We start from the raw sequence: 72,089 nt of genomic DNA, 5'->3' as shown, positions 1-72,089 counted from the left end.
ATTTTTAGTAGAGATGGAGTTTCGTCATGTTGGCCAGGCTGGTCTCGAACTCGTGACCTCAAGTGATCCGCCCAGCTCAGCCTCCCAAAGTGCTGGGATTACAGGCATGAGCCACTGTGCTACTATGTTAATGTCAGTAGCATTACAATGACAGAATGAAGGCAAGTGGGAATGGACAGCCAAAATTTGTTTAAGGCCTACTAGATGCTACACATGTGGTAGGTTGTAATTTGTAGACTTTCACTCTTCAGATCATCAGAGCAATGCTCTGAGGTTGGCATCCTTTTTACCTATGGGGAGATAAGCTTACGTCCTTTTTACCTACGAGGAGATAGGCTCAGAGAGCAAAATGCATGCTCCAGGAATTCTAGGAAGGCGTCAAATGGACTGAGGTCAACTTGAGGGGCTTCCACTGGCCAATTCTGGAATAATTTGAGCATCAAATAAATATTGATAATAACAAATGCTATATCTTTGAGCAAACCAGGAATCTATGAATCACAGTAATATAAATAAATAGCTGGGTACGGTGGTTCACACCTGTAATCCCAGCACTTTGGGAAGCAGAGACAGGTGGATCACCTGCGGTCAGGAGTTCGAGACCAGCCTGGCCAACATGGGGAAACTCCATCTCTACTAAACATACAAAAATTCACTGGGCATGGTGGCGGGTGCCTGTAATCCCAGCTACTCAGGAGGCTGAGGCAGGAGAATAATTTGAACCCAGGAGGCGGAGGTTGCAGTGAGCCAATTTCGCGCCATTGCACTCCAGCCTGGGCGACAAGAGCGAAACTATGTCTCAAAAAAAAAAAAAAAAAATATATATATATATATATATACACACACACATACACACACACACACACACATATATACACATAGCTCTATCCAACAGTCAAATGTCAATTAATAAATCTAAACAAAGTGACAGAATTATAAAAGCAACCCTGACAACTATCACAGTAGTAAATGATTCAAGCAAGAATCATAAATAGATTTTCATTCTGCACCAAAACCCATAGCAATCACTGAGTCACCATGGTAACCATGCTAGCCAAGGAAAGCTGGGAGGAAAAAACAAAACAAAACAAAAAACCAACCACCTCCTCGATCTTATTCCTAACATGTGCTAAGAACTGAATAGGACTGACGTGATGCACAGTAATTAACCTCAATTTTTTCTCACAATAAACATTCCTGACAGCTTCAGCAATATACACCTTCATACATACCTAGATACCCACATACATACATGCTCTCTCCCTCTTTTTCTCATCGCCCAAGAATCCAAGAATTCATCAAGGTAGATTTGTTTGGAAGTATAAAAAGAAAACTCCACAATCAAAATCTACCCACACACAGAAAGTCAAGAGCTACAAAACTATTTTATTTTAGTAATTCATTTCTCTGGAGATGACCTTTAGAAAAATGTCTTAGTGACATTTTTCTCCCTGGTTTCAGTACATTACCAATGACTTATAAAAGCTGATAGTGGAAATACTGGCAAATGTATGTTGTGATGACTAATTTTATGTGTCAACTTGGCTGGGTCACAGTGCCCGGATATTTGGTCAAACGTTATTTTGGATGTTTCCGTGAGGGTGTTTTTGGATGAAATTTACATTTAAATTGGCAGACTAAGTAAAGCAGATTGCCCTCCCCAGTGTGGGTGGGTCTCATCCAGTCAGCCGGAGTCCTAAATAGAATAAAAAGCTGATATCCTCCAAAGAAGAGGGGAATTCTGCCAGCTCACTCTTCAGATTTCATCTGTAATATTGGCTCTTCCTAGTTTATCAGTACACTGCCTTTGGACTTTAACTTCAACTCTTTCCTAAGTCTGAAGCCTGCTGGCCTCCCCCATCAAATTTTGGACTCACCTAGTGTCCAGAATCACAGACGCCGGTTCCTTAAAATAAATATCTTTATCTATCTATCTATCTATCTATCTATCTATCTATCTATCTATCTATCTATCTATCTATATATTATTTATATATTTATATAAAGATATATGGATATATAGATATCTTATTGGTTCTGTTTCTCTGTAGAACCTTGACTAATACAGACATTAAGTATTAAGCATCTTTTCTACCCTAGAGTAGCCTGTGCTTTCAATCAAAAAGGTTCCCCAGCAGCTACTGTTAAACACTCAGCTTCTGACGATTCAGTAAAAATATAATACATTGAAACTGCAATTGAAAATACTGCCATTAGGCCAGGCATGGTGGCTCATGCCTGTAATCTCAGCACTTTGGGAGGCCAAGGTGGGAGGATAGTTTGGGACCAGGAGTTTGGGACCAGCCTGGGCAACAAAGCAAGACCCTACCTCTATTAAAAAATTTTTTTTAATTTTTTAATTAGCCAGGCATGGTGGCACGCACTTGTGGTCCCACCTGCTCGGTAGGCTGAGACAGGTGGATCACTTGAGCCCAGAAGCCCGAAGCTATAGTGAGCTGTGATCATATCACTGCACTCTAGCCTAAAAAAAGAAATACTGCCATTTATAATAGCATCAAAAAGTATGAAATACATGAGGATAATCTGTCCACATGTGTGCAAGGCCTGTACATTGAACACCACAAAACATTGCTGAGAGAAGTTAAAGAAGACCTAAATAAATGAAGAGAAATGTCATCATCATGAGTCAGAACCCTCAGTATTGTCAAGATATCTACTCTCCTCAAACTGATGTATAGATTCTATGCAACTCCAATAGAAATGTTAGCATATATTTTTAAGAAGAAATCAATAAACTTATTCCAGAAATCATGTGGAAATGCAAATGACCCTAAACTATGAAAAACAACTTTGTAAAATAACAAAGTTGGAGGACAAACACTACCTAATTTATGTTTCATTAAAAACTTACATTAACCAAAACAGTACATTATTGCCTTCAAGGAAGAAATGTATATCAAAGGAACAAAGTATAGAGTCCAGAAATAGACCCACAAATATAAGGACAACTGATTTTTGACAACAATGCAGACAATTCAGTGCAGAAAAGATCAACCTTTCAACAACTTGTGCTGGAACAGGTAGATAACAAAAATAAACTTTTATCTATATATCACATCATAAAAAAACTCAAAGTGGATCTTAAAAGAAGATTTAAACTTAAAAGCCAGAACTATAAATTTTCAAGAAGAAAACATAACAGAAAATTGTTGCGATCTTAGCTTAAGTGAAGATTTCTTAGATATGACACAAATAGCAACATCCAAAGCATAAATGAACAAATTTGGAACTATTCATACATACAACAATATGGATAAATCTAAAAATAATTAGGTCAAATATGTAAAATAACATGAAACTTCAGGATCCCCAAATTCATCACGCCAAGGGAAAAGTTAAGCCTGGGAAATGAATTGTGCAACATTACCAACCTTTGTCCCCAGATAGCTGCAATTTCACAACCCTGTGTCATAGCATAATACATAAACCAGATTCCCACAACAGTAAAAAGCATTATACCTTCCCAGATGACCTTCCTCAAATGTTGCTCACAAGGAGATTCCTTGCTAGCCCCTAAATCTTTCAGGATACATATCCCCCTATAAAACCAACACATGCCAATCGTAACCTTAGGTCTGCAACCAAAGTTTAACTCCTAAAACTGAGTTCTGTTAAATCTTACACTGACAGTGTCAATTACAAGCTTACCTTCCCAGAACAAAGACAAGATCAATCACTCTTCCACCTACTCTGAAATGAATATATAATTGACTCTTTCCTCTCTCTTTTCAAATCTTATATTATGTAAAACTCAGATTTACTGAGTGCTAATTAGCACCTCAGAAAAATGTAACCATTTGCCTCACTGCCTACCTTCCCTCCCTTTTTCCCTCTTGCTCTCTGCCCTTAAATACTGAGTTCCCAAAACCCTCTTTGTAAAGTACAAGTCAGGGATGCTCCTGTGACTTGCAATTTTCCCAGGCATGTCCTCAAACTTTGGCTCAATAAACCTCTAGTGATTGGGACACTTGCCTCAGTCACTTTTTTTGGGGGTTAACAAATGAATTAGGTCAGAAAAAAGAGAATAAGCATCCTATGATTCCATTTACTTAAAAGGGCAAGAAACAAAAACTAATCTATGGTAAGAGGAGACCAGTGATTGTCTGGGAATGGGACAGGTTGGCATGGAGAGGGAAGCTAGAGACAGATAGATGGAGAGGATTACAAAGGGGCATAAGGAAGCTTTTTGAGGTGATGAATATGTTCATTATCTTGACTATAATATTGGATTCACCAGAGCATACATATGTTAAAACTTATTAAACTATATATTTTAAACATGTACAGTATATTGTATGATAATGTGGCTCAAAGAAAGTATTTGAAATACATTTGTATAATAATGTTTTTGATGCAATTAAATTAATGAGCTGAAAGATTCCCACTACTACACTCTTATTATATTAATGGATCCTTACTAAGTCTGATCCAATCGTTCTGCACTACATATAACCATAATAATCACTTGCAATGTTTAAATATTTTTGGAAAAGTGGATGTTCATTTCTTTTTGAAGTACAAAAATAAAAATATTACATTCTAAGAAAATAATGATGATGATACTTAAGAGTAACTGTTTATTTTAGGGAACATGTCTTAGTATCATTATAACAGAGCGAATTCTGGGGTAATTCTTATTTCTGAAACTATTAAGGTATAGCAACTGACATTTTAACTAACACTTGCAAAATCTCTGGCTTAAAAAATTATTATAGGATGGAAAAATACCATGGTCACCAGGAAATAATTTATATAATTTATATTACAATCTCAAAATGCTAGAAAGACCTAACAACTGCATATTTCCATATCCATTTGAGAGATACATAGGAATCACTGATGATTATTTATATAGACAGAAAAATATATGTAAATTTATTGCAAATACATGTTAAACATCAAGTTGCTTCCCCAAATGAACTATTCATTGCTTTGTGACAATGAAAGGCATCTTTAACATGGGCCTCAAAAGCTACCACAAAGCACATAACTGCTGATGGAAGGAAATTCCACCTGCTAAACCTCTTCTCCAATGATGAGATGAAAGGAGTTTCTCTGCTTGTAGGCTATTTTATACACCTCACAGGGCTATTCCACAACATGCTTCTGCCCAGATCTATGAGCTCACTTGAGCCAGGTGTCATATCCCACCAGGGAAGGAAGTGTTGGGGGTCTCCTTAGTACTGCTGCCCTTCAAATTTGGAATAGAAGCTTCAGCAATCATCATGACCCAGATCCTCAAAACCTACCTTCTTCAGACACTTGATATGAGCTCAGTTACCTGATGAAGAGCTGCACAGGGACAGAGAGAATCCAGCAATCACTGTGCTTTCTTAGAGTAACTATGTGCCAGGCATTAAGCTAGGCACTGAGTCAGTGACCAATGACAATGATACAATTGGGTAGTGATCATAACAACCAGAGATACAATGGGTTTCTCACCAGGGCCTTTTTCTTCTCCTTTTCCCATCTATCTCCCAACAACAAATTTGAAAAGGAATAAGAGGCCTGAATTCATACAGACATTCACCCTCCTGCAGTAACCACAGGGCTACCTACCGGCTTGCACCTGTATCACTGAAGGTTCCAGCAATCCTGTGGGTGAGCATTTTTATCCCCATTTCACAGAGGAAGACCCTAGGCTCAGAAAGAGTATTTACCTGTCTCATTTTTTGGCACCTTGCCTTTACTTGGAAAGTAGCTCCGGGACACCCCTGGAGTAGGACACCACATTCATTGGGGCCAAGAGAGTCCTACTTCTCCCTGCCTCATCAGACAGCGAGGGCAACTTGTCCTAAAGCGGGAACAAGGAAACTTGGATATGGGATCTCTTCCTCTCTCCACATCGCAGAGTACCCACAGCCACAGTTGAGTCTAAACACCTGAAGACGAAACCCTGCTCTCCTCACCAGGCCAAGTCAGTCTCCATTAAAAAGTCGTCATGGTTGTCACAGTCGCCAAAATGACATCAGGTTACTATGGTAACCGCGATGCACAGGCTTGTCCTCCACACCGAAAATGCTTCTGCACGACCCTCCCCTTCAAGCCTTCACCTTTCCCTGGAAGTGAAACACCTTCACTCTTCAGGCCACCACCTGAGAAAACTTAATAGTAATAATTAGAGGAACTAGGCTGGGACCCAGGCAATTGGAAGAATTTTGCAGGTTGTGGAAACAAAGCATGACTCTGTTGTCAGGAATTTTATTTGCTTAAAAGTGACAGTAGAGGAGTATGATCAGTACACAGAGACCCAGGGAGCTATCCTAAAGCTCTTGGTGATGAGACAGCCCTCTGAGGGGGAACATGTACAACTCACATATCATGCTAAGCAGTCATCTGTGGCAGAAAACTAAGAGACTGCCTATAATCATGCAACTGAATGACCTAGAGACACCAAAATATGTCATTTAAGGAATCTCAGAGTTATTTCAAGGAATCAGGACAAGAATCTTATACTTACTTAGTAAGCAGAAACTTATTCAATGGAATCATATACAGATGCTCTTCAACGTAGGATGGGGCTATGTCCTGACAATCCTATCTTTAGGTTGAAAATATCATAATTCAAAAATGCATTTAATACATCACTAAACCTATTATAAGGGAAAAATCGTAAGTTGAACCATCATAAGTTAGGGACCATCGATATTGAGTTATCCTGGGGGATTCTTACCCTCCATTTCTGATATTTTCATCCATGTGGTGGGGCATCCATGACAAAAGCAATTCCATCCTCTCTGCACACTCACTCCTTCTCTGTCACAGGAATCAGTTACCTGATTAGCAAGTTGAGAAGGAGAACCATGGGTTGCACAGCCAAGGCCCTTTCCCTTTAAAACTCTTGGTACGAAAGTAATAAGTTCTAATGTTCTATAGCAGAGAAGCGTGACTATAGTTAACAATAATGTATTATATATTTCAACATAGCTAGAAGAAAGGACTTGAAATGTTCCCAACATATAGAAATGATAAATACTCGAGGTGATGGATACCCTAAATATCCTGACTTGATAATTACACATTCTATGCATGTAACAAAATATCACATGTACCCCATAAACATGTACAATATTATGTACTAACTTTTTGAAAATGTGTTCTGCTCTGTCCTCAGGAGTGGGTATTCCAATAGGCTCAAAGCTCTTCTTCCATTTTCTGGGTCTCACTGGCTTCCCAACTGTTTCTATGATCTTGCTCCAAAATGCTTGGGTCTTTAAGTGGCCTCCAAAATAACTCCCACTCCAAGTTTGAGCTCTAAACCAACTAAGAGTTATGGCAAAAGCATAAGGAGAATAGTACATCAACTTTATTCCCTATAAAGGTGAGATTGGAGAATATGTCTTAGATGTGCTGGCATGTGGGCTTCCTATTAATGAACTACAGAATTGGACAGACTTATCCACCCAGCAGGGCTACACTGAGACAGCCACAAACGTCAAGAACTAAAATGCACATTCCATCTGCTATCTGCTGAAGGAGTCCTGTCTTTGTGTGCTCAAGGAAAGTGACTTCCTTGCTAAAGGTTATCTCTATAGCAGGAGAAAATATTCCAGGACACCTTCTTTGAGGAACACTTCTCAAGGTGAATAAATACCTCTCTGTTCTGATTGTATACTCACCAAGCAAACTTCTGAGGATGTGGTCTTCCATGTGGCCTGTAGAGCCATTCATAACAACACTTTCTTACTCCCTTAACAAGCATGATTATAGTGGAGGCTCACTTTATGGAAAAGGATTGGAATTAATCTCTAAATTCCAAGAGTAGAATGAAAATCATACATCAGAAAAATTTATCTTGGAAATCCCTTCAAGAAGGAATTGGTGGAATGTTCAGAAGTTTATACTCACATATTAACCCACAGACAGACTATATCTAAAAATTATAACAAAGTCCTACTAAGGCTTCTAGAATAAGGGAATACCTATATTATCCAATGATAGAAAGAGTACAGTCAAACGACATGTTTTGAATATCCATTTCTGCTTAACAAAACACCCCAAAACAATAGCTGCTTTTTATCTCTCAGGATTCTGTGTGTTGACTGAGCTCTGCTGGTTGTTTTTTGCTCCATGTGGTGTCTGTCACCTGGGCTGTGGTCATGGAGGCTACACTTGGCTGGGATATCTGAGAGTGCTAACTCATATGAATGACAACTGGCGCAGGTGTGTGCTGGGAGCTCAGTGGGGGCTGTTGACTGGAGCCCTTTGGTTCTACTTCACAGAGTCCTCCATGTGTATGGTTGCCAGATTGAATTTATTATAAGCCAGTTAAATTTGAATTTTGGATAAACAACAAATAATTTTTAGTCTGATGCAATATTGTTTTGTCTGTCTGAAATTCAAATATAATTGGGTGTCCTGGATATATGCTTATTTGTTAAATCTGGCAGCTCTAGGGGAGGAGATTGTTAATCTATAAGCTTAACGACCCTTTGGGATGACTCATGCAATGGGGCAGATCTGGAAAAAATGAGCAGATTACATTGGCAATAAAGAAAATACCTGGTGCTGATGGTATGAAGGGGAAACAATCACATATGGTGTTGGTATAAAATGGGCATATCAATTTTCTGAGGCCCATATTATTATGGATTAATAACTTGAATGTCTTTTGATACAGAAGTCCTGTTGCCACCAACAAGTGACATTCAACTGAGGGTTTAGAAAAGGATACCACTGGGATTCTGACCTGCAATCTAGTTAAGGAGTCCTGGCTGAGGGGGCAGTTCAGGAGCCACATGAGTTCCCTGTTCCAGGGAGGAAAGACAGATATTTATGGAGCAGAGTGTTTAGAGGATCCAGCTTCAGGTTCTTCACGTTAGTGTCTGGATTTAATCTCATGACAGCCTTGTTAGTGAGGTGTCAGTATCCTCTCTTCATGGATGTCTGTGACTCCAAAGCATATGCTCCTAACCACAGAGCTAGATGGCAAAGAGGTTTCTCATCAGGCCTCTGCCAGAGCCAGAGATAGAACCTGGCAGCCTGAGTCCCTTTACTGTCTAATTGCATAGCTTTAGCAAATATATCAGGACACGTACTGTTGAGGTGGTTAATCTCTATTCTTCCTGCGTTTATCCTCCTTGCATCAGGGAGTGCCCCTTCCCCTTGCCTCAAGGGAAGTTTATGGCAGAGATGGAAGCAGAAGCTATTCGAAATTCGTGTTTCTTCCATCCTTTATGAAAACTTAAATTTATAGAAATGATTGGGCTGTTTTTCACCTGGTAGGGAAGAGAGGACCTCTGAAGATACAGTGAGAGTAAGGAAGGGAAACTTCTTCCAGACAGGGATGAGGTTAGAGGTCTACAGTCTCCTCCAGGAGTAGGGACCTGAGCACTGCTCCATATTAACACTTGAGGCAGCTCTGTGGATGGTCTATTGTGGCTGAGCATCTGGTCATGATATATTTTCTAGTATGGACCAAGAGGTGGATGGAGGAGGAATAGGGTCCCAAATTTTGTCCTAATCACAATATACCATGCATTCTCAATATATGTGGCATTATGCCCAAGGGGCCAAAAATTAGATTTTGGGGGTAGGGTTTTCATAGATATTACAATAATCTTTGACCCTCCAAAGGACTACAGTACATAAACAGATATACACTACATCTGTGGTATTAAAAATCTCACCTTCTGAAGTTGAGAGGGGGTGATTAGGAAAAAAATGTTTGAAAAGTCTCCTGGAGTTAGGGGGAAGTAATAATGAAAGAACATTGACAAACACTTCACATACGTAACACCCTTTTATGTAGATCATTGGCTACAGGAACTTAGGGACTGATTATTTTATACTTCCTCATGGATACACATTCAGCAACCTCTTTTGGGGGTTGATGGTGGTGGTGGTGGTGATGATGATGATAATATAAATGAAATCCTGCCCTTGGAGCTAAGAGACCAGGATATGGTGATTTTTTGAATTGACTGGTTTTTAAGGCGGTAGAGAGAAAGTGCTCAGTCAGAAAAACTGATATTTTCTCTAAGAAAAATGATCTTGATAGTAGAAAATTAATGTTTACAAAAGTAATGTAAATAAGTGGTACTCTAAATTTTATAAATTATAAAATGTATATATATTATTTAATCTTAACACTTATTCAAGTTACCTATTTAATTATATAATTCAGATCAGGGTATAGAAAGGGCAGGTTAAGTACTTCAGGGAAACTGCTTTAAATGCCTGCTCAGTAGTGGAACCTTGAATTATTCTAAAGCTTTTCCCATTGTGTCCTGAAATTGCCAGGACTCTGAATACTCCATCTAATCTTTGTGGGCACTGGCATTTGATGCTGCCCAGGATACTGCTTAAATTTCTATTAATGACTTATATTGCTTTTAAATTATAATATTATTGACAATTTTTAAACACTGAATGGCAAATTTCTCATTCTTGCTAATTCCTGCCCCAATTTGGGACTCTAAGGAATTCTAAGGAGGAAGTAAATATGAATATATAGCTGAATAGGTTTCAAAAAGCATGAAAAATGTTGGAAAACCACAGCAAAATATAATATTGACTGGTGGGGTTCTAAATAATTTATATATAATAGATATTTATGTATGTTTCAACATAGATATAATATATAAGGAAACTATAGCATAAAGCAGGGATGGTAAGGGGACCTTTTAAGGTGAGGTTTCCATATATTAATTGAAGTGGTAAAACAATAATTCTAAATAGGCTGTAAAAAGTTAAGTAGGTAGATTTTAATTTATAGAGTGACCACAAAAATGTTATGCAAAGAGCTACATTCAAAATCACCATAGAAAAATTGAAATGGTGTACTAAAAAGTGTTCAAATAAACCAAAGGAATCCAAGAAAGAGGAAACAAGGTAATGAAAATCAGAGGGGATATAAAGTAGTAGACCTAAATGGAAACATATCAATAATTACATTAAATGTTAATGGTATAAACACATATTAGATGAGGTTATCAGAATGGATTTTTTAAAAACAACAAAAATAAAAACAGCCCAACTATACACTGTCTACGAGAAACTCACTTCAAATATAAATGATATCGATAGTTTAAAAGTAATAGAATGATTGAAGAAATACCATGCAAACATTGATCAAAAAGAAGCTGGTGCATCTATATTATCAAACAAAGTAGACTTGAAAATAAACAAAATTACTAGGGATAAAAAAGGCCAATTAAGCAAGAATATATAACAATTCTAAGTGCATATATATAGATATGCATATACACACACACACACACACACACACACAGAGCCTCAAAATACATGAAGCAAAAACTGATGGAACTGAAAGAGAAATAGATAAATTATAATGGGGGGTCTTCAACACTCTTCTCTCAGTAATAGATAGAATTGGTAAACCAAAACTCAGTAAAGTTATAGATGAACTGAACAACACCATCAACCAACTGCATCTAATTAACATTTACTGAACACTCCACCCCAAAACAGCAGAACACACACTCTTTCCAAGTGCACATGAAACACTAAGCTACATCTTAGATCATAAAACCAACTTTAACAAATTGAAACCGAATAGAATGTGTTATCTCACGATAGTGAATAAAACTAGAAATTAATAACAAAAGACAACAGAAAAGTTGCCAAGAACTTGGAAATTAAATGCATATCTAGTTAATTCATGAGTCAAAGAGGAAGCCTCAAGGGAAATAAAAAATACATAGAACAGAATTAAAATGAAAATGCAAAATGAAAACCTACAGCTATCAAAATTGTAGGGTCAGAAAACAAATAGTTCATTGCCAGGGTTGGGGTGTGGAGAACAGGCTGACTGCAAAGGGGCACAAGATGCCCCTTTTTGGAGTGATGCAACTGTTGTATAGCTTGATTGTGGTAATACTTGCACAACTGTATGCACTTTTCAAGACTTGAAGAACTGTACATTAAAGACAGTGAATTTTACTTTAAATAATAGCTTAATGAAAATGATTTTTTAAAGTGTGCTCCTTGTTATGTGAAGAACACAACTAGCACATCAGTGTTATTTTGTGATTGCAATTTGGTATCTTAAAATAAATAAATCAGTGTAGCAGTGGTTACCTTTAGAGAGTAAGATGGGGAATGTTGGTCAGGAAACAGAATTTCACTTTGTCTAGCTGTGGGGACATTTTAAACGACATGTAAAATATTTATAATCTATTACAAATCGGTATCTATGGAAGATATTCTGATAAGCAGTAAGGGTACAGAGGAGAATAAAAGTGATTTTCAATATACACTTAAAACACACTTGTCTCGTTGTTCCATTAAAATTAATTTAGGAATGATAAGTAGTTCCATATGATTTATGACATAAAACCACAAAAATAAATTATGTTCAGTAGGATACAGCTAAAAGTTTAAATAAATGTGATCTATGCTCCTTCTGAATTATAATTCATTAAGGGAAATGGTTATGCTCTGGTGAATAATAATATCTTTTAAACAATATCAGAAGGATCAAGAATTGTGGCTGGATATGATTATAATAGGGAAAATGTAATGGAAGAATATGGGCCTTTTGTCACAAAAAGAAGAATTTCTAGGTGTTTCTGCTTTTAAAAATTCTATACAAGGGGCCAGGTGTGGTGGTTTCAAGCCTGTAATCCCAGCACCTGGGGAGGCTGGGGCGGAAGAATCACTTTAGCCCAGAAGTTCAAGACAAGCCAGGGCAACATAGTGAGACCTTGTCTCTACAAAAAAATAAAAAAGAAATTAGCTGGGCATGGTGGCATGCACTTGTGGTCCCAGCTACACTGGAGGCTGAGGTGGGAGGATTGCTCAAGTCTAGGAGCTGGAGCTATGATCGTCACTGCACTCCAGCCTGGGGGACAGAGTGAGACTCTGTTTCAAAATATATACATATATACATTTTAAAAGACCTATATGAAGGAAGTGGAATCATGTGTCTCAGTGACCTTTGTCGTCTCTTAACATGGTCTAGAGCCAGACCTAAATTCTGTGAGGGACCATCTGTCCTTCAACCCTCTTCACCTCGGGCAACGTGTTCACTGGAGTAGAGGAATTAGGAGAGTCCCACCGGCCAGCTCCATGTCCTGTCACATGTCCTCATTACCACTGTCACCAGCCCAATGTTAGGTTTCCACAGTAAATAGGACAGACTTCTGTCACTTCAGCAGCAGAGGCTCCATCCACAGGGTTACTCCTCATGGCTGCTCTGCTTCGTTCGACTCTGAGAGCAGTATTTTTACCCTCAGTGTCCAACACCTTTCAGGCTGCCAAAAGCAAATGGGATCATGTGTGTTTACAACTCTCCAGTGCCTTGCCAAAACTCAGCAGGTAAAATGCGGACTCTGTATTATATAGCCTGCAGAGACCTGTTCACTCTGCCCAGTGTTCCTTACTACCCTCATCTAAGGCCACTCCCCTCTCACACTCACTCTGCTACACTGGCCTCCCCCCAGCCCAAATGGGCCAAGCTACTTCCCACCTCAGGGCCTTTGTACATGCTGCTCCCACTGCCTGGGAGTCTCTCCCACCCTAGCTTTCTCCTATTCACACTTCAGGCTGCCATTTAAAGGTAATTTCTCACAAGGGATTTCTGTGCCCCCCCTCTCATCTAAATTAGATTCCCAATGTTGTTCTCTGGGATAATGGACTTTGCTTCATGAAGGTCACTTGAGTAAAAGTACTTGACTAAAAGAGAGAAATGCAAATAATGCAAATGGTACAGTGCTTGGAACATAGTAAATCCTCAACGTAGGTACCAGACTCCCACTGACTTGGCTTCCTGATGTTATCCTCTTTGGTAGCTGAGGAGAGGAGAGAGGAAATGACTCACCTGACGTCCCGTCAACAGTGAAGGCTCGGGCACTGAAATTCAGGCAGAGCTCCTGATTCTTGTTCCAGTGTCCCTCCCTGCAGACCCACAGTCACCAAATGCCTAGTGTTTCTGGAGCTCCAAGAAGATCTCAGACTCTTAAATCATGGGAAACCTAAATTGAAACTATTGGACCCACAAAGCCACAAAGACCACAGGAAAGGTACAACCATTCAATAGGAAAGTGTGCACTTTTTTCCCACCCGTTTTTATCAGACAACTCATTCTATAACATTCTTTCTCACAGAAATGGCCTTGAATCTGTTACATAAGTACACGAGCATGTTTACTTTTTCTTCTCCTTTTAACATTCCCCGAATGCTAAGACATAGCAATGATCTTGAGGTTAAAAATAAAATCTCTCTTTAAAAAAGATAGAATGGGAAGGAAACAGACAAATGCTGTCTTTCTATATGTTCTAGATATTCTATTTGGTATCAGGATTTCCTTTTACAGATTATAAGACTGAGTTTCAGAGAGGTTAAGTATGGGTTCCAGGGTCACACAGCTTCTAAGAGAAAGAGCTGCTATCTCAATCCCCATGTGCTTGACTAAATGGCCCGTGTTTGTAACCATGCACTCAACCTCCTCTTTAGATGAACAAGGTAGACCAATGAGACCTTCCATACACAATTGGTTGGATTGTGACCTGGCATACATATAGACTTTGCAGAACATTTTGGTCATATCTAGCAGACTGTGCCTATTTGATAACACCTCAAACGGACCCATAGATAGATAGATAGATAGATAGATAGATAGATAGATAGATAGATAGATAGCAGATGTATACAAGGAGATTTGTACAAAATGACCTCTGCACCACTCTTCTTTAAAAACCTTGTTACTATGGAAAATTTCAAATATATACAAAAGTAGAGAAAATAGTCTATTAAATACCCATTTCTCATCACCTAATTCCAAGAATTATCAATTCATAGTCGTATACTCCACATTTTTCCACCTCCACCATTTTGAAGCAAATAACATATTTGCAGCCATAAGTATTTCAGTATGAATTTCTAAAAGATGAGAGCTCTTTTTAACATAAGCACAATACCATTGTCACACCTTGAAAAAATTTTGATAGTAACTCATTAATATCAAATATCAATATCAATTGTTGCAAAAACGCTTTTTGTACAGTTGGTTTGTTCCAATTATGGTCCAAACAAGGTCCCCATATTGCACTTGGTTGATATGTTTCTTAAGTGTTACAGACATTATGTTGAGCAAAAGAAAGTTGAACTCATGGAAATAGAGAGTACAAGGATGGTTATCAGAGGCTGGAGAAGGTAGTGGAAGGATGAAGGGGAAGGAGGGATGGTTAATGGGCACAAAAAGTAGTCAGAATGAATGAGACCTAGTATTTGGTAGCACAACAGGGAGATTACAGTCAATAGTAATTTTATTATACATTTTAAAATAACTAAAAGAGTATAATTGGATTGTTTGTAACACAAGGGATAAATGCTTGAGGGAATGGATACTTCATGTTCTGTGATGTGATTATTTCACATTGCATAACTGTATCAAAACATCTCATGTACCCCATAAATATATACACCTACTAGTAATCCCGGCACTTTGGGAGGCCGAGGCGGGTGGATCACGAGGTCAGGAGATTGAGACCATCCTGGCTAACACAGTGAAACCCTGTCTCTACTAGAAATACAAAAAAAATTAGCTGGGCGTGGTGGTGGGCGCCTGTAGTCCCAGCTACTCAGGAGGTTGAGGCAGGAGAATGGCGTGAACCCGGGAGGCGGAGCTTGCAGCGAGCCGAGATCGCGCCACTGCACTCCAGCCTGGGCGACAAAGCGAGACTCCGTCTCAAAAAAAAAAAAAAACCTACAAAGAACTCAAACAAATTTACAAGAAAAAAACAAACAACTCCATCAAAAAGTGGGCAAAGGATATGAACAGACATTTCTCAAAAGAAGACATGCATACAGCCAACAGACACATGAAAAAACGCTCATCATCACTGGCCATCAGAGAAATGCAAATCAAAACCACAATGAGATACCATCTCACACCAGTTGGAATGGCAATCATTAGAAAGTCAGGAAACAACAGGTGCTGGAGAGGATGTGGAGAAATAGGAACACTTTTACACTGTTGGTGGGATTGTAAACTAGTTCAACCATTATGGAAAACAGTATGGCGATTCCTCAAGGATCTAGAACTAGATGTACCATATGACCCAGCCATCCCATTACTGGGTATATACCCAAAGGATTATAAATCATGGTGCTATAAAGACACATGCACACGTATGTTCATTGCAGCACTATTCACAAGAGCAAAGACTTGGAATCAACCCAAATGTCCACCAGTGACAGACCGGATTAAGAAAATGTGGCACATATACACCATGGAATACTATGCAGCCGTAAAAAAGGATGAGTTTGTGTCCTTTGTAGGGACATGGATGTAGCTAGAAACCATCATTCTCAGCAAACTATCGCAAGAACAGAAAACCAAACACCACATGTTCTCACTCATAGGTGGGAACTGAACAATGAGATCACCTGGACTCGGGAAGGGGAACATCACACACTAGGGCCTATTATGGGGAGGGGGAGGAGGGAGGAATTGCACTGGGAGTTATACCTGAAGTAAATGAAGAGTTGATGGGTGCTGACAAGTTGATGGGTGCAGCACACCAACATGGCACAAGTATACATATGTAACAAACCTGCATGTTGTGCACAGGTACCCTAGAACTTAAAGTATAATAAAAAAAAATTATTAGTAAAATAAAATGTCTTCAAAGTGTAAAACACACACACACACACACACACACACACACAAAAGAAGCCAAGCACAAAAAAGGGAATACTGCATAATCCCACTGGTATGTTTAAAAACAGGTAAAATTAATATTTGTGCACCATTCTTTTTAACAGCACAAATCTGAAAACAATTGAAATGTCCATCCACAGATTATTCTGGATAAATCATACTACAATCATACAATGGAATACAATATACCAGTAAAAATGAATGGACTAAAGCTACAGCAATTAGAATGCAGATAAATTTCAGAAACAATATTTAGTGAAAATTGCAAGTTACAGAATGATACCTAGTTAAACCTGTGTACATATACCTGTAAAATATTTCCTATGAGGCTTTATTAAATTATAGATGTTTAGGATCTACTCTGGACTTAATCTCAACTTGATATTCTATTGGTATATATTACTACTGAATTCTTAATATACTCATGGTATATTATGTACATTGTGTTTTCCTGAATTATTAAATCCAAATATTTTTCCTTTATAAAAATTATGTTCATCTGGTTTTTTTGTATATCAGATGTAATATTCACTGTCTTCATTGAAAATCTGTATAATGACTATCTTTATATACATTGTGTTTAAAACTTTGTGGATTAACTTTATATCCTTTGTGTCACAGAAATAACCAAATTTTCTGTCGATTGCATTATTCTTGTTATAGACACATCAGTTCTTTCACTTCAGAAAATTACCATCAATAAATTAACCACAGCCCCATTTTAAGCCTCTGTCATCCACAAGTAGTTTTTGTTTTATTCTGATGCTTGCCAGAAGACTCTGAAATCAGTCACAGGCTGGAGTTTGTCTCTCCAAGAAAGGAGGACTGTCTCAGAGCCCTGAGGAAATGGATGTCAACACTAAGCAGGGTGATAGATTTGGTCAGTAAAGAAACACTTAGCTCTTATCAGATTCAGAGACTTTATTACTTACATACATATTTTTTTAATGAGCAGCAAATTGTCCCTTGCATTGGGCAAAACAAAAGGGGCCAAATGACTTCAACATGTGTGAGAGGACATCCTGTTCCTAAGAAGTCAGTGCTGTACTACAGCCACAGTATTTTAATTTTTATTTATAATTGACACATGATAATTGTATATATTTATGGGCTACAATGTGATGTTTCGATGCATGTATACATAGTATAATGATCAAATTGGGGTAGTCAGTTACAGTTAGGCAGGAAGAATAAGTTTGGTGTTCTATTACACAGTAGGGTGACTTATAGCAAATAACAATGTATTGTATAGTTCAAGATAACTAACAGAATAGGCTGTGAATGTTGCCACCACAAAAAAATGATAAATGCAGCTAAAAAGTTTTACAGCCTGCAGCTGTAACCCAAAGGAGTAGCGCAGAACGACTCACACCTCATCAGAATCCAAGAGGCAATAAGAAACTCTCATGATAGTCTCCTGCTAGATACGGAGGCGAGTGAGAAATGGTGTGGTTAACAGCTGCTCAGAGACTTGCCATGCTCTCATGCTCAAGCAAGACCAAAAAGGTATTATTTCAAGATTTAGATGAGCAGGGGTTCAACCTTTGCCTTCATGGCCTATGTGAATACATGCAAAGATGTTAGGGTGCTGGAAAGGAGCTGTATCCCTCCCCTCAAAACTATGCTATGTATTTTAGTCTTTTGACACATGAAAGGTACTAGCTGCTGCTGCTGATTCTCTTTTTTTTTTTTTTTTTTTTTGAGATGGGGGTCTCACTCTGTCACCCAGGCTGGAATGCAGTGTTGTGATCACAGCTCACTGAAGCCTCTAATTCCTGGGCTCAAGCAATCCTCCTGCCTCAGGATCCCAAGTAGCTGGAACTGCAGGTGTGCACCAAATGCCAGGCTGAGGTGTTTTTGTTGTTGTTGTTGTTGTTGTTGGTTGGTTGGTTGTTTTTTGCAGAGATGGAGGTCTATTTTGGCCAGGCTGGTCTCTGATTCCTGGCCTCAAGCAATCCTCTTGCCTGAGCCTCCCTAAGTGCTGGGATCACAGGCATGAGCCACTGCGCCTGGCTAACTTCTGAAGTCACTGCTTCAACAACTTTAAAACCATACCAATAGACTGAGGATTTCCAGAATTTTTTAAATTGAGAAGCAGATGGATTCATGAGACCGCTAACCCCAAATCCATCAGAACAAGAGTTAATCATATATGATTGAATTATCTGATGAGGGATTATTGTCATTTTTTTAATATTGTTGATGTTGTTCTATGTTCTGGACATATAACGCAGCCTTGTCTTTCTTACATATCTCTAACCCATAACAATTGAGTAGACTTGGCATTCATAAACTGAAACAAAACATTTGCAAATTATCTTTTTCTCTCTGATACCCCCACCCTCTGTAGAATTCACAAATTTGAATTAGATACTCTATTTTTCATGGTAATATAGTGATCTATACAGGTTCAACAAGAACTTGTCCTCCTTTTAAACAGGATATATTAATAATTGGCAAATTTGGTTATGCAAATAAGGCCTTGTCTGAAATATCATATTTGAGAATGATGCTCACTTAATCAAGTATAAACCAGCTACAGTTAGAGAATTAAGGTTTAAACTAGAGAGCCCACTGAGGAAAACCGACTTAGTACCTGGCTTTCAGGGTCCCAGCTTTACAGGTGAGAAACGAAGGCCAGGACCTTTGAGATAGTTTGATAATCTCCAGAAGAAAGAATTGGCCCAAATTTTATATAGTGCAGGTGAAATCCAGTGAGAAAAGTTTCTTGAGTTTCCTTTATAGCCTCAGGATGAGCAAATAATAAGAGGCTTTTAAAAATCCAGTGTGAAAAATCCACAGCTAACATAAAATTCAATGGTGAAAGCTTGGAAGATTTTCCTTTAAGATCAGGAACAAGACACCTGCATTCAAACTAATATTGGAAGTTCTAGACAAAGCAATTACATGAATAAAAAGAATCATTCAAGTTGTAAGGAAAGTAAAATTATTTCTGTTCACAGGTGACATTACCTAGTTTGTAGAAAAATTTAAGGATTCCACAAAAGAACTGTTCAAACTAATAAATTCAGCAATGTTGTAGGATACAAAACCAACACATAAAAATCAGTAGCATTTTTATACACTAACAATGAACAACCCAAAAAGGAAATTAAGAAAACAATTCCATTTGCAATAGCATCAAAAAGAATATAATAATTAGGAATAAACTTAACTAAGGAGGCAAAAGACATCTGCACTCAGAACTATAAAATGTCGATGAAAGAAAATTTAAAAGACAGAAATAAATGGAAATGTATTCTGTGTTCATGGATTGAAAGACTTAATATTGTTAAGATGTCAGTACTAATCAGAGTGATCTATAGATTCAATCACTATCAAAATCCCAATGATGCAATGATATTTTTTGCAGGAATAGAAAAATGCATCCTAAAATTCATATGGAATCTCAAGGGATACTGAATAACTAAAACAACCTTGAGAAAGAAGAACAAAGTTGGAGGTCTCACACTACCAGATTTTAAAACTTACCAAAACTCTACAGTAATCAAAATAGTATGGTGCTGGCATTAAAGACAGACAAATAAACTAATGAGATAGAATAGAGCCTAGAAATAAACTCTCACATATATGATAATTGATTTTTGACAAGGTTGCCAAGACCATTCCATGAGGGAAAGGACAGTCTTTTCAATGAATATGTGAGGAAAACTGAATATCCACATGTCAAAGAATGAAGTTAGATACTTCCCTTATACCGTATACAAAAATAAACTCAAAATAGATCAAAGCCCTAAGTGTAAATCTAAAACTATCAAACTTTTAGAAGAAAACATAGGGGGGAACCTTCATGCCATTAGATTTGGCAATGGTTTCTTGAATAACAAAAGCACAGGCAACAAAAAATAGATAAATTGGATTTTATCAAAATAAAAACCTTCTGTGCATCAAAGGATACTATCAACATGGTGAAAATGCAGTCCATGCAATGGGAGAAAATATTTGCAAATCATATATCTCATAAGGGACTAATATTTAGAATATATAAAGAACTCCTACAACTCAACAATAAAAAAAAATCCAATTAAAAACTCGGCAAAGGACCTGAATGACTATTACTCCAAAGGAGATATACAGATTGCCAATAAGTACACGAAAAGATGCTCAACACCACTAATTAGTAAGGAAATGCAAACCAAACCACACAATGAGATACCACTTCACATCCATTAGGATGGCTACTATATGAGAAAAAACAAAAATAAAAACAGAAAATAACAAGTATTGGCAAGGATGCAAAGAAACTGGAACCCTTGTGCATTGTTGATGGAAATGTAGAATGGTACAGCCACTGTGGAAAATAGCACGGCAATTCCTCAAAAAATTAAACATATAATTAATATATGATCCATTAATTCCACTTTAAGTACATACCCAAAAGAATTGAAAACAGGAGCGTGAATAGATATTGTATGCCAATGGTCAATAACAGCATTATTCACAATAGCCAAAAGATGGAAACAACCCAAGTGTCCACCAAGGGATGAATAAATAAATAAAATGTGATATAGACATACAGTGGAATATTATTTAACCTTAGAAAGGAATAGAATTCTGATACATGCTATAACATCGATGAACCTTGAAGACATTATGCTAAGTGATATAAGTCAGACACAAAAAACAAATATTGTATGATTCCATTTATATGGGGTACCTAGAATAGTCAAATTCATAGAGACAGAAAGTAGAATGGTGGCTACCAGGGACTGGGGTTGTGGGGGGAATGGGAGGTTGTCGTTTAATGGGTACAGCTTCAGTTTGGGAAGATGAAAAAGTCTGGAGACAGATGGTGATAACGGTTGCACAACAATGTGAATATATTTAATGTCACTAAACTGTACACCAAAAATTATTTATATGGTAAATTTTATGTTATATATATTTTTTAATACAGTAAAAAAGTCCAATGTGATCATCATTATGAAAACTCTTAGCAATGAATACTAAAGGAGGACTATATAGTAAATTAGGATTTCTGCTGTATCTGTGTAAATCAACAAGCCAAATCTAATGAGTTCAGCCTTATTTTGTGGTCAAGAATAACCATACTTTGAAATTAATGTTTATCAAAAATAGAAAAGCTATAGGAAAAAATGTTCTTCAAAGGAAAATTGTGTGTTATCTATAGTACACCCTTCTGGGTTGTTTGATTCTGATTCTATAGGAGCAATTTTATAGCTCTGTACGCTTTTAGTTACTTAAAGAAATGGAAATAATTCCAGTCTATAAATATGCAAATGAATTTTGTATGGTGAAAGTATGGAAAAGAATGGCCTTCCTCTCTTGTGGCAAAACCCCTGAGAAAGAGGCTATTTTCAGTTTAAAAATAATGAAGCTTTACAATTTCATGTAGTCATATCTGTTAATATTTATTATATTAAATAGTAAAACAGAAATTTTTAATATATTTATATTAATTCATTTTAAACTTACAATAAAATATCCATTACATCCTGTAAACTTACATTGTAAATTTATATGAAAAATGTGTTTTCTAAAACAAGTCATAAGGAGATGGACTTTTTTATTTGAAAATCTCTTTAATATTTATTCTAATGGAAGTCTGCTGAATTCTTATATATGTTCCTGCAATTAATCTGTTGGATATAATATATAAGGTATCTCTGGAAAATTTCAGCATATATTTGTGACGGAATGAGAATGAAAAATGTAGATAACATCTTACAGGTCCGATGAATGGCTGACCTACAAAAATAACTAAAAGAACTGACTCATTAGTAAAGTGGTATAATGCAACATTATTAAGTATAACCCACTATTTTATTTTTTAAACAAATTGGACCATAGATACATTAAACTAAAATTGATAATATTTAGTTTGTTGTAACAAAAAAAGAAGATGTTTTAAAATTAGCAGGACATCACACTTCAAGAACTAAAGTAGATTCAACGTTACTGGAACATGGTTCTTACCTTTGGTTTTGAATACAGTGTGCTTGTGGATATCCCCAGACAGCATCGGGCTCGGGTGATCTGGATGTCTCTGGAGGTGATAGTGGAGCACTCAGTGTAGCAACCAGGCAGCCAGCCTTGGTGGTGATGTGCTCAAAGATGTCGATAAGAAAATCATTCATGATGCCCAAGGAATTTAATGTAGTGCTGATATAAGGATGAAATTGCTTCAGAACCCTGTAAACATAGATGTAAATATAGACAGTTACTCAACTGTCTCCGCAGCATCTCTTTTCACATCTTCCCCTTCTGTGTTTTGGAAATGACTTTCTTAAAGCCCTTCATGTTAAAGTAAGATTTAGAAGGATGCTCAGCCATGACAGACATTGTTTTCAGTACCTTGGAATGAAAGAGATACTGGTTGGTGACAGGGTGGTGCCCATGTATAGGCCCTGTATTCAAATGAAGTACTGGGTACACACACAATTTCTAATTAGATGAAATGTAATTCGAGGAAACCCTGCCAATAAACCACACAATGGCAAATATGATTCGATAGTTCTATGTGGTACAGTCCAATGAGAAGGCATGAAATGGTCAGTCTCACTGAAAGCTTCCTGTAGGCTCCACCAAGAGCACTTTGAAGATACCATCTACAGCAGCTAAACTGTAACAATTTCAGCTTCAACTTGTTGAGTGATTCTGATCTCCATAACCCAGGTCCGTCATGCCAGAGGAATGATGCTGGCCATGTTTGGGCTATTTGTCCACTAACCCAGAATCTAATGTCACCTTAGGCTAAGCCACTGTGGCTTGAGCAAGAATCCTCCCACATGGGAGAGGAGCTCGTGGAAAACAAGAGATCTGGCTAACAAACCACTGCCTCTAATTCTGATCAAAAACCTCAGTGACTCAAGGAAAGATGACAAAACTATGGTCTCCAAACAACACACAAAAAACCAGGAATATTTATTAACATGTAAAATATTCATAAGCATTAAACAAGTTAAAAATCACTTTCTTGACAATACTTAAGTCCTAGAAACATACTTTAAACTGTATAATTTGTGGATAAATATCAGTGTTCTTGGCTGAAAAAAGTTACTAAACATCTAACTAACCTCCTTAGGGAAAAGAGAGAAATAATGTAGGAAATATTATTCAATGGAAATAATATCTCTTTCATAATATCTATGATAATACAACTGAAAATATGATTGAATGCATGAATTTGTGGAAAACATAAATTACAGAAACTAACCCCACTCTCCTCCCCACAAAAGAGATTTAAGGACTAAGAAGAATGGAAGAAATCGAGGTCACCAATGAGCTACCATCCCAAAAGGCCAGGCTTCCAAAAGTATTTCATGTCAAACCACTAAGGAACAGGTGTTTTTTTCTCTTAATGGAATAGTGTCAGATTATGAAGGGAAAAAATATCATTTTGATGTAAAGAAAATATGCTAAAAGGAGTTCTGACCAGTGACATTTATAAACAAGAATATAAAATCCTACATAAAATATTAGCAATTATATCTGGCATCATAGTTAATGATGAACACAAAGGGACAAAGCAGGGTTCATCCAAAAATATAAAGACGTTCCAGTAAAATACAAGTATGATTCACCTTATGATGTTAAAGGAAAAAAGGGTAATCTTCAGTTAATCTCAGTACACGATTTAACTTCCTTTGCTAATATAATGAGTTATACAATGTTTGTTTCATGGCAAATACTAGCATTACCATCATTAGAGTCAGGATTCAGAAAAATTGAGCCCTCTCATCAAGACTGTTATTTATCATGATTTGGTGTATTAGAAAAAATCTTATAAAAGGACTTAAAAAAGGATTTTACTGCAGAGCAGACCTGGAAAAACTACAATAAAATCATCTGCAAGTAAACTGCCCAAAGAGGCACCACATGATTGACTTACACATTTGGAACGACATTTTGAAAAACCAAGGCTCTTTTCAGAGCCATGTGTGGCTTGAAAAGAAAGGCTTTCTCTTTCAGAGAAAGAGCTGTGGACATATTTGTAAAAAAAACATTTCATTAAGTCACTTAATTTATATCATGCTGCTTCAAAATGCCAGTGTCTGTCAGCATGCCATACAAATGTTTTACCAAAATTATTCTAGCATATTGGTCTCATATACATTGTATTATGCAAAAAGGCATTTTTAATATATCATATCCATGAAGACAGTTATAGTGTTTTTGCCATTTTCCCCTTGTAAATTCAGAAAGTAAATAGAAACATTAGTGAAAGAACATTAAAAATGCGTTATAATTTGGCTGAGAGTGCAGGGGTGATTGAGACAGATGAATCTGGTAAGTAGAGAAAAAAACAGGGCTTGATGCTGAAAGGCTAGATGGGGCAATGAGTACATCTGATTATTAACCTGATGGGTGCACGAACAAGGAGATTAAGTGAACAAGAGTGCTCTAATTCTTTGTTAAAAAAAAAAAAAGACTACGGGAAACAGCTTTAACTGCTGTAAATAATGTACTATAAGCAGGACTCCTGGGGAAACAGTGTTACTGGAATAAAAATATCACAAGCTTTTTTTGAATCCACGTTAATACATAATGAAAACAAACAAAAAGCACAGAAATATATATCAAAAACTTCAAGAAACAATCCAATCCCCTTGCCAAGCTCTCTGGACTCTGAAATTTTTATTCTATTTCATTGAGGTTTATTCAATTCTGTTCTTTCCCAGTCAAAAGTCTTTTTAAAAATCACAAATCTTAATGAGCTGCAATTATGCAAGATTTGGATGATGTGAGCATTCAGTGAGTGCAGCTCATACCCCACTCTCTGCTGGGTCAGCCAATGTAGGACCCGCAGCCCCTGAGCTATTGGCCCAGAGTATGGGGAAGTGACCCTGCTGAACCAATAAGAGCCTTCCTGGGATGTTCAGTCTTGAATGTTGAAGAGGAAACTGGTGTGGCTCTTTGCTTAGGTTTGGTTGCTTTATTGTCTAATCTTTTGCTTCCATTCATGGAGATTTAAGGATATAAATTCAGGGCTAGTAGTCGTGGACATAATTCTTGCCTCATACATCATGTTAGTCCATTTATGCTGCTAAATACCTGAGATTGGGTAATTTATAAGGAACAGAAAGTTATTTCTCACAATTCAGGGGGCACCAGCAAGTTTGGTATCTAGTTGAGGGATCAGGTTCTGCTTCCAAGAAAGCATCTTGTTGCTGCATCCTCATTTGGAGGAAAGTGTAGGGACGAAAGGGGCCTAGGCAGTTCCCTCCAGCCCTTTTATAAAGTCGCTTATCCTGTTCATGAGGGCAGAGCCCTCATAGCCTAATCACCTGCTAGGGCCTCCACCTCTTAATACCATTACATTGGATATTAAGTTTCGACATGAATTTTGGAGTAGACGCAAACATTCAAACCATAGCATATGGCAACTGATTAAGAAAAATAATTTCTCACACACACACACACACACACACACAAGCTAAATGAATGTTATCTTATTTTTTTCACTTCCAAGCACATATGCCTGAAAATAAAACCCACGACGTCAACTCAGAAGGATGAAATCCCAGCTCCCAGTGCAGCCACCAATACAATGGGTTTGGTCCTTATTCCTGGCCCCTTACTGCCCACCTTCTCTTTGATCCTGGCCTGTTACTACTGGACAAGAGGAGAATAAGGATGGTGTGAGGAGGAGAAAGTTTGAAAAAGTAGCCACTCTTTCCTTTTATTTTGAGGGACTTTAAAAACAAATCTAGGGTCATAGGCAGGTTTTGCCCAGTCCCTGAGGAGGACATTAGGGGAACATGAGAGCACCCAGACTTCTCTTTAGTGGGTCATCAGTCCAGTCCTTGCATGCTGACCTGTGGTCCATCTGAGAGATGTGATAGGCCAGCCCTGCCCCTCACGGCTTCTACCATTACTAAGTAATACCAAAACCCATCCATAATTTAACTACCTCTGCTTCCAAGATCGTCCCACACAGAGGTAAGTGCGAACAACATCAGCCTTTGGAAGTTGAAACTAGGCAGGGACCATATGGCTTTGGGTGGACCTGATACTTGACCAGATATTTTGTCATGCACTATCAGCAATCTTGTTTTAAGAATAAATAATATGCATAGTCATTGCACTTGTTAAAATAATTGTGAATAGTGAATTCTGTCCCTTCTAGTAACTGAGAGTCCTTTCCCAGATGGGATCTTCCCACAGAGCTGAAGGACCTTACCCATGGCCGGGTAGGTTTTGGGTTAGGTCTGACACCAGAACCCAGGACGATCTCCTGAATTTCACTCCAGCGTCTGCTCTATCAGACATGGCATTAGACTGAGTGTTTGAGCCTATCAGAGACTCATAGAAACTGTGCCCCTCTACATTAACCTGCTTGACAAGAAATACGTTAAAATAAAATCTAAATGCTATGTTGATTTGCTTGATCTCCCTCAATATTCACTTGGGTAATTAATTCAAATTAAAATGTGTAAGCACATTTTTCTCTTAACAAACTCCAACAACTGGGGATATCAGCAATCATGCTGAATTCCAGGGGCTGCTTCTGCTTTTCACTGTCCTTGAATTTCTTCTTGTGGCCTCAAACCTGAACCCATTTTCAACTCCATAGGTATGTGGCTTTGTAGACAGGAGGGTGATAGAGGGATTACAATGGAAGTATCAGTGCTATATATGTGTTTTTATCCCATGTTGCTTGAAGCTGTAATTTGTTCATTTTCATTTCTGTGTTGTAATGCATTGTAGGACTATAACACTATTCTTATGTTGATGAACATTTGCATTGCTTTATGTTTTGTACTTAATGATCAATCTTGTTCACATCTTTTGGTGGACATAAAAACTCATTTCTGTTGCATATATACCAGGAGTGCAACTGCTGAGTCAGAGCATACATGAATGTTTAACCTTAGTAAATACTGACAGTTTTTCAAAGTGCTTTTTCAATTCATAGTTCCAGCCAGAATGTATATGTGGGTTCTCGTTGCTCTGTATCCTTACCAACTCTCCACATTATTTGTCTTTCAACTATTATACTCCCATTTCACAGATGGGCTAACCCCTGGGCCTAGAAGAGGTTACTTTTCTAAAGTAAATACTAAGTCTGAATTCTATATTCTTTCCACTATGCCAGGTTATCAACTTTTAGATATGAGTTTCCAGTACTCAAGTATTGGTTGTTCCAAAATTACACAGGATAATACTTTTGTAACTTTAAAATTATATGTATTTTGGCCGGGTGCGGTGGCTCATACCTGTAATCCCAGCATTTTGGAAGGTCGAGGCAGGTGGATCACTTGAAGTCAGGTGTTCAAGACCAGCCTGTCCAACATAGTGAAACCCCATCTGTACTAAAATACAAAAATTAGCCAGGTGTGGCGGCACATGCCTGTGATCCCAGCTACTCAGGAGGCTGAGGCACAAGAATTGCTTGAACCCAGGAGGCAGAGGTTGCAGTGAGCCGAGATGATGCCACCGCACTCCAGCCTGGGCAACAGTGAGACTCTGGCTCAAAAATAAAACATAAAAAATTAAATGCATTTTGAGTTACCCCCACAAATGAATAGAATGATACCTGTACCCTGATATGCATCTATGTTAGTAGTCACTCAACATCACATCTCAATGATGACAATTGTTGTGGTGGTTGAGGTTAAATTGTTTCCTTTGGTCTAAGACATGGGCTGACGAACTTTTTCCATAAAGGGCCAGATAGTAAATATTTTAGGCTTTGTGGGCTATTTATGATTTATTTTACTCCTAGTATTATTTCATATTTTATACAGATTATTAAGGTTAGTATTGCTGTATAACAAATTACTCCAAAATTTAACCATTTATATTCAAGAAGTGTTCAGCTGCTAGGTTCTTATTTTGGGACTCTCATGATGTTGAAGTCAAGATGTCAGCTGGAGGCTAGGCACCGTGGCTCACGCCTGTAATCCCAGCGTTTTGGGAGGCCAGGGTGAGTAGATCACCTGAGGTCAGGAGTTTGAGACCAGCCTGACCAACATAGCGAAACCCCGTCTCTACTAAAATTAGCCTGGTGTGGTGGCATGCACCTGTAATCCTAGCTACTCAGGAGGCTGAGGCAGGAGAATCATTTGAACCCGGAGGCGGAGGTTGCAGTGAGCTGATATTGCACCACTGCACTCCAGTCTGGGTGACAGAGTGAGACTCTGTCTCATTCAATCAATCAATCAATAAAATATGTCAGCTAGGACAGCAATCATCTTAAAGCTGGACTGGGATGGAAATCCAAGAGGGCTCACTAACAGGGATGGCAGTTATTGCTAGCTTTTGGATTACAACACAGCTGGAGCTGTCAACTAAAGAGCATATATATGACCTTTTCAGCATGGTGGTTTCAGGGTAGGAAGAATTGTTACATGGCAGCTGCTTCTCCAAGAGTGAATGTTCCAAAAATGCCAGGCAGATAACCTTGTGGGGCTTTTTGACCTAACCTTAAAAGTCACACAAAGTGATTTACACTGTACTATACAGATCAAAGTAGTCACAAGCCTCCCAAATTCAAAAGGAAGAGACAAAGTCCACATCTGTCAATGGGAAGAATGGAAAGGTCACACATCATATGTGGAGTGGGACGTAACAACTTTGGAAATTAAATCTCTTCCTCAGGTAAATAAATGGATGCAATATGCATATAGATATTCAATAGATCAATGTTGTTAACAGTAAAAATATGGAACATTTCTAATGCTAATCAATGGGGAATTGATTAAATAAATTTTGGTAACTGTGAAGAGTAGAATATTATGCAACCACTAAAATGTAGACTGACGTGGGAATGTTCTGAAGATATAGTTTTAAGTGAAAGAATCAAGTAGCAGAACAGTATATACAGTACAATTTCATTAAATATACAAATTGTATATGAAATATGCATAGAAAAATTTAATAAAATATAGCATACAACCCCACCCTCTACATTATATATGTTTGATTTTCTGTATTTTTTATAATTAACAACCTAGTAAACATTTAGCTACATATATCAAGAAATCTTAAAATTCTCATAACTTTTGATCCATTAATTCAAGTTTTTAGAATAAATCCAAATAAAATAATCAAGGAAAGGTACTAACATATAAATATTAAAACATGCATAATAGAGAAAAACTATGTGACTTTAATTCAATCCATTATAGTGAAAATCTGCATATATAATACTTTGAAATAATCAATATTATGACAGATTTTTATCACAGCTTTATTGAGATATAATTCTCGTGCCATATAATTTGCCTATTTAGGGTACATAATCAAATGGTTTTTTAGTATACTCACAGAGTTGTGCAACCATCATCACAAAGAAATCTCATGCCCATTAGCAGTCACTACCATCTTCCCTTCAATTTCCCACTCCCAGCCCTAGGCTACCACTAATTTACCTTCTGTCTCTATGGATATACCAATTCTAAATGTTGCATATTAATGGACTCATACAATATGTAATAATTTGTGACTGGATTATTTCACTTGGCACAAAGTTTTCAAGGTTCATTCACGTTTTAGCATGTATCAGCACTTTGTTCCATTTCTTTTTCCATTTCTTTTGCCAAATAATATTCCATTGTACAGATATACCGTATTTTATATATCTATTCATTGAGTGATAGGTATTTAAGAATATTTCTACTTTTTAACTATAATGAATAATGCTGCCAGGAACATACATATTCAAGTTTTGTGTCAGCATATTGTTCCACTTGCCTTGGGGATATACTTAGGAGTGGAATTGTTGAGTCATATGGTAACGCCATGTTTAACATTTTGAGGAACTGCCCAACTGTTTTCCACAGTAGTGTGCCATTTGATGTTCCCACCTATAGTATGTGATGGTTCAAATTTTTCTACATTTTTTGCAAATACTTGTCATTATATTTCTTGTTTATTATATCCATCCTAGTGGGTATAAAGTAGTATCTCATTATGGCTTTGATTTGCATTTTCCTGATGGCTAATGATGTTGGGCACATTTTCATGTATTTATTGGCCATTCGTATATTTTCTTTGGAGAAATACCTATTCAGATCCTTTGCCCATTTTAAAATTGGGTTTTTAAAATTATTTAGTTGTAAGTATTTCTATATATTATAGATACAAGTCCCTTATCAGATACATTACTTGCAAAAATTTTTCCTAGTCTGTTAGTTGTCTTCTCACTTTCCTGATGATGTCCTTTGAATCATAAAAATTCTGCATTTTGATGAGGTCCCATTTATCTATAGTTCTTTTGTTTCTTGAGCTTTTGTTGTCATATCTGAAGAACCATTGCCTAATCCAAGGTCATAAAGAATTACACCTAAGTTTTCTTCTAAGAATTTGATAGTTTTAGCTCTTACAATTAGGACTCTAATCTATTTTGAAGTAAGTTTTGTAGATGGTGTGAGAAAGAGGCCCAAATTCATTTTTTTGAAGGTAGATATCCATTTGTCTCAGCACCATTTGTTAAAAAAACTATTCTTTCATAGTTGAATTTTCTTGGCACGACTGTAGGTATGAGGGTTTATTTCTGGACTCTTAATTATATTCCATTGATCTATATGTCCTTATGCCAGTACCACACTGCCTTGATAGAAATCTGGAAGTGTGAGACCTCCAATGTTTTCCTTCTTTTTAAATATTGTTTTGTATATTCTGGGTTTCCTGAATTTTCATGTCGATTTTGGGACCAGCTTACGAATTTCTGCAAAGAAGCCAGATAAGATTTTGATAGAGATTACATTGATTCTATGGATCAATTTTGGAAATATTAAGTCTTCCGATCTATGAATATAGAATGTTTTTCCATTTATTTAGGTATTCTTTTATTTCTTTCAACAATTTTTTTTAGTTTTTGGTGTACAAGTCTTAGATCTTTTATTGAATTTATTTCTAAGTGTTTTATTATCTTTATGCTATTTTAAGTGGAATTGTTTTCTTACTTTCCTCTTTGAATAGTTCATTGCTAGCATATAAAATACAATTAACTTTTGTATATCAATCATATATTCAGCTGCATCACTGAACTCATTTGTTAGTTCTCACAGTTCTTCAGTGGATTCTTTGGGATCACAAGATCACATCACCTGCAAATAGATAGTTTTACTTCTTTCCTTTCAATCTGGATGCCTTTTATTTCATGTCTCTTGCCTACCCTGAAGATATCTGAATGTATGTCAGAAACTAAAGCTCTTAATTTTCCCTCAAATATTTAACTAATTACACAAATATGGTTTCTATAATAGCCTATTTTTTACTACTGATCAGAAATGTTTCCCTATCACACACTAAAAACTTGTATACTTGGGTGTGTTAGTGGGCTTTCTTGTTTTATTTCTCTTACTGTGCTTATTTCAGTACTATATTGGTTAAAATTGTAGCCTTATAAGTCATTCTTCTTCCTTGAAGTGTGAATTGCCCCACCAGAGATAAATGAAATAGCACGCCAGATAAGACAAGGTAGCTAGCACAGTGCTGCTAACGTAAGTCTCATCTCTAGAGGGCAACATCACATACTTGTGGCTGTCCTTTGTGTCCCACCACACATAGTAGTGTCACTATCAATTGGGATGAACAGTTAATAAAGAATTATTTTTACTGTGTATTAAGTGCCCAATATATAAGGATTAATTATTTTTATAAACCAAACACCCAAAGATAACCAGATTAAGCAGGTATACTAAGAAGATTATGTAACTAAATCTGTAATGATGTACATTTGTGCTGTTCCATTTTTTTAAAATTATAAACTAAGCCAATGGAATCACTACTGTAGTTACAATACAAACAAATAATAAGTGTTCAATAAATAATTGCTATGGGAATCTTTTAACGTAAATTTTTTGAGACAGGGTCTGGCTCTTTCACTGAGGCTGGAATGCAGTGGCACAGTCACAGCTCACTGCAGCCTCTATCTCCCAAGAGCAATCAATCAATTCTCCCACCTCAGCCTCCCAAGTAGCTGGGACTACTGGTGTGTGCCACCACACTGGGCTAAATGTTGTAATTTTTGCAGAAACAGGGTTTTGCCATGTTGCCCAGGCTGGTCTCAAACTCCTGGGCTCAAGCAATCTACCCACCTTGGCTTCCCAAAGTGAACATTTTAAATATAAGACTATTTTAGCACTGTCTTAATTATCTCTGTGGGTACATCAAAAAGCTAGAAAGATATGAAGTTAACAACCTAACATCACAACTAAAAGAGCTAGAGAACCAAGAGCAAACAAATCCTAAAGCTAGCAGAAGACAAGAAATAGCCAAAATGATAGCTGAACTAAAGGAGATAGAGATATGAAAAACCCTTCAAAAAAATCAATGAATCCAGGAGCTGGTTTTTGGAAAAAATTAATAAAATAGATAGACTGCTAGCCAGACTAATGAAGAAAAGAGAAAAAATCAAATAAACACAATCAGAAATGATAGGGGGATATCACCACTGACCCCACAGAAATATAAAAACCATCAGAGAATACTATAAACACCTTTATGCACGTAAACTGGAAAACCTAAAAGAAATGGATAAATTCCTGGACACGTACAGCCTCCCAAGACTGAAACAGGAAGAAATTGAATTCCTGAATAGGCCAATAACAAGTTCTGAAATTGAGGCAGTAATAAATAGCCTACTAACAACAACAAAAAAGCCCAGGACCAGACAGATTCACAGCTGAATTTTACCAGAGGTACAAAGAACAGCTGGAATAGTTTCTATTGAAACTATTCCCAAAAAATTGAAAAGGAAAGACTCCTCCCTAATTCATATTAAGAGGCCAGCATCATCCTGATACCAAAATCTGGCAGAGATACAACAAAAAAAGAAAACTTCAGATAAATATCCTTGATGAACATTGATGCAAAAATCCTCTACAAAATACTGGCAAATCAAATCCAGCAGCACATCAAAAACTTATCCATCACGATCAAGTTGGCTTCATCCCCGAGATGAAAGGTTGGTTAAACATACACAAATCAATAAATGTGATTAATCATATAAACAGCACTAAAGACAAAAACCACATGATTATCTCAATAGATGTAGAAAAACCCTTTGATAAAATTCAATATCCCTTCATGTTAAAAATTCTCAATAAACTACATATTGAAGGAACATACCTCAAAATAATAACACCCACATATGACAAACCCACAGTCAATATCATACAGAATGGGCAAAAGCTGGAGGCATTTCCCTTGAAAACCAGCACAAGACAAGGATGCTCTCTCTCACCACTCCTATTCAACATAGTATTGGAAGTTCTGACCAGGACAATCAGGCAAAAGAAAGAAATAAAAGGTATTCAAATAGGAAGAAAGGTAGTCAAATTATCTTTGTTTGCAGATGAAATTCTCCTATATCTAGAAAACACCATTATCTCAGCCCAAAAGCTTCTTAAGCTGATAAGCAACTTCAGCAAAGGCTCAGGATATAAAATCAATGTGCAAATATCACTAGCATTCCTATATACCAACAACATGCAAGCTGAGAGTCAAATCATGAATGAACTTCCATTCACAATTGCTACAAAAAGAATAAAATTCCTAGGAATACAGCTAACAAGGGAAGTGAAGGACCTCTTCAAGGAGAACTAAAAACCACTACTAAAAGAAATCAGAGAGGATTTCAGTGAGGACCCAAACAAATGGAAAACATTTCATTCTCGTGGATAGGAAGAATCAATACCATGAAAATGGTCATACTGCCCAAGGTAATTTATAGATTCAATGCTATTTCCATTAAACTACCATTGACATTCTTCACAGAACTGAAAAAAACTATTTTAAAACTCATATGGAACCAAAAAAGGGCCCAAATAGCCAAGACAATCCTAAGCAAATAAAACAAAGTTGGAGGCATCACACTACTTGATTTCTAACTATACTACAAGGTTACAGTAAATAAAACAGCATGATACTGGTACAAGAACGGACACATAGACTAATGGAACATAATAGAGAACTCATAAATAAGACCACACACCTACAACCATCTGATCTTCAATAAATCTGACAAAAACTAGCAATGGGGAAAGGATTCCCTATTTAATAAATAGTGCTGGGAGAAATGGCTAGCCATATGCAGAGAATTGAAACTGGACCCCTTCCTTATACCATATACAAATATTAACTCGAGATGGATTAAAGACTTAAACGTAAAACCCAAAACTACAAAAACCTTAGAAGAAAATCTAGGCAATACCATACAGGACATAGGCACAGACAATTGCAACAAAAGCAAAAATTGACAAATAAGATCTAATTAAACTAACGACCTTCTATGCAACAAACAAAACTCATCAGAGTGAACAGACAACCTACAGAATGGGATAAAATTTTTGCAATTTATCCATCTGACAAAGGTCTAATATCCAGAGCCTCCAAGAAGCTTAAACAAATTTACGAGAAAAAACAACCCCATTAAAAAGTAACCAAAGGACATGAACAGACACTTCCCAAAAGAAGACATACATGAGGCCAAAAAACATATGAAAAAAGCTCAACATCACTGATAGTTAGAGAAATGCAAATCACAACCACAATGAGATACCATCTCAAGCCAGTCAGAATGGCTATTATTAAAAAGTCAAAAAACAACAGATGCTGGCAAGGTTGCAGAGAAAAAGAAATGCTTTTACACTGTTGGTGGGAGTGTAAATCAGCAACCACTGTGGAAGACTGTGACGATTCCTCAAAGACCTAGAACCAGAAATACCATTTGACTGAGCAATCTCATTACTGGCTATATACCCAAAGGAATATAAATCATTCTGTTACAAGGATACATGCACGCGTATGTTCACTGCAGCACTATTCACAATAGCAAAGATACGGAATCAACTGAAATGCCCATCAATGATAGACTAGATTAAGAAAATATGGTACATACACACCATGGAATACTATGCAGCCATAAAAAGGAACAAGATCATGTCCTTTTCAGGCACATGGATGGAGCTAGAAGCCACTATTCTCAGCAAACTAATGCAGGAACAGAAAACCAAACACCGTGTGTTCTCACTGGGAGCTGAATGATGAGAACACATGGACACATGTCAGGGAACAACACACACAGGGGCCTGTTGGGGGCAGGGAGGAAGAGCATAAGGAAGAATAGCTAGTGGCTGCCAGGCTTAATACCTAGGTGATGGGATGATCTATACAGCAAACCACCATGGCACATGTTTATCTATGTAACAAACCTTCACATCCTGCACATGTGCCCCTGAGCTTAAAATAAAAGTTGAAGAAAGAAAATTATCATTGTGGGTAACTATTAGAAGTGAAATTACGCCGGGCGCGGTGGCTCAAGCCTGTAATCCCAGCACTTTGGGAGGCCGAGACAGGCGGATCACAAGGTCAGGAGATCGAGACCATCCTGGCTAACACGGTGAAACCCTGTCTCTACTAAAAAATACAAAAAACTAGCCGGGCGAGGTGGCAGGCGCCTGTAGTCCCAGCTACTCGAGAGGCTGAGGCAGGAGAATGGTGTAAACCCGGGAGGCGGAGCTTACAGTGAGCCGAGATCCGGCCACTGCACTCCAGCCTGGGCGACAGAGCAAGACTCCGTCTCCAAAAAAAAAAAAAAAAAGTGAAATTACTGACACAAAAGATCAAATATTAATTTTTTTTTTGAGATGAAACCTCACTCTCTTCCCCCAGGCTGGAGTGCAATGGCATGATCTCGACTCACTGCAACCTCTGCCTCCCGGGTTCAAGCAATTCTCCTGCCTCAGCCTATGAAATAGCTGGGATTATAGGCACCCACCACCACGCCCAGCTAGTTTTGGTATTTTTAGTAGAGAGGGGGTTTCACCATTCTGGTCAGGCTGGTTTTGAACTCCTGACCTCAGGTGATCCACCCGCCTCAGCCTCCTAAAGCACTGGGATTACAGGTGTGAGCCACTGTGCCTGGCCAATATTTTTATTTTTAAATAATTTACAAAGTTGATCTTCAGAAAAATTTCACCAATATATTCAATAAGAGCAGGGGAGGGTGCATGTGTCCCCAGTCCTTCAACAAATCTGTTAAAAATTTTCATGTAATCTAATCTATCAGCATTTGTCTCTTTGTTATATAGTCACACTGCATATCGATTGGCCAACGACAACAGACAGCATAGAATACGACAGGCTATAGTATACAGCCTAGGAGTGTAGTAGGCTATACCATATAGGTTTGTATAACCACACTCTACGATGTTCGCACCACCACGAAATTGCCTGATGCATTTCTCAGAACATATCCCCATTATTAAGTGGCACGTGACTATATTTAAAGGCCTTCCACACCAAAAGCTTATGTGGAGATAAACGGAGACTACCCATAAGAGAACAAACAAGTGCTACTTATTCACAGCTTTTTTATAGCAAGGAAGTCAAGCCACCATCATTTGAATCTGGCAGAGATTCAAAGGCAGGCAGGGGAGTGGGAAAGCTTTATAGCGGAAAACAAAAACACAAAGACTTCAAGTATGCTCTGATTGGATGTTGTTGACGTGAGGAAGCTAGAGGCAGGCCAACTAGAGGCAAGCATCCTATGTGATTGAGTATGGGTTCATATTTGGGTTTTTCTTGTTTGTCATCAGGTCAAAAAAATTAAAAAGGCCAGAAAGGCTAGCAAATTGATTAAAGTCCTGAACATTTCTGCAGATGCTATACTTTGGCTTCTCGAGCTGCTTGCAGCAACGGTTGTGGGTCTCAGTTCTATTTTCGTATGTGGTCTGGTCATTGTCTCTGTATATTCAGTTTCTCACTTAAGATAAATTAATCGTTTTTATTTTGCTTCAAATATAACTTTTTTTATTCATTTGAAAATTTATGTTTGTACATGTCAGGAAAAAGGGACAATTTCATTTATTTTGGAAAATTTTTATTAAGTTTTTTCTAAAGTCGATATTCTATTCTTTATACAGTACTTGAGTTCACATTTATACGATTTTATCGGGTGGGTCTACGTTATTTCTGTGGAATTTAAGAGCAACATTATCAAGACTCCTCTGGACCGCCCAACTCATTAAAAAAAAAAAAAAACTTTGCGATTTTCATTAAAATTCCTTCTTTGATTAATTTCTTAACAAGAAAAGGACAAAAGGGTCCAGGGAGGTGAGAGGGTACCTGCTGGAGAGAGGTGGTGGGTAGCTGGAAGCGGCTGGCTAGGAGGCGGGGCGTGGGGCGGTGGAACTCCTGTGCTGCGGCATTCACGTGATCCGCCCGGCGCAGATGTGGGCACCGGTCCGAGTGCCCGCCCTCTGTCCCCGCGGCTGGGTCCCGTCTGCTCCAGTTCCTGGGCTCCTAATTCTTGGTCCAGCTTCCTCCAGGTCAGTGTGCGGGCCTTCCACGCTGCCAGCGGAATACTGGAATGGCGGAAGGGGAGCGGGTACAGTACCGGGAAAGGCTGGGGGTGGGGTCGGGTCGAGTCGAGGGAAGCTGGCCCGAGTGTGGACAGAGATGGCGGTGGGAAAACGGCTAAAGGTGGCTGAGGGGGAACACGTAGGCAGTGGGCAGAGGGTGAGGAAGGCGAGCACCTCCAAGTATCCATGCTCGCTTTCCAGGCACATCCTCTTTTCTGCCCTCCGTCCATTTTGGAGCCGGAGATGGTGGGCTGGGGACGCCCCAGTAGTGAGACAGTGGAAGTAAACCCCCTCTGCCGTTCCCGTACATAGAGAAAAACGTTGACCGCGAGGCTGGGGAGGAGAGTTGCCTCTGAGGTAGAAGGACACAGAGACCCAAAATTAGTTTGGAAAGCATCCTGGTTTGGTGCCCGAGGCCTGGAAAGAAATGGCGGCTGGGGTGCGGGGGAGGTAGGGGAGGAAAACGTTGGATGAGAAGGGCCTGGACTCAGGAAAGAGAACCGAGTCCCTGTGAGCCCGTTGAGCGCGCAGCCCCTACCCCTGTCTCCTGTCTGTCCGCAGGTCTGCGCGTCTGTTGTTCCCAGCGCTCTGCGAAGCCTGAAAAAGAGGAGCAACCTGTCCAGAATCCCCGCAGGTCCGTGAAAGTAGGGGGCTGCATGGACAGGGGCCCACAAGGGTTGAGAGTGTGGAGGGCCCGGCCAGAGCCGAATTGGGGCCCCCGCCCATCCCCCCACCCACATTAACACACACCTTACCAGGCTGAACCACTGCAGAGAAAGTGACAGGGCCTGCCAGGCAATGGCTGGCTCACGTGTGTGGGAGGAGTGGCAGGCTACGTGGTGGGCAGAAGGCCCTCTTGGAGGCCCCGCCAGCTCAGGGGAACCCTCATCAGGGATGAGATGCAAGTACTATCCAGACCTGCATTTCATCCCACGCACTCAGTCTCCCATGTCTCCTCTCTGTCTCCTCTTCCCTCCACCCCCATCCCCCAGGGCACGAAAAGGAGGGGAAATCTCGACATGGAAAAACTCTACAATGAAAATGAAGGAATGGCTTCAAACCAAGGAAAGATGAAAAATGAAGAACAGCCACAGGACGAGAGAAAGCCAGAAGTAGCTTGTACTCTGGAAGACAAGAAGTTGGAAAACGAGGGAAAGACAGAAAACAAGGGCAAAACAGGAGATGAGGAAATGTTAAAGGATAAAGGAAAGCCAGAGAGTGAGGGAAAGGCAAAAGAAGAAGGAAAGTCAGAGAGGGAAGGAGAGTCAGAGATGGAGGGAGGATCAGAGAGAGAGGGAAAACCAGGGATAGAGGGAAAGCCAGAGAGTCAAGGAGAGCCAGGGAGTGAAACAAGGGCTGCAGGAAAGCGCCCAGCTGAGGATGATGTACCCAGGAAAGCCAAAAGAAAAACTAATAAGGGGCTGGCTCATTACCTCAAGGAGTATAAAGAGGCCATACACGATATGAATTTCAGCAATGAGGACATGATAAGAGAATTTGACAATATGGCTAAGGTGCAGGATGAGAAGAGAAAAAGCAAACAGAAATTGGGGGCGTTTTTGTGGATGCAAAGAAATTTACAGGACCCCTTCTACCCTAGAGGCCCAAGGGAATTCAGGGGTGGCTGCAGGGCCCCACGAAGGGACATTGAAGACATTCCTTATGTGTAGTGTCCCTGGCAGGCATTTACCAGGCCATGTGCTTTACCCCTACAGTAGTACTTTACTTTAGGCGTCCCTCCTGTTACTAGCAGCCTTTTGACCCAACTGCAACGCGGTGTTCTTAGTAGCAAATTTTCATCCGTTACATGGAAAGAATGTTGATGGTGCATTGTAAAATTAAAAAACACAACTTGCAGAACCAAACATATGGCATCAGTACATTTTTGTAAAACTACAAAGATACCTAGTAATTTATGTATAGAAAACAATTCTGAAAGCTGTGTCAACTAAAAGATTAACAGTGGTTATCTGTGCGTGATTTTTTCTGTACTTTTTTGTTCATCTGTCCATTTTTCTCCTAAAAACAGATTTCTTAATCATAAAAATAATAAAAGTTAAAATATTGGAAAACAGTGAATATTTGAATTTCATTCATTTGAATAAGCATTCAAATGAACTGCCCAGTGAACTTATAAAGACAGTGGATATACTTAAAATTCTTGTTGTCAGGACATAAAATGGGTAAAAGTTGCATTACCTCTGGGACTGGAAGCTGGAGGAGTCAACTCGATGGTTATTACAGCTCCATTGCTGTAAGGGACAGCCTTGACATCTGTGAAACGGGGATAAAATTAGCCTAGACATGTGGAGAAGATCAAATGAGGTATTGAGTGTGTGAGCTGTGTTAGGCTGGCTCCTACTCTCTCCCTTTGCACTAGCAAAACCAGTACCCAGTCAGACGCTTGGGGAGGGCTGAAGGAGGTCTCACCTGTGCCCAGAAATAAGTCCAGACAGCTGAGAGATGGGTGCCACTCTTTCTGGGTAATGCCATACTTGAAAGGTAGTATGCCCCTTTCTCATGGATCCTGCACCCTCCTAAGGCAGTAGCTGCTGCGGCTGGGCTGGAGACCATGATGGACTAAGCAACACTATGTCCCAACAGAAAAGTGGAGAATTCCGTCTCTACCTACAATAGAGTTATCCTAATTCAGGTTGTTAGTACCCAATTGTCACTTGGGCCTTGATATTTTATAAAGTTTTTACAAAACACTGCTTTCCATGTTTTTTGTTGACTTGTGTGTATTTTTGCATATAGCCGTTTTCCACCGGATTTAGATAGTGGAGATTGAGCCAGGAGAAAAAGCTCAGTGACGAGATGCTGTGCTATTCTCATTTGTTAATCTCTAGTCTGCTGACCCTTTTTTCTTACGAATTGTCTTCCAGGAAATTTCTGTTAAGCTCTGCTTTACTATTTCAACAGACCCATCTACCTATGTGATTTTTCCCCCTGGCTCTTGAGTAGCTTTTTATTTTGTTACAGTATTTTTTTAAAATAAACTTTTAGGATGGTTTTAGATCTACAGAATTATTACAAAGAGTACAGAGTATCCCATATGCACTGTCCCCTATTATTAACATCTTACATTAGCAGGGTGGATTTGTCACAGTTAACCAATATTGATAGATATATTATTAAGTAAAGTATGTACTTTATTCAGATTTCTCCTAATGTCCTTTTTCTGTTCCAGGATCCCATTCAGGTTACATTTAGTCGTCATGTCTCCATAGGCTCCACTTAGCTGTGAGAGCTTTTCAGACTTTGCCTGTTTTTTGATGACCTTGACACTTTTGAGAAGTATTGGTCAGGTATTTTGTATAATGTCCCCAAACTTGGGTTTGCTTGTCTTGTAATTACACAGGCATTATGTGTTTTGGGAAGAAGACCACAGAGGTAAAATGCCATTCTCATCATATAAAGGGGACATACCGTCAATACATTTACCACTGTTCTTATCCTTGGTAACCTGACTGAAGTAGTGTTTGTCAGGTTTCTCCAAGGTTAAGTTTTATTTTTCACTTTCCATACTGTATTCTTTGGAATAAAGTCACTATTGGCAGCCCACACTTAAGGAGTAGGGCATTATTACCTCCTTGAAGGCAGAGTATTGACAAAAATTATTTGGAGTCCCTCTGCAGAGGATATTTGACTCTTTTTCCCCACCTATTTATATATTCAGTTTATTTGTAACAATGTAGGCTCATGACTATTTTACTTTGGATTAACGCAATACTACTTTACATGTTTTTGCTCAAATTGTTCCAGCTTTGGTCACTGGGAGCTTTCAGTTGGCTCCTGTATTCATTTGACATGCTTCCATTGTTATGTTGTGGAGGGTTTTTTTTTTAGTATTTACTTACATTCTGGCACTACAAGACGCTATAGCTTTATCTTTCATATTGCCCAAGTCCTAGAATCAGTCATTTCTCCAAGTAGCCCTGGTATCTTATGTTGGAGAATGGTGTTAGAAAAACAAGACCTGGGTGCTAGACACATTCATTGCTGCTGAAATAAAATTGCTTCTAGGCCCTCTCAGTTGACATAGCAAAAAGATATATGTGTATATAATACCCATACATATATAAAGTATTTATGGAAATATAAATATTTCTGTATATAACCATCTGTATTTATATAAGGCTAAACATGAATTTATACTAGTGTCTCCAACTACAGTCTATTACTGCATGGATCATTCTAGCCTCCCCTTGCTTATTTGTAACCTTCTACTCCAACTGTGAGAAATCTGTCTCCTACCATCTGCCATCCATTTTATTGTTTATTAATTATATAAATATATAGTGGTTTCAAAACTGTAAACCTGTAACCCTGTGGAAAACAACTTTATCAACTGGAGTAGAGTGCCATGTACAGTTCCTTTTGCCTTTAGTCTTACAGACTCCACTCATTTCCAAATTTACCTATGTCAGTACCTTATTCCCCCATCCCTTTCAGTGAGGTTGTTTCACACATTTGTGATACATTAAAATTCTTCTGTCACATTCTGCATTTGGTGACTGCTATTATAAATGGCACTTTTACATTTCGAGTGCTAATTGTTCATTGCTAGTATATAGGAAAGCAACTGACTTTTGTATATTAATCTTGTATGCTGGGACTTTGCACCAGGCATTTGTCAGTTATTTGGCAGCCATGTCAACTGCAGATAAAGACAGTTTATTTCTTCCTTTCCAATCTGTATATGTTTTATTGCCCTTAAAAATTTTTATTTTGTAGAATTGGTACATTTCATCTATATTAACAAATTTGTAGGTGTGGAGTTGTTCATATTAACTTCTTAATGTCCATGGGATCAATAATGATAACTCCACCTTCATTTCTTTTTTAAAATTTTTTTGTAGAGCTATGTTGCCCAGGCTGGTCTCAAACACCTGAGCCACAGTGATCCTCCAGCCTCAGCCTCCCAAAGTGCTGAGATTAGAGGTGTGAGCCACAACACCTGGCCTCATTTCTGATATTGTTAATTTGTCTTCTTTCTTTGTTCTTGGTTAGCTTGGCAAGTAATCTGTCAATTTTATTTACCCTTTTTAAAGAACCAGCTTTGGTTTAATTGATTTCCTCTGTTGTTTTTCTGTTTTCAGTTTATTTCTTCTCTAATTTTTATTATATCTTTTGTTTGCTCTAGGCTTAAGTTACTCCTCTTTCTCTAGTTTCCTAATGTGAAAGATTAGATTATGGATTATAGATTTTTCCTTTCTCATATATGCGTTTAAGCTAGAAATTTTCCCCTAAGCACTGCTTTGGGGAATCCCACAATTTGATATGTTGTATTTCATTTATTTCAAAATATTTTTACATTTCTCTTGAGGATTCTTCTTTGAATTGTGTTATTTAGAAGTATGTTTAATTTCCAGATATTTGAGTTTTCCATCTACCTTTCTGTTATTGATTTCTAGTTTAATTTTATTGAGAGCATACTTGTGATTTCTATCATTTGCTATATCATATTTTCCCACAAATTTGATATGTTATATTTTCATTTAGTTCAAAATATTTTTTCAAAGTAATTAAATGTTTATTAATAACAACTAGGTACAGATGAATCTATACTGAATCATAGCTTCCCTGTGGATTTCTTTTATGATTCTACAAAAAGAACATTTATACACTACAGCAAATTCTCCATTTCTCTCCTTTACACCTTTTTTGCACATTGTAGGTGCCTTTTCACTTCTCCAATTCTAAATTCTCGAAAAACGCCTTCCCTAATCTCCTGCTCTCATGGTTTTAACTCGTTCTATGTTTTTCTCCTCAGTATTAATAAACAGATTGGCAAATTATTTTGCTAAGTCACCCCCTTTCTCTGTTACCCATCTGGTCCTGTTTTCCATCCATAACCATCAATTTTTCATTAGCCCAAAAGAACAAATCTGCCCAGAAAGGACCATCGTTGAAGAATGGGTAAGGGGAAGAAAATAAAGTAGCAAAGTAACAAGTCTCTTTAATGGTGGAGGGTAAGGTAAAAATTTGGCAAAAATCCGTACATTAACCATATCAGTCTGAGCAAGTTGCTATAATAAAATATCATAGCCCGGATGGCATATAAACAACAGCAATGTTTTTTTCCTCACAGTTCTGGAAGTCTGGAAGTCCAATATCAGGTACCAGCATGGTTGGGTTCTTGTGAGGGTCCTCTTTCAAGTTGCAGACTGTGAGCTTCTTGCTGTTTGTTTTTTTTTTTTTTTACTACTTTAAGTTCTGGGGTACATGTGCAGAACGTGCAGGTTTGTTACATAGGTATACACATTCTATGGTGGTTTGCTGCACCCATCAACCCGTCATCTATATTAGGTAATTTCTCCTAATGCTATCCCTCCCTTACCCCCTTGCCCCATGACAGGCCCCGGTGTGTGATGCTCCCCTCCCTGTGTCCATGTGTTCTCATTGATCAACTCCCACTTATGAGTGAGAACATGTAGTATTTGGTTTTCTGTTCTTGTGTTAGTTTGCTGAGAATGATGGTTTCAGGCGTCATCTATGTCCCTGCAAATGACATGAACTCATCCTTTTTTATGGGTGCATAGTATTCCATGGTGTATATGTGTCACATTTTCTTAATCCAGTCTATCATTGATGGGCATTTGGGTTGGTTCATTTCTCTTGAGAGCTCTTCTTTGAGCTGTGTTATTTAGAAGTATGTTTGATTTCCAGATATTTGTTTTCCATCTATCTTTCTGTTACTGATTTTTAGTTTAATTTTATTGAGAGCATACTTATGATTTCTCTTATTTTTAGTTTGTCATGGTATCTTTTATGAAACAGAATACGTTCTCTCTTGGTGAATTTTCTATGTGAACTTGAAAAAAAATGGTGTTCTGCTATTGGGGTGTTCTGTAAATTAGATGAAGTGTCATTTAGCTAAAAGTTGATTAGTATGCCTTTCGGATCAACTATATCCATATTGATTTTCTGCCTGCTTAATCTATCAATTACTGACTGGCAGGAGTTATTGACATCTGCAACTCTAATAATGGATTTTTGTCTATTTCTCCTTTCATTTCTTAGTGTTTGCCTCACATATGTTGACACTCTATTGTTAGGTATATAACTAATTATAATTATTATGTGTTGGAGAATTGTTCCCTTTATTATTATGTAATACCCCTGTTTATCTCTGATAATTGTCTTTGTTCTGAAGTCAGCTGTCTAAAATTATATAGCTACTTCAGCTTTCTTTTCATTAGTGTAGTATGATATATCTTTCTCCATTGCTTTATGTTTAACTTCTCAGTCTTATGTTTAAAGTGGGCTTCTTGTAGACAACATGTAGTTGGGTTTTTTTTCTTTTTTTTGTGATAGGGTCTTATTCTGTCACCTAGGCTGGAGTGCAGTGGCATGATCATGGCTCACTGCAGCCTTGGCCTCCTGGGCTCGATCGAGCCTCCTACCCCAGGCTCCTGAGTAGCTGCGGCCATAGACACATGCCACCATACCTGGCACATTTTTGTATTTTTTGTAGAGATGGGGTTTCGCCATGTTTCCTAGCCTGGTCTCAAACTTCTGGGCTCAAGTGATCTGCTCACCTTGGCCTTCCAAAGTGCTAGGATTACGGGTGTGAGCCACTGCGCTTGGCCTAGTTGGTTTTTTTTTTTAAATTCACTCTGACAAATTCTGTCTTCAACTGGTGTATTTTGACCCCTCACATTTAGAGTGTTTCTTAATATATTTGGATTAATATCAACCATGTTTGTAACAGTTTTCTATTTGTTGTCCAAGGTTTCTTTTTTTGCCTTCTCTGGTTTTAATTATTTTACATGATTTCATTTTGTCTCCTCTCTTAGTGTATCAGCTATACCTTTTAAAACAACTTTTAGTGATTTCTCTTGAGTTTATTATATATTAACCAATCTAAGTCCACTTTTTTTTTTTTTTTTTTTTTGAGAAGAGTCTCGCTCTGTCGCCCAGGCTGGAGGGCAATGGTGCAATCTCAGCTCACTGCAACCTCTGCCTCCCGGGTTCAAGTGATTCTTCTGCTTCAGCCTCCCGAGTAGCTGGGACTATAGGTGTGTGCCACCTTGCCCCGCTAATTTTTGTATTTTCACTAGAAGGTTTCGCCGTGTTAGCCAGGATGGTCTCGATCTCCTGACCTCTTGATCCACCTGCCTCAGCTCCCCAAAGTGCTGGGATTACAGACGTGAGCCACCGCGCCCGACCAAGTCCACTTTCAAATAACACTCTTCCGTTTAACTTGTATGTAGTGCACATACCTTAATGCAGAGCATTTGTCATTCATTTCAATTACTCATACACTATAATCACGCAGTATATTGTTGCTATTATTTCTTCAGTTATCTTTTAGATCAATTAAGAATAAGAAAAATAAATATTTTTCTTTACTTTATTTCATTTCTAATCCTCTTTCATTCTTTATGTAGATCTAAGTTGCCTAAAGAAAATCTTTTAACATTTCTTAAAGGGCAGGCTTGCTGGTGCTGAATTCCATCAGTTTTTGTTTGTCTGAGAAAGTATTTATTTTATTTCTCCTTCACTTTTGAAGGATAATTTTGCTGGATATAGAATTTTAGGCTGGATACAGTGGTGCACAACTGTAATCCCAGCACTGTGGGAGGCCAAGGTGAGTGGATCATTTAGCTCAGCAGTTTGAGACCAGCCTGGGCAAAATGTGGAAACTCTGTCTTTACAAAAATATACAAAAATTAGCCTGGCATGGTAACATGTGCCTGTAGTCCCAGCTGAGACTCAGGAGGCTGAGGTGGGAGGATTGCTTGAGCCCAGGAAGTCGAGGCTGCAGAGGGCCATGATTGCACCACTGCACTCTAGCCCAAGCCAGGGTAAGACTCTGTCTCAAAAAAAATAAAAAATAAAAAAAAATTTTAGGTTGGTTGTTTTTTCTTTCAACAGTTTAAGTATTTCACTTTACTCTCTTCTTGCTTGCATGGTTTCTGGTGACAATTCCACTGCAGTTCTTATCCTTGTTCTTCCACAGGTAAGGTGTTTTTTTCCCCTCTGGTTTCTTTCATTATTTCCTGCTGGGGATAGGCCCCCAAATCTGGCCATAAACTGGCCCCAAAACTGGCCATAAACAAAATCTCTGCAGTACTGTGACATGTTTGTGATGGCCATAACGCCCACGCTGAAGGTTGTGGGTTTACCGGAATGAGGGCAAGGAACACCTGGCCCACCCAGGGCAGAAAACCGCTTAAAGGCATTCCTAAGCCACAAATAATAGCATGAGCGATCTGTGCCTTAAGGACATGCTCCTGCTGCAGATAACTAGCGAGAGCCCATCCCTTTGTTTCGGCCCATCCCTTTGTTTCCCATAAGGAATACTTTTAGTAAATCTATAATCTATAATCTATAGAACAATGCTTATCACTGGCTTGCTGTCAATAAATATGTGGGTAAATCTCTGTTTGGAGCTCTCAGCTCTGAAGGCTGTGAGACCCCTGATTTCCCACTCCACATGCCATATTTCTGTGTATGTGTCTTTAATTCCTCTAGCGCCGCTGGGCTAGGGTCTCCACGACCAAGCTGGTCTCGGCAATTTCCTCTTTGTTTTTGGTTTTATGCAGTTTGAATATTATATGCCTAGGTGTACTGGTGTTTTCTTTTGGTATTTATTCTGCCCGTTGTCCACTGAACTTCTTGGATGTATAGTTTGGTGTCTATTAATTTTGGAAAGTTATCTGCCATTACTTCAAATATTTCTTCTGCTTCATTCTCTATTCCTTCTTCTGGTATTCCAATTTAGCATATGTTACTTGTCTTGAAATTGTCCCATAGTTCTTGGATATTATGTTCTATTTTTTACTTTTTTTCTATTTGCATTTCAGTTTGAGAGGTTTCTACTGACATATCTTTAGCTCATTTATCTTTTTCCTCAGCTATATCTAGTCCATTGATGAACCTATCAAAGGCATTCCTTGTTTCTGTTAGTTTACTTTTTAATTTCTAGTATTTTCTTTTGAGTCTTTCTTGGCATTTCCTTCTCTCTAGCTTCATTACCCATCTATTCTGGCATGTTGTCTATTTTTTCCATTAGTGCCCTTAATGTATTGATCATAGTTACTTTATTTATTATTTTTACTTCTTTAGAGATAAGATATTGCTCTGCTGCCCAGGCTGGCATGTGGTGGCATGATCACAGCTCACTGTAGCCTCAAACTCCTGGGCTCAAGCAATCCTTCTGCCTCAGCATCCCAAGTAGCTAGGACTACAGGCAGGCACCACCATGCCCAGCTAATTTTTTTTTTAAGAGACGAAATCTTGCTCTGTTGCCCAGACTGGTCTTGAACTCCTGGCCTCAAGTGATCCTCCCACCTTGGCCTTCTAAAGTGCTAGAATTACAGGCATGAGCCACCACACCCGTTCTGATCATAGTTATTTTAAATTCTTTGTCTTACAATTTTGAAAACTGTATCATATCTGAGTCTGGTTCTAAAGCTTGCTTTGTTTCTTCAGAATGTTTTTTCCCCTTGCCTTTTGCTGTCTTGTAATTTTTTGTTAAAAACCAGACATACTATATCACGTATATAGGAACTGAGATAAATAAGGTAAATAACCCTCCGGTGTAAGGAGCTATGTTAATCTGGCTAGGAGTTGTGCTTTGATTAATGTTTGCTATTGCTGTAGGTGCTAGAGGCATCAAATTTCTTAGTGTTGTTTTTGTCTCCCCTCTTGACTTTGGGCTTCCCAAACAGAGAGACTCTAGTTTTTGCAGCTCTTTCCATTGTAATTTACTGTTATACTAGAGCCCTGATGGTGTAGTGATAAGACATTGGGGAAAGGGAGTATTCTATAATATTCCAATTAAATCTCCATCTTTTAGTGGACCTATGTCTCTGGCCTGTGACCTCCGCAAGTGTTTCTTTTTGTATAGCGTCGATCCTCCCCTTAGATGACACAAGCAGCATAGAGGGTGATGGAGTTAGGTAATCACTGTTACCCCACAGCTCTGAGACAGAGCTCTGGTAAAATCTTTACCCCTAGAGAGTAGATATTTGTTATGAAAAAAGCTCTGAGATGTAGAGAGCAGGGCCCTCCTAAATTACACGGGCCAGTCATTGAGTTTACTGAGAATAGCTGTGAGTCCACTGACTTAGGTTCCAGGACCAGCTGTCTTTTTGTCTTCAGAATGGAGCACAAAGTAGCTGACTCCTGCCCATCACCACACATACAACTCACAGGATATGAGAGATGCAGTCTGGCAGAGTATCTTAAGATCATGGACTATTGGGGTCATGAGTTCCAGTCCCATCCCTACCACTTACTATCAGCTCTTTGATCTTGGAACCATTTTTTGACCATTCCAAATCTCAATTATCCCATATTTACAGTAGATTTGACTACTCTCCTTTCACTTGTAATCCCCACTAGTTATATTGGGCCAAAAAGTATGCCCGTCATAGAGCCTGAGTTCTCTAACACGAAATCAAATTCTCTTAGTACAAAATGCCAGGAGGAATGATGTGAGAAAAGGGCAAAATATTCCCAAATATGGAAATTTTCTAGTTTTCTTTTTGCTATTGATTATTGATCTCTGTATAAGTGTTTTGAGGGTCAGAGAACATGTGTATAACTGCAATCCTTTTGTATTTATTGAGACATCCTTATGACCTAATAGTCAATTTTTGTAAAAATGTTTCATGCCTACATTTACGGGGTTTAGAGTTCTGTGTATGTCCTTTAGAAAAGTTTGTCAAATTGTTCCAAGCATCTTTATCATTTCTGAATTTTTATCTGCTTGCTCTATCAGTTATTGATAACTTAACAATTGAAACTTAACATATTAAGTTTCTCATTATGGTTGTGAATTTGTTTCTCCTGTGGTTCTGCCATTTTAACATTTGATCATGAAAGACAGCACACATATAGAGTCACACGCATACACAAGATGTAGAGCTAAATTATTTATTACAAAATGAAAAACGGGGTAATCACCACTCATGTCAAGAAATAGAATACTGTTAGCAGTCCAGAAATGCCATTGATGTCCCCTCCAGTCATCCCCCTTCCTTCCCACTAGAGCTAATAATAATCCTGAAATTTATGGTAACCATTTCCTTGTTTTTCTTTATATTTTACATCCTAAGCAGTATAGTTTAGGATATTGCCTGTTTTGTGAACTCCATATAAATGGAACTATACAGCATGTATTTTTTACGGCTGGCATATTTTATTCAATACTATGTACAATGAAACTAAATGTTCATGTCCTTCCCCCAAAAAATTACATGTTGAAATCCAAACTTCCAGGGTGATGATATTAGGAGTTGGGGCCACTGGAAGGGATTAGTGCCCTTATTAAAGAGACCCCAGAGAGCTCCCTCACTCTTCTATCATGTGAGGTTACAGTGAAAAACAGCCATCTGTGAGGAAGAGGGCCCCCACCAGACACTGAATCTATCACCTTGATCCTGTACTTCCCAGCCTCCAGATCTATGAGAAATAAATTTGTTTTTTTTTTTTTATAAGCCATAGTATTTTGTTATGGCAGCCTGAGCTAAAACATTATATTTATGATATGAATCCATGTTTTTATGTTTAGATGTAATTATTTGCATTGATGTATAGTACACTGTTATTGAACATATCACAGTTTATGCTATTGTTTTGTTCTTCATATAAATTTAGCTTATTTCCAGCTTTTCAATATTATATATAATGCAGCTATGAAAATTCTTATATATAACTCTCAGTGTACATGTACACAACTTTCTGTTGGGTAGTTATCTATGAGGAGAATTGCATGTTTAATTGTAATATATGATGCCAAACTTCCAAATTGGTTGTATCAGTTTACACTTCCATCAGTAGTGATAAGAGTTCTTGGCGCTCTACATCACCACCATTGCTTATTATCTGCCTTTTTCATTTCATTGATAACTAATGAAGCTGAGCACACTTTCAATTTTTTGGACAATTTGGATATCCTGTTTTACGAAGTGGTTGTATTATTCCCATTCTACTATTGGCTTATGTGTCTTTTTCGTACTAATTTGTAGGACTTTAAAAATATATTCTGCATCTGAGCTCTTTGTCAGTGACATGTATTGCAAATAGCTCACCAACTCTGTGGCATGCCTTTTTACTCTCTTTGTGGTGTCATTTGACTAATGGAATGTCTTAATTTCAATGGAATGATAGTTATCAGTTTTTTCCTTTATGATGAGTACTCTTGTGTCCAGTTTAAAAAGTCTGTGCCTACATCATAGTTATAAAGATGTTCTATATTATTTTCTAGAAGACAGATGTATAATTGACCACAAATTAGTTTTTGTGTATTGCATTAGGGTTTTTCAGAGAAACAGAACCAATCTATAGCAAATATATATAGCATATATATTACATACACAGAGAGAGAGAGAGAGAGAGAGCAAATATATATAGCATATATATTACATACACACACAGCGAGAGAGAGAGACAGAGAGAGAGAGAGATTACAAGGAATTGGCTCATGTGATTATGAAGGCTGAGAAATCCCAAGATCTGTAGTCAGTAAGTTCGAGACAGGCTCAAGACCTAAGGACAGTTGATTTTTCTGTTCAAGTATGAAGTCAAGAAAAGACCAATGTCCCAGTTCAAACAGTCAGACAGAAGTTCCCTCTTATCAGCCTTTGTATTCTATTCAGGTCTTTAATTGGTTGGATGAGGCCCATCCATGTTAGGAAGGGCAATTTGTTTTATTCTGTCTACCAATTAAAATGTTAATGTCATCCAGAAATACCCCAGGATAACATTTGAACAAATGTCTGGGCATTCTGTGGCCCAGTCAAGTTAACACATAAAATTAACCATCACATGTTTAATGTGAGGTAGGGGTCAAGATTTACATTTTCCATATTATATATTGCAGTACATTCAGTGTCATTTGATAAAAGTTATCCTTTCCTCCAATGCTTAACAATGCACATTTATTATAAATCAGCAATCCGTAATGCATGGGTCTGTTTCTGGGATCTCTCTTTGATTCCATTGGTCTCTTTGGCTATCCTTGGATTAGTATCACAATAAATTACTATGACTTTATAACATGTGTCAATATTTAGATTTTATAATAAGTTTTGGTGTTTAGTAGACAGAGCAAAGTCCTCCAGATTGGTATTTTTTCAGTAATGTGTAAGTTATTCTTGATTTTTTGTGTTCGTATATAATCTTTAGAATCAGTTTGTCAAGTTCCGTGAAAGGAAGAAGGGAAGGAGAGAATGAAGGAGTTTTGTTTAGGATTGAATTGTAATTATAGGTCAGTTAGGAGAGAACTGACATCTTCCTAACACTGAGTCTTCCAACCCATGACCATGGTATATATTCCATTTATTTATTTGAAGATCTCAGTAACATTCATCATGTATTGGATTTAAAACTTCCATTTTGTAACTGTTTTTTTGCTGACTAAGAAATGCAACTGAACTTTGTATATTGTCATATCCAGACCACTTGATGAACTCATTTATTCATTCCAAAATTTTTATATATGGACTCTTTTAGATTTCCTAAATTACAGTCATGTTTTCTGTGCATGATAGTTTGATTTCTTCCTTTCCAATTCTCTACCGTTTCTTTCTTCTTCCCTTCCTTCCTTCCTTTTGCCTTCCTGTCTTCATCTTTTTTTTTTTTTTTTTTTTTTTCCGCTGGCCTAGGACCTACAGTCAAATTTTAAAAAGATCTGGGGCTTCCTTATCTCAGTTTCAATTTCAAACAGAAAGCTTTCTATACTCACCATTATATTTTATGTTTGCTCTATCTGTTTTATAAACATATTCTAACAAATCAAGGAAGTCCCCTTCTGTCTCTTCCCATTTAATAAGGGCTTCTATTATAAATACTTTTTTTCTTCACCCATTAAAATAATCATGATTGTTAGACTTTATTCTTTTAGTGTGGTAAATTACATTAATTGACTTCCAAATATACCAATCTTTCATTTCTGGAATACCTTAACTTGTATGTAGTATATTATTATTCTCATATATGGTCAGAATCTTTCTTCTTTAAATTTTTTTCAGTTATGTCAATGAGTTACATTGACCTATATTTTTCTTTTCCCATAATGACCTTGTCGGGTTTTGATATTAAGGTTATACCAAATCTTAAAATGACTTGCAGAGTATTCTCTCTTTTTTAATTCTCTGGAAGACTGTGTTGGATGGATATTATTTTCTTCACTAGTGAAGTTATCTGGGTCTAAAATCTTCTTGGTCAGAAACATTTTGGAAGATTTTAAATATGAATTTTATTTATTTCCTTTTTATTTATTTATATTGAAATCTTCAAGATGAGATTTTATTTATCTGAATACAGTAAGTATTGTGGTTTAATAACCCGTACCTGATAAATCAAATAATTCAAATGATATTGATCTATTTCTGTTGCCTGTTGTTTCTATTTCTTACTCATAACGTATTTTTTTCATGCCCCTGGTTATCTTTGTGTGTGGATATTGTATTTGAATTGTTGTAATAATTTAAGGCCTAAGATGATAAAAATCTTACTCTAGAGAAGATTTTATTTGCATTGGTCAGGCCCATAAGAGTGCTTCCTGGCCGGGTGCGGTGGCTCACACCTGTAATCCCAGCACTTTGGGAGGCCGAGGTGGGTGGATCACAAGGTCAGGAGTTTGAGACCAGCCTGATCAACATGGTGAAACCCCGTCTCTACTAAAAACACAAAAAAATTAGCTGGGCGTGGTGGCACACACCTGTAATCCCAGCTACTTAGGAGGCTGAAGCATGAGAATCGCTTGAACCCGGGAGGTGGACGTTGCAGTGAGCTGAGATTTCACCATTGTACTCCAGCCTGGGTGACAGGCGAGACTGTCTCCAAAACAAAAAAGTGCTTCCTGTCTGTTACCACCATAATATTTGTTCAGAGCTTACAGTTCAGTAGTCCACCCAGATGATGCAAAGCCAAGTTACAAGACTTTGTAAGGGCCAGTATATTTTTGGATTACAATTTCCCTGAAGGTATAAACATTTGAGGTTCCCAGCATACTATGGGTGATGGTTTGTCAGGAAACCCTCCACCCCTTTTGATGGGCCTTGGGCTCTGATTTCTGTTACTATAGCACCTTGAATGTGCCATAAGTTCCAAGCAGTTTAGCACAGGCTTATTACTTAACCACAGATGCCTTCAATAAAAATATAGCTCTAAGTCCTAGGCTTACCTCTCTGGATGCTTCTGTTCTCTTATAGTATAACATAGTAATTCCTCACGATTGTATTAACTTTGTAGCCTTTTAGAGATCTGACTTTTTGTAGTTTTTTTCAATGGGTGGGTTGCTCTAAATCATCTAGTTCGCCATTACCAGAAGCAGATATATATATATATACACACACACACACATACACATACACACACACACACATATATACCTGTTTTCATCAACGGGTATTTGAATAATCATGCAAGAGGATGCAAAGATGAACATGGCACAGTCTCCATCTTTAGGGGCCTTATAGGGGGATACGAAATGGAAAGAGCCAATGACAAAACCTAATGAGTGTTAACAACGGGGAAATAACGGTGCTAAAATAACAGATAAGGGATCTAGACTTGAGGGTTCAGGGATGGCTCTTCTTTCAGAATATGATTGATTTCTTTTTATATCAAAAGTCCATTAAACAGAAGAGGAGTTAATAAGCCACTACTCCAACCTTTGTGAACCCAGAAAGCAGGTTCAGCTATGAGTCAATTGGAAAACAGCTTCTGAGACTGAGATTTTCTGAGCAAATCACCATGTATCAGCATAGGGACCACAGAAGCAGGACAAGATCACATCTGATCTCCCACATCTGACCATCTCCCTGATGAGCTACCACTACTCTTTCCCAGTGCACACGTGCGTGCGCACACACACACACACACACACAGAGACATGGAAAAGTACAAGGGTATATGGTACAAAAACCTTTGTTAAGGGCGACATGAAGGGTAGAGACGCTATGTGTAGCTGTAACAGGGGAGGGAAAGATCATTTCCAGCTAGGGTGGCTTCAGAGGCTGAGTGATGAGGGTTGGGCCTGTAAGAATGAGCAGGACCAGGACCTCTAGGGGGAATAAGAAGGCAGTTGGCAGGAAGTAAATGACACATGAGGACAATGAGAGGGAAGAATAAGGCATACTTGGGGCACAGTGAGTGAGGGCAGAGAAGTGCATGACTAGGTTGGGAATGTGTGTCCTGGGGCTCAATTCTGATGGATGCTGAATGTCAGGATGAAGAGTGCAGGATTTACTCTGTGGGTAGTAGGTATACTGTCAGCGCCTTCAAGCAGGAGAATGGCAGTTAAAAGCAGGGAAGAGTAAAGTTTAATTTGATGGTAATATGCAAGATTTATCTGAAGGAAGGGGCAGGGCTGGAAGCAGGAAAACTAGAGAAGAGATTATTTTAAGAGTTCAAATGAGAAATGGTGAAGCTCTAAGGTAGTGACAGATTCAGGAGATATAGTGAAGCAGGAAGTAGGGCTTTGTCTGTGGGAGAGGGAGAAATCAGATGTCTGAGACCTTGATTTCAAGTTGGGGCAACCTGACCATTTAATAAAGATAGGCCGGTATAATTAATGTAAGACCAGGAACTATAGTCAAACAGCTGAGTTTTCCCTCCCTACCTCCTTCTAGGTCCCACCCATCATCTAAGGCCCAAGTCAAGGTCCTTTTCCTCCTTGAAGCTTTCTCTGTTTATTTCCAGCAACCCTGGCCATTGCCTTCTCTGAGCTCCTATTGGCCCATTGACAGTGGCCCAAAGTCACTGGCCTAGTGACTTTTCCTTTAGCTCTTTCTCCAAGTGGCCTTATATGAAGAGGCTTTCTGCTACCCAGAGAGCATATCATTCACCAAGGTGAAAGATCTTCCTCCTCTGATACCTAGCCCTTTTCACTTAAAGAACACGGTAAAGTGCTAGATATCAGTAGGTCCCTGAGAAATAATTATTGATTCATCAGTGATCACAGGGAAGGAAGTTGAGTAGAGAAAATGGGAGATAACATAGGGACATATTGAGATAGTAGTCCTCATTCTAAGACCTAGGTTGGTTCTCAAGCCTGGCAGTAACCAGCTTGTGTAACCTTGAACAGTTTACTTAAATCTCTCTGAGCCTTGGGTTTCTCATTCATCTAATGGGGCAAAGACTCTTTACTCACAGGCTGTTGAGAGGGTACTTGGGATACCCCACTGTCCTACATAAAGCAGCTATCCCCGTGTAGGGCATATGACAGGCACTCAGTTAATAGTGAGGTTCCCAAAGGTCTCTAGAGGAAAGTATTGTTTCCTTGTGGTTGGCCTTTGTCTCCCTCATCCTGACATACCCCAGTAGATACATAAGAAATAGTTATGATTGCCTTTTATTGAGTGCCCAAGATGTGAAGATTTTGGTGTGTTACAGAGGTGATGTCAGCACATGAGGAGTGACTTACCCAAGGACACACAGTAGTGATGATTCTGTCTCTGGGGACTCAGAGAGGTCTCCTGACTCCAGTTTTCTGTCCAGACAGAAGAGGCATCCACAGTGCCTTGTGTTTCTGTGTCTCATATACCTGTGCTTCCCAGATGTTTATCTAGAAGTTAAAATAATGGGGCAGAAGAACAACTGATGGTGCAGTATTTTTTTCCATCTTATAATCTATTGATCTGATAACGCTAAAGCTCATATAGTATATATGGTTCCTCTTACTATATTTCCAAATGATGCCTCTGTTAGCTATGCAATTTTTTTAATTTTTTAATTTAATTTTATTTTTTTTTTGAGATGGAGTCTCACTCTGTCACCCAGGCTGGAGTGCAGTGGCCCTATCTCGGTTCACTGCAAGCTCCACCTCCTGAGTTTGCGCCATTCTCCTGCCTCAGCCTCCCGAGAAGCTGGGACTACAGGCGCCTGCCACCATGCTCGGCTAATTTTTTGTATTTTTAGTAGAGACAGGGTTTCACCATATTAGCCAGGATGGTCTCGATCTCCTGACCTCATGATCTGCCCGCCTTGGCCTCCCAAAGTGCTGGGATTACAGGCGTGAGCCACCGCGCCTGGCCAGCTATGCAAATTTTTATTGCAAAATCATGTATTTTATGGGAGGTTGAAGGAACTATTTGTTGAAGGTCTACTATGTGCTAAACACTTTATATAGCCATTTTTATTTATAATTCACAATAATCCTAATACAGAAAATCTTACTCCCATTTTCTAGAAGAGAAAACTAAAGCTCACAGAATTTTAGTAACTTTTCTAGGTTGACACAACTAGTAAGTGGCAAAGCTGGTATTTTAGCTGTTGATCTCCACAGTAAATAGACTGGTTGCTATAGTATACGTTATATGGTGACCATGTGATGTCATGCACATAAAGGAATTCAACACCTATTGATGAGGATGATAATAAACATGAAATAATCTCTCTTGGGTTTAGACATCTGGGTTGTGGTGTTCATACAAATTTAGTTAGAGCAAAAACTCAATGTATTGCACTCAACAAAGCCTAGCCCAGCTTTCGCACTAGGTTGAAATGCCACCTAATCTGTATATTAAAAGTTCATTAAAACCTAAGTGTGTAGAAGAGCATTCTTGCCTTTTCTTCACTAAATTTCTATTTTTGGACCTGTGCCATACTGTTTGGATTATTACGAGCTCTCATACGTTAAACAACTAGAACCCCTTTATCATGACTTTTATTAATTTCTTGCCTATCCTTTTCCATTTGATTTTTTTTAAGAGACTTTTGAAGGAAAATCTACCAAACTTCCAAATGCCGGCAGGGTGGGGGGCAGGAGTGATAAAATTCACAGCTTTACAAGACTGAATCATCATCCCATCCAGGAATCTGGTATCCTAATTGTCTAATTATCCAACAGGCACATTTCTTTTCAATTATTTCAAAATTTAGAATTTACTTTAGATCTTCAATAACTGCTAAAAGTTGATCTGAAAATAATCAGGCTAAAGACCAAGGCCCTTTTTAACCTGGCTTGTGAAGTGGTTTCTGTATAAGAGGTAATTAGTGACCTACCTACTTCAAGTACTGCAATGAAGATGAAACAGAAAAAGGCAGTGGGACAATATGATATATAATATTTTGGAACGTATTAAAGGAGAGCAAGACTTGAGGTAGCAAAACCAGAAAGGGATCTTCCACCATAGACCAGGAGTGGGGAGTTGTTTGCCTAAAAAAAAGTAGCAAGAGTGGAAATGGAAGAAAAGTGGGAAGATCCAGAGATATTTAGAAGAGAAGGTCAAGATTACTTGGTGGCAGGGAGGAAGAGGGAATGAGGGATGATTCCCAGATTTCTTGCTTGGGCAACAGTGTGGGTTCTAGAGCCATCTATTAAGATAAGAGAAACGAAGAGGGGGGAGTTTTGTGTGTGGAAAAGATCAAGGAAGGATGGTAAAATCACTTGGGACATATTGTATTTGAGGTCCTTCAGGGACATTCAGGTGGATATATCTAATCGTTAATTAAAATGGATCTGAATCAAATTTATACTGAAGTTCATGTAGAAAAATAAACATACAAGAATGTTTAGGAAAAAAGGGAATCTACTGAGGGGGCCTAGCTCTACCAGATATATGAAATTATATATGCTCTATAATTCAACTGGTATATGGATAGCAAACAGACCAATGAAATAGAATAGAAAGCCCAGAAAGTTTTCCAAGTACATATGGAAATTTGATATGTAATAAAGGTGGCATCTCAAATCCCTAAAGCAAAGATGGACTTTCTGATGCCAGAACAACTGAGAAACCAATTGGAAAAAGAAAACAAAAGATCCGTGAATACTTTATGCCATACACAAATATAAACTCTAAATGTAAAGAAAACCATACGAATACTAGAAGAAAACATGGGTGAATGCTTCTTGGACCTTATGTAGGAAAAGATTTCTTAACTATGAATCGAAATTTAGAGGCAATAAAAGTTTAATAAATTTGACTATTTTTTTTAATGCATGGCAGAAAAACACCATAAACAAAGCCAAAAAGCAACTGACAAACTGGGGACAAAATTGCAACATATGTAACAGTTAATGTATTAAGAAAACTTGAAAACTGAGGTGAGAAAGACCAACAACCCACTAGAAAAATGTGGAAAAGACATGAACCGACAATTCACAAAGAAAGATATTTAAATTGTCCTTAAACAGAGATAAGGCAATATAAAATGCCATTGATACTACTTCTCAACTATCATATCAGTGAACATTTAAAAGAATGTCATAGGTTATGTTGGAAAAGGTGTTGGGAAACAAAACACTATATTACTGGTGGGAATGCAAAAATAGGTCTGAGATTCTGGGGAGGGAATAGCCTGGAGATGTAGCTCTGGAAGTCATTGGTCTTTACAGGAAATGAATGAGATCGAACAGGGAGACAGAACTTGAGGACTGAGGAGAGAGGAGGCCCAGGACAGAACCCTAGGAACACCGCCACTCAAGGTGGCAGCTCAGCTTCCTGGCAGGCACCACCACCCTGGGCTCTGGAGTCAGGCAGAGACGGTCTTGAAAGCGGGCTCTGAGTTCTGGGGCTGAGCGCTCTCGGCAAAGTCGGGTACCCTCTTTGATCAGCTGTCACACCTGGCGATAATGGGCATCACAGAGAGATACCCTGCGAGGATGCTGTGAGATGCGCCAGGTAAAGCACCTGGGGTCAGAAAGCCACCCTCTCCTCTTCTTCTCCGTGACTGCCCTTTGCTACACAAACACACCCCGATCCCGACCGTCCCCAGCCTCCCGGCTCCTCGGGGATGGATGGTGAGGTGGGTCAGGGAAGGGGGGCCGAGCTCGGGTGACGCGGCGCTCACGTGACCCGCCGGGCGCCTACGTGGGCACCAGCCCCCGCGCCTGCCCGCCCGCCCTGCGGTCCGGTCCTGGCGCCCGCGCAGAACCAGCTGTCTGAGCTGTCCGGGCGGCGGGGGAGCAGCGAGCGGGCTTCTGCGAGCCGGAGGAGGCACAGGCCTGTCCCGGGTCCCGGCAGGTCAGTGTGAAGGTGGGCGCTGCCGGCGGACCGGGGAAGAGGAGGAGGTGGCTGGCAGTAGGAGTAGGGAGGGGGTGGAGAAAGGATCCGGGGAATTGGTGAGGAGGGGGATGCGGAGCGGGCGGGGGTGAGGGCGGGGGAGCCTGGCCCGCCTTCTTGACGACCCCCTGCACTGAGCCCTCCATCCATTTTAGTGCTGGAAATGGGGTATGGGGGAGCAACCCTGCAGTGCAACAGTGAAACGTAGACGTATTCTGGAAATAACCCCCTCTCACAATCTGCTCCCATGGAAACATCTGACCTCCGCAAAAACGGGGTGGCGCTGGGACAGGTTGCCTCCAGGGGAAGGGGACACAGAGACAAACGCAGTTTGGAAAGCATCCTGGTTTGGTGCCCGAGGCCTGGAAAGAAATGGCGGCTGGGGTGCGGGGGATGTAGGGGAGGAAAACGTTGGATGAGCAGGGCCTGGACTCAGGAAAGGGAACCGAGTCCCTGTGAGACTGCTGAGCGCGCAGCCCCTACCCCTGTCTCCTGTCTGTCCACAGGTCTGCGCGTCTGTTCCCAGGACTCTGCGAGGCCTGAAAAGGAGCAGCAACCTGTCCAGAATCCCCGCAGGTCCGTGAAGGTGGTTGGAGGGGAGCTCCATGGACAAGGCCCTATAAGGGTTGAGAGTGTGGAGGGCCCGGCCAGGGCCGAATTGGGGCCCCTGCCCATCCCCCAGTCACATGAACACACACCTTACCAGGCTGAACCAGGGCAGAGAAGGTGGCAGGGCCGGCCAGGCAATGGCTGGCTCACGTGTGTGGGAGGAGTGGCAGGCTACGTGGTGGGCAGAAGGCCCTCTTGCAGGCCCGGCGAGCTTAGGGGAACCCTCACCAGGGGTAAGATGCAAGTACTATCCAGACCTGCATTCCATCCCACGCACTCAGTCTCCCATGTCTCTTAATTGTCTCCTCTTCCCTCCATTCCCATCCCCCAGGACAGGAAAAGGAGGGGAAATCTCGACATGGAAAAACCCTACAATAAAAATGAAGGAAACCTGGAAAACGAGGGAAAGCCAGAAGATGAAGTAGAGCCTGATGATGAAGGAAAGTCAGACGAGGAAGAAAAGCCAGACGTGGAGGGGAAGACAGAATGCGAGGGAAAGAGAGAGGATGAGGGAGAGCCAGGTGATGAGGGACAACCAGAAGATGAGGGGAGCCAGGAAAAGCAGGGCAAGTCCGAAGGTGAGGGCAAGCCACAAGGCGAGGGCAAGCCAGCCTCGCAGGCAAAGCCAGAGAGCCAGCCGCGGGCCGCCGAAAAGCGCCCGGCTGAAGATTATGTGCCCCGGAAAGCAAAAAGAAAAACGGACAGGGGGACGGACGATTCCCCCAAGGACTCTCAGGAGGACTTACAGGAAAGGCATCTGAGCAGTGAGGAGATGATGAGAGAATGTGGAGATGTGTCAAGGGCTCAGGAGGAGCTAAGGAAAAAACAGAAAATGGGCGGTTTTCATTGGATGCAAAGAGATGTACAGGATCCATTTGCCCCAAGGGGACAACGGGGTGTCAGGGGAGTGAGGGGTGGAGGTAGGGGCCAGAGGGGCTTACACGATATCCCATACCTTTAATGCCTTTGGCCTTCCATTCTGACTTCTCTCATGAGAATATTGCTGGCCCTGCTTTCCCTGGTAGGTATTTGCCAGGCCCAATGCTTTAACCTTAAGCTGATACTTTGCTTTAGATGTCAATCTCGTTACCAGCAGCCTTTTGACCCAACTACAGTGCTCTATATTTTAGTAGAGGATTTTCACCCATGTGCATGGAAAAGATGTTCATGGTACATTGTAAAAAAATAAAGAATAAAAATAAAAAAAAGTTTGCAGAACCGCATATACAGTATCAGCCCGTTTTTATAAAAATGTAAATGTTTGCATAATGCATTTGTGCACAAAGAAAACTCTGAAAGCATGTACACTAAAAAGCAGCCAATGGTTATTCCTGAATGGTAGCCAAAAATGAGTTCAATCATCTGCTGGGTAGGTACCTCCATGCCATTCTGCTGTTGTTGTGCCCATCCTCATGTCTTCCCTAGGTGTAACTAGGTGAGTGGGCACTGCTACCCTTTCTCCTGTGTCCTATGGCTCTGCCATAGGATGTGATTCTTTTTCTTTTCTTTGCTGTCATCTCCACCTTTTCTTAAAGGATATGTCCTTTTGTCATAATAATAATTTGAAAAACTAAATGAGAAAACAATACATAAGCAATTGAACTGTTCAGTGAGCCTATGAGGGTAATAAAGACACTTAAAATTTCTGTTGCCAGAACATAAAATGATAAGTAAAATTTATATTACCTCTGAGACTAATAGCTAAAGGTATCAACCTGGCAGTTATAACAAATCCATTGCTGTAAGGGTCAGTCTTGCCATCTGTGAAATGGGAATAATACTTATCTCACAGGACTGCACAGTGGATCAGATGAGGTATTGAACATGTGAGCTGTCCTTACAGTAGCAGGACCCAGCACCCTGTCAGACACTTAAAAGAAGAGCTGAAGGTAGGTTTCACCTGTCCCCAGGAACAAGTCCAAGCAGCTGAGTAGAGGATGCCATCCTTCTCTGGATACTATCATATCATATCTGCTGGGCACTTCTCTTCTGCTATGCCCTGTATATGTACTGTCTGCTGACAGCCGCTGATATAATGGAGTACTCATGGTGACAAAGCCCTTCTGATTCCCTACAGTCCCCAAAGGGCCACAGTTCCAACTGCAGGCGGTTCTACTCTAGGGCTTCCTGGGGCCCACTGTATTACACAGTTCTTAGCAAAGTAGCCATTAACATTTTTAGTTCATTTTATATTTGCTTACAGCTTCATTTCTCTTCTTAGGACTTGAGACATTTTGGGTCTACTTGGGACTGTGTCCTGAGTCTAACCTATTGACTAGATAATGAACTGTGTTTGAACCAAACATCCTACTCCAGTACCACAGGTGAACCCTATCTAAATTTTTGTACCTTTCTAAGTGTGAGTTTTCTCTAAAAAGCTTGTTGGCTGGCCTACTATACAAAATCAAGGGACTTATCCATACATAATCACAGAGATAACCCTGTGTGAAACATCCCTTCCCATACTAAACCACTTGCAACTGAAAGAGGTACAGTGCTCTTAAAAATATTAAAAACTCTCAGGCATTTTTATTTAGCCCACCAGTATATTCCCTTATCAAAACAGACTTTTAAAAAATTCATCCTGATATCCCTTACACTGTACTTGACATATATATTTAACAATTACTTGACTATGACTGAGTCAGGAGCCCTGAGGTTTTGGCCCAGTTTATCCTTGGGCAAGTAATTTCACTTGTCGAAAATACAACTTGAAATTCAAAACTAAATAATACAGGAGAAGTGATAATTCTAAATTCAGCTCATAAACCATTTTAACAGTGTATAAAAATGATTTTTTTCAAAATATGTTAAACGACTCCCTGGGAAGCTTGTTTAGAATGTAGCATCCTGGTCCCTGGCACAAACCCAGAATTTCTAGGAAAATGGTTCTAGAACCTGCAATTTCCACAAACTGCCCAGGTAATTCTGATGTACACTAAAGTTTAACACTTTGCATGATCTCAATTAATTAAATATAAACCATAAAAAAGTAGGAGGAAGTATAAGGAAATGTTTATCTGAATTCAGTAGGCACAAAGCATATATGTACCAACATCTTTTAAAAAATCAAACTATGTGCTAGATTTGTACATTGACAACTACAAAACATTTATGAGAGAAATGAAGATTTAAATAAATGGAAAGATACATTGTTCATGGATTGGAATGGCTGCAAAGAAACAGTGGCACAGGACTCCCTCAAGGTGGATGCCCTAACCAAGGTTCTGCCTGTTTTTACCCTTTGGGAAGGTCTTGAAATCTAAAGACTACCAGGTCACATTCCCTTCTAAATAGTCCGTATCTGGTTATTCAGGTAGTGAGTGTACCCACTGGGGGCATCCACTGCAGAGGAAACTATCGATAATTGGGAGGAAAAAATGACCATCTCTGTAGATATCATTCAGCCTCCCCATTCCCCTGCCACTGCTATCCCAATGTTTGCTCAATGGGCCCTTGTACAAAACTATGCGAGAGCTCAACAATACTGACTTCCCATACCAACCTGATCTGACTATTCTCATAGCTGAGTATGAAACCTGCCAACAGCAGAGGCCATTGCTGAGACCCTAATATGGTATCATTTCCAGAGGGAAGGTTGATTATATTACTTTGTGCCCTATAAATATATACAATTATAAATTGTCAATTAACAATAATTATTTAAACTATGAGAAATAATACACAAGTACAATGTAGCAAGATACAATATCAATATACAAAATCAATTGCATTTCTTTATAGTAGAAATTAACAATCTGAAATGAACTTAAAATGATTCCATTTACAATGGTATCAAAAAGAAAAACAATCTTGGGAATAAATTTAACAAAACAAACGCCAGACTTGTATATGGAAAAGTACAAAATGTTGTCAAAAGAAATTAAAGACAACATAAATAAATGGAAATAAATTCAATGTTCATTGACTGAAAGACTTAACATTGTTCAGATGGCAATATTCCCTCATTGATCTACAGACTTAAGGCAATCGCTATCAAAATCTCACCTGGCTTCTTTGCAGAAAATGACAAAGTGATCCTAAATTGTAATGACCGAAAACAGACAAAAGAATCTTGAAAAACAGTAACAAATGGAGTTCTTACACTTTCTAACTTCAAAACTTACCACAAAGCAATAGTAATCAAGACAGGGTGGTCCTACCATAAGGATAGATATATAAATCAATGGAATAGAACTGAGAATCTAGAAGTAAACTCTCACTTTTATGCTCAACGGATTTTCAACAAGTCTACCAAGACAATTCAAAGGGAAGATAATAGTTTTTAAACTAATTGTGATGAAACAATTTGATATCCACATGCCAAAGAACGAATTTAGAACATTATGTCACACCCTATATCAAAGTGAACTCAACACAGATCATAAATATAAATGAAAGAGCTAAAACTATACAGCTCTTAGAAGAAAACATATGCGTAAATATTCATGACCTTGAGTTAGGCAATTTTACTTAGATATGACAACAAAATCATATATGACAATAGATACATTCCACTTCATGAAAATGGAAATGTTTTGTGCTTCAAATGATAACATCGAGAAAATGAAAAGATGATCTACCAGATGGGAGAAAATAACTGCAAATAATACATCTGATAAGGAGCTAATTTCCAGAATATATAAAGAACTCTTACAACTCAACCATTAAAAAAAAGAGAACCCAATTTTAAAATGGGCAAATGATTTGAATAGATATTTCTCCCAAGAAGATATACAAATGCCCAATAGGCATATGAAAAGAAGCTCAACATTATTAGTCACTAGGGAATGTAAACCAGAACCACAAAGTGATACCACTTCACACACAGTAGGATGGCTAAAACGAAAGAGATAGAAAATAAGTTTTGGTGAGGATGGAGAGAAACGAGTCCTCACACATTGCTGATGGGAATGCACTCGCTTGGCATAACAAATCGGCAATTCTTTAAAATGTTAAACATAATGTGTCATATGACCTAGCAATTCCATTCCTAGGTATATACCCAAGAGAAATGAAAACATACAGTCATGTAAAATGTATATACAAATGTTTATAGCAGTATTGTTCATAATAGCCAAAATATAGAAAAAAAAATCCATGAACTGGTGAATAAACAAATATGGTATATTATACAATATATTTGGCAATAAAAAGGAAGTAGTACTGATACATGGTATAGCATGGATGAACCTTGAAAACATTATGCTAAGTGAAAGTAGGCAGTCACAAAATACCACATATTTTATTATTCAATTTATAATAAATGGCCATATCAACAAATCTATAGAGAAAGTAGATTCGTGGTTGCATAGGGCTTACAGAAGGGCAGGAATGAAAAATGATTGGTAATAGGAAGGTTTTCTTTAGGGTTGATGAAAATGTAAAACTGGATAATGGTGATGGTTGCCCACCTCCATAAATATTCTAAAAACCATTGAATTGTGCACTTTACATGGGTGAATTATAAGGCATATGAATTATATCTCGATAAAGCTGTTAAAGAAAAATAATTATCTACAATAAAAATAAGAACAATGTGTTACATGGCTTGTAACATATGTAGAAGTAAAATGTACAATGTGGTGGTTAATACTGAGTGTCAACTTGATTGGATTGAAGGATGCAAAATATTGTTCCTGGGTGTGTCTGTCAGGGTATTGCCAGAGATTAACACATGAGTCACTGAACTGGGAGACGCAGACCCACCCTCAATCTGGGTAGACACCATCTAATCAGCTGCTAGCGTGACTCGGATAAAAGTAGGCAGAGGAACGTGGAAAGACTAGAATGGCTTAGTCTTCCGGCCTACATTTTTCTCCCTTGCTGGATGCTTCCTGCCCTCAAACATCAGACTCCAAGTTCTTCAGTTTTTGGACTCTTGAACCTTCGACCACAGACTAAAGGCTGCACTGTCGGCTTCCCTACTTTTGAGGTTTTGGGACTCAGACTGGCTTCCTTGCTCTTCAACTTGCAGACGGCCTATTGTGGGACTTCGCCTGGTGATTGTGTGAGTCAATACTCCTTAATAAACTCCCCTTTATATATACATCTATCCTATTAGTTCTGTCCCTCTAGAGAACCCTGACTAATACGTACAACAATAGAAAAAAAGATGGGAGGGGGAATGCACAGTTGTAGGGTTCTTCCATCATCCATGAAATCATTTACAGTTGACCCTTGAACAACACAGGTTTGACCTGTGTTTTTTGATGTGGATTTTTCCAACCAAATTGAGATGGAAAATACTGTACTTGTGGGATGTGAAGCCTGCATATAGAGAGGGCTGACTTTTCACATAGGTGGGTTCTGCAGAGCCAACTCCAGGTCTTGAGTATACATAGATTTGTGTATCCTGGGGAGAGGGGGTCCTGGAACCAATCCCCTGAGTATACTGAGAGATAGCTGTAATATTATTTGAAGGTAGACTGTGATAACCTATGATACATATTACAAATACCAGAGCCACGGCTCAGAGATTTTGCCTGAGGGAAGGGAGGGAAGCAGGATGTAAAATGGAGAGTTCTAAATTTTTTCCCAAAGAAAAATAATCCATTTGCAACAGAATATGGAGAAGTCCAAGCTCAAGGGAGCTCTCAAAAACAGTGGAGGCTGTGGTGCATGGTATATTAAAAATATATAATACAGTAAATATTTTGCCAATGTCCCCAGTTCCTGGCACAGAGCTCCTAAAACCTTTGGGATTTCCTGAATGATAGGAGTGTCTTTTGTTATTCATAATGAGCGCCTTTTGACTATTCCTGAATTTATGCTAATGAGGTGACTTAGGGTAAGACCCCTAGATAGCTTCAGGATGGGGACTGGATACCAGAAAGACCAAATACATGATTAGAGGATGGGAACTTTCTGCCTTGCTCCTGACCTCCAGGGATTGGAGAGGGGATAAAAATTGAGTTCAATTACCAGTGGCCAATTATTACATAAATCATTCCTATTCGATAAAACCTCCATTAAAATCCCTAAATGATGGGGCTCAGGAGCTTCTTGGTTGGGAATACATTGAGGTACTGGTCAGATGGAGCACCTAGAAAGGGCATGGAAGTTCTGTGCCAAATATACCCCATGTCTTACCCTATGCATGTCTTCCATTAGGCTCTTCCTGAGTTGTATCCTCTATAATAAACTGGTAATAGTAAGCAAAGCACTTTTCTAAGTTCTGTGAGTCATTTCAGTAAATTACTGAATTCAAGGAGGGAGTCATGAGAACTGTGAATAAAAAATAGACTCTCAGGATCCCAAACTCACTATGGCAAAAGGGAAGTTAAGCTTGGGAACTGAGTCATCCAAAAACTGCCTTCTTTTGTTCCCAAATAGCTGTAATTTCACATGCTTACTTTATCTTATGTAAAATGTAGATTTACTGAGCATGAAACAAATGCATAATTGACTTTTCCTCTACTCCCTTCTTTTTCCATGTAAAATGTAGATTCACTGAGTGCTAATCAGAGACTCACAAGAATGTAACCACTTGCCTCATGGCCTACCCATCCTCCTTTTTTTTCCTCCCCTCTTGCTTGCTCTTTCTCCTTTAAATATTGAAGTTCCCAAAGCCCTCTTTGGGAAAACCACAGGTCACCAATGCTACTGTCACTTGTGTTTCATTTTCCTAGGTGTGTCCTTAACCTTGGCAAAATAAACCTCTAATCAATTGAGATCTGCCTCAGCCACTTTTTGGTTTACAGAACCCTCAAATTTGTAGTAGCCCAGGCTGAAGTGTGGGTAGGTTGGGCACCCCATTTGCAGCTGCCATCTGAAGTGGAGGGCAGTCTTATACTTAAGAGCCCTTAAACTGTAGGGTCTGCACTAACTCTGAGGAATTAATATCAGAATTAAATTGAATTGTAGGACATCCAGTTGGTGCCAGAGAATCAGAGAATTGATGTGTTAGAAAACACTACACATTTGATGTCAGAAATGGTGCCAGAAAACACTACACATGGTAAAAGGCAATTGAGAGGACATTGGTAGATTCACTGGAGATGCAGACTAAGCTGTAGGCCCACTAGTTTGCTGGAGACAACCTGGGACAGAGAAAGCTGGGAGGAGACCTACTGGGATTAGAACAAATCTGTCTGTGGAATCATTTATGCCCCAGGGCATTGTTGAAAACAATAGGGCAATCAGCAGGCAATTAGTGGAGCTAAATAGCTGGGTATGGTCAGGGAAAGAAACAGTCAAGGAAAGCCCTGCCAAAGGTGACTGTGGGCATAACCAAGGTTGAGTCTTCTGGTGAGCAACATAAGAGGCTTCACATTGTGTGAGCACAGACTTTACTAAAATAATCTAGCTAATCACTAAACAAATAAATATGCAAATATCAGTAAAAAGCTCCAGATGGGGAAGAGGGAAATAGTACCCAGAAGTACTACAATATATTATCCAAAAATGCTCGGTTTCCAACAAAAATTTATGAGATTTGCAGGGAAACAGGAAAGTATAACCCATATACCAGAAAAAGGCAGACACTAGGAGGTCCCTGTAAGAGTGGCCATATGTCAGTTTGAACAAAGACTTCAAAGTAGCTATTATTAATATGTTCACAGAACTACAAGAAACCATGATTAAAGAAGTAAAGAAAGATGATGTTGCATCAAATATAAAATACCAATAAAAACATATAAATTATTTTTAAAACAAATCGAAATTCTGGGATTCAAAAGTACAGTAAAATGAAAAATTCAGTATTACATTTGAACTGCCAAAAGAATCAGTAAACTTGAAGGTAAATTGATAGAGATTATGCAATCTGAATAACCAAGAGAAGAAAAGACTAAATACAAATGTACAGTGCCTCAGAGAAATGTGGAACACCATTAAATATTACATTAGCAAAGGAATTACTCCCAACAAGAAATCCATAGGAACCAACTGAAGAGATCTAAAAATGATATCTAAGAAGGTCAAAAACATATACTCGTTCTCCTCTCTTCTCTCAGCTTCTTTAAAATACACGTTTATATAAAGCAATAATCATAATAATGTATTGTTGAGTTTGTCAGTAGTATAGTTGTAACATACATAACAATAATGACAAAAATGGAGAAGGAAATAGAATGATATAGAAATAACATTTCTATATCTCACTGGAATTAAGTCAGTATAAATCTGAAGCTGATTCTGATAAGCTAATATATATATGGTAAGTCTAGAGCAACCACTAAGGAAATAACTAAAAAGTATAGTTTAAAAATCATTTTAAAAATTAAAATGCTATATTAGAGAATATTCAGTTAATGCAAAAGAAAGTGGTAAAGGAAGATTTGAGGAAGACAGGAGACCTACAGAAAACAAAAAGTAAAGTGGCAGGTATAAATCCAACTAAATCAATAATAACATTAAGTCTGAATGGGTTAAACTATCCAATAAAAGGCAGTTGTTAAAATGGAAATTAAAAATCCAAGATCAAACCTTTTCCTGTCTATAGCAGACAAACTTCAGATTCAAAGATACAAATGGACTGAAAGTAAAAGGATGAAAAAAGATACATCATTTTGTCTGATATTACTATAGCCAGCTTTCTGGAGTGGCCACAGTAATATTAGACAAAATAGACTTCAAGAAAAAAAAAGTGTTAGCAGAGATAAAGAAGGACATTGTATAATAATAAAAGGGTTAATCCATCAGGCAGATGTAACAATTATAAACATATATGTACCTAACAAAACAGCATCAGAGGGCTGGGTGCAGTGACTCACACCTGTAATTCCAGAACTTTGGGAGGCCGAGGTAGGTGTATCACCTGAGGTCAGGAGTTTGAGACCAGCCTGGCCAACATGGTGAAACTCCATCTCTACTAAAAATACAAAAAATTAGCCGAGTGTGGTGGCACACATCTGTAATCCATGCTACTTGGGAGGCTGAAGCAGGAAGATCACTTGAACCTGGGAAGTAGAGGTTGCAGTGAGCCGAGATTGTGCTTTTACACTCCAGCCTGGGCAATAAGAACAAAACTCTGTCTAAAGAAAAAAAAAAAACAAAAACAGAATACCTGAAGCAACTTACAGAAATTAAGAGATAAATAGACCACTCAACAATAATAGTTGGGATAGTTGGGGACTTTCAGCTTTTAATAATGGATAGAAGAACTAGGCAGAAGATCAACAAGGAAATAGAAGACTTGAACAACACTATAAACCAACTAGACCAAACAGACATATATGGAATATTCCACCCAACAAAAGAATATACGTTCTTCTCAAATGCACATGGAACATACTGCAGAATAGACCATATGCTAGGCAATAAAACAAACCACAATAAATTTGAAAGATTAGAGATAATTCTAAGTATTTCCCATAGCATAGAATGAAAGTAGAAAACAATAACATAAATAAATTTGGGAAACTCACAAATATGTGGAAATTAAACAACACACTCCTAAATCACCAACAGATCAAAGATAAAATAAAGAGGAAACTTAGAAAATATGTTAAGACTAATGAAAATGAAGATACAAAATACCAAACCTTACAACATGCGTCTAAACCAATGCTTAGAAAGACATTTATAGCTGTAAATGCCTACAGTAAAAAAAGAAGGCTGGACACAGTGACATGTGTCAGTAGTCCCAGCTACTTGGGAGGCTGAGGTGAGAGGATAACTTGAGCCCAGGAGTTTGAGACCAGCCTGGGTAACATAACAAGACTCTATCTTCAAGAAGAAAAAGGAAGAAAGATCTCATATCAATAACCTAACCTTCCACCTTCAGATACTGAAAAAGAAGGGCAAACTAAACCTAAAGCAAGCAGAAGGAAGGGAATAATAAAAACTAGAGGGGAAATTAATAAAATAAAGAATAGAAAAATAATAGGAAAAGTCAATAAAAACAAAAGCTGGTTCTCTGTAAGGATCAACAAAATGAACAAACATTGAAGTTGATTAGCCTGGAAAAAAAAAGAGAAGACTCAAACAACTAGAATCAAAAATGAAAGAGGGTATATTACTATTGACTTTACAGAAATAAGAGGATTATGGAGGAACACTATGAATAACTGTATGCCAATAAATTACATAATTTAGATTAAATAAATGGATTCCTAGAAAGACACACGCTACCAAAACTGACTCCCGGATAAACAGAAAATCTGAATAGACCCTATAACAAATAAAGAGAATGAACTACCAATGAAGAAACACCCAGGCCAAGATGGCTTCATTGGTGAATTCTACCAAACATGTAAAGAAAAATTAATATTCACATTTCACAAACTTTTATAAAAAATAGAAGAAGAGAGAACATTTCTCCACTCATTCTATAAGACCAGTGTTACTCTGTTACCAAAACTATACAAAGACACCACATGAAAACTACAAGCCAATATCTCTAATGCTGTAGATTTTTTGAGGATGCAAAAATCCTCAAAAAATATTTCAAACAAATCCAGCATCATATAGAAAGAATTATACAATATGACCAAGTGAGGTTTATCCCAGGAATGCAAAGTTGATTTAACATTCAAAAATCAATCAATGTAAAACACCATATGAATAGAATAAAGCACAAAAACCACATGATGATCTCAAAAGATGCCGAAAAAA

At 38.6% G+C, this 72,089-nt stretch overlaps 2 protein-coding genes across 2 annotated transcripts; both read left to right on the top strand.

Annotated features, from left to right (window-relative positions):
- The first annotated feature begins 28,496 nt into the window (after nucleotides 1–28,496).
- Nucleotides 28,497–40,019, top strand: TCEAL4 (transcription elongation factor A (SII)-like 4). Its single transcript, XM_011967684.1, is given in 5 exon segments — nucleotides 28,497–28,563; nucleotides 29,109–29,233; nucleotides 37,915–38,050; nucleotides 38,509–38,591; nucleotides 38,940–40,019. Coding segments are annotated over 5 exon segments (1,089 nt in total). The 3' UTR covers nucleotides 39,618–40,019.
- A 19,798-nt stretch (nucleotides 40,020–59,817) lies between these two features.
- TCEAL6 (transcription elongation factor A (SII)-like 6) lies at nucleotides 59,818–61,753 on the top strand. Its single transcript, XM_011967685.1, is given in 4 exon segments — nucleotides 59,818–59,894; nucleotides 60,428–60,497; nucleotides 60,867–61,410; nucleotides 61,412–61,753. Coding segments are annotated over 2 exon segments (552 nt in total). The 5' UTR covers nucleotides 59,818–59,894; nucleotides 60,428–60,497; nucleotides 60,867–60,888; the 3' UTR covers nucleotides 61,442–61,753.
- The last annotated feature ends 10,336 nt before the right edge of the window (nucleotides 61,754–72,089 follow it).

This window comes from Mandrillus leucophaeus, unplaced genomic scaffold, assembly GCF_000951045.1.
Source record: "Mandrillus leucophaeus isolate KB7577 unplaced genomic scaffold, Mleu.le_1.0 Scaffold809, whole genome shotgun sequence".
Taxonomy (NCBI): Eukaryota; Metazoa; Chordata; class Mammalia; order Primates; family Cercopithecidae; genus Mandrillus; species Mandrillus leucophaeus.
Note: the sequence above shows the minus strand (reverse complement) of the source record. Positions and strands in the feature narration are given on the sequence as shown.